We start from the raw sequence: 72,089 nt of genomic DNA, 5'->3' as shown, positions 1-72,089 counted from the left end.
ACAGACTAGGAAGAAGGACCCGGCAGTCTACTCCTGAAAAGCATTAGCCAATGAAAACCTTATGAATAGCAGCAGAACATTGTCTGATATAGTGCTGGAAGGTGAGCCCCAGGTTGGAAGGCACTCAGAAGGTAACTGGGGAAGAGCTGCCTCCTCAAAGTAGAGTCATCCTTAATGACATGGATGGAGTAAAACCTTTTGAGACCTTCATTCACTGATGTGGCATGACTCAAAATGAGAAGAAACAGCTGCATACATCCACTAATAACTGGAACCCGGAATATACAAAGTATGAATCCAGAAAAATTGGAAATCATCAAAAATGGAATGGAACACATAAACTTCAGTGTCCTAGGGATTAGTGAGCTGAAATGGACTGGTATTGGCCATTTTAAATTGGACAATCATATAGTCTACTAAGCTGGGAATGACAACTTGAAGAAGAATGGTGTTCCATTCCTTGTCAAAAAGAAGCATTTCAAGATCTATCCTTAAGTACAACACTGTCAGTGATAGGATAATATCCATAGGCCTACAAGGAAGACCAGTTAATACAACTATTCAAATTTATGCACCAACCACTGGTAACAAAGATGAAGAAATTGAAGATTTTTATCAGCTGCTGCAGCTAAAGCAAAAGGAAGAATTGATGAAGTAAAAGAACTGAACAGAAGATTTCAAGGGGCCTCTCGAGAAGACAAAGTATTATAATGACATGTGCAAAGAGCTGGAAATGGAAAACCAAAAAGGAAGAACACGCTCAGCGTTTCTCAAGCTGAAAGAACCAAAGAAAAAATTCAAGCCTCAAGTTGCAATAGGGAAGGATTCTACGGGGAAATATTAAACAACGCAGGAAGCATGAAAAGATGGAAGGAATACAGAGCCATTATACCAAAAAGAATTAGTCAGTGTTCAACATTTCAAGAGGTGGCATATGATCAGGAACCGATGGTACTGAAGGAAGAAGTCCAAGCTGCCCTGAAGGCATTGGCGAAAAACAAGGCTCCAGGAATTGATGGAATATCAATTGAGATGTTTCAACAAACAGATGGAGCGCTGGAGGTGCTCTCTCATCTATGCCAAGAAATTAGGAAGACAGCTTCTTGGCCAACTGACTGGAAGAGATCCATATTTATACCTATTCCCAAGAAAGGTGATCCAACCGAATGAGGAAATTATAGAACAATATCATTAATATCACATGCAAGCAAAATTGTGCTGAAGATCATTCAAAAACAGCTGCAGCAGTATATTGACAGGGAACTGCCAGAAATTCAGGCTGGTTTCAGAAGAGGACGTGGAACCAGAGATATCATTGCTGATGTCAGATGGATCCTGGCTGAAAGCAGAGAATACCAGAAGGATATTTACCTGTGTTACCTGTGTTTTATTGACTATGCAAAGGCATTTGACTGTATGGATCATAACAAATTATGGTTAACATTGCGAAGAATGGCAATTCCAGAACACTTAATTGTGCTTATGAGGAACCTTTACATATATCAAGAGGCAGTTGTTCGGACAGAACAAAGAGATACTGATTGGTTTAAAGTCAGGAAAGGTGTGTGTCAGGGTTGTATTCTTTCACCATACCCATTCAAACTGTATGCTGAGCAAATAATACTAGAAGCTGGACTATATGAAGAAGAACAGAGCATCAGGTTTGGAAGATGACACAACCTTGCTTGCTGAAAGTGAAGAGGACTTGAAGCACTTGCTAATGAAGATCAAAGACCACAGCCTTCAGTATGGATTGCACCTCAACATAAAGAAAACAAAAATCCTCACAACTGGACCAATGAGCAACATCATGATAAACGGAGAAAAGATGGAAGTTGTCGAGGATTTCATTTGACTTGGATCCACAGTCAACACCCATGGAAGCAGCAGTCAAAAAATCAAAAGGCGCAATGCATTGGGTAAATCTGTTGCAAAGGACCTCTTTAAAGTGTTGAAGAGCAAGGATGTCACCCTGAAGAAGACTAAGGTGTGCCTAACCCAAGCCATGGTATTTCCAATCACATATTCATGTGAAAGCTGGACAATGAACAAGGAAGACCAAAGAAGAATTGATGCCTTTGAATGTGGTGTTGGAGAAGAATATTGAATATACCATAGACTGCCAGAAGAACAAATCTGTCTTAGAAGAAGTAAAACCAGAATGCTCCTTAGAGGCAAGGATGGCGAGACTGTGTCTTACATCCTTTGGACGTGTTGTCAGGAGGGATCAGTCCCTGGAGAAGGACACCATGCTCGGCAGAGTACAGGGTCAGTGGAAAAGAGGAAGACCCTCGACGAGGTGGATTGACACAGTGGGTGCAACAATGAGCTCAAGCATAACAACGGTTGTAAGGATGGCTCAGGACCAGACAGCATTTCGTTCTGTTGTGCATAGGGTGGCTATGAGTCGAAACCAACTCGATGGCACCTAACAAGAACACTGACAACAATATGTAAGCACATAAGCCAGGATAGTTAGGTATGGTCCGTATGTAACGTCTGTTAGTCAAATGTTTATCTTAATATATAGTACATAGTGTACTATTCTATGCACAAAAATATTAAAGAAACATTTCCCAAAGCATTTAACATTATAATACAGTAATAATACTAATGTTTTGGCACACATGACAAAGTAGCACCCATTTGTTATTATGAACCATTGTATGTACCTCAGATTTTTAACATAAAAATGTTTACAAGTTTGGTGGGCTGCCAAGTCTTTTTTCCTGCTGACAGGTAGTTGGTTTGAACCACCCACCATCGTGCTGCCAGGGCTCCTTTCCATGGAGATTAGTCTTGGAAACCCTATGGTGGTAGTTCTACTCTGTCCTGTAGGGGCACTATGAGTAGGAATTGACTTCAGAGCAGTGGGATTTTTGGTTTTGTCCTACTACCAACTCTCTCTTTTATAATCATGTAATCTTTGTCCTCCTACCAACAGTATTCACCTTCCTTTATTGACTATGACACTCGGTTGGCAATATTTTCTCTATGTTACAACTAGAGAAGATGGAAAAAAAAATTGAAGCAGTTATATGGTCTAGCCAATATTAAAAGAGGCAGGTTAAGTTACAATTTATAAGCAGTCAACTTTTCTGTCCCTTGTTTATCTCACTTTACCACTGAACTGCCTTCCCTGAAATAGCGTTAAAAAAGCCCTGTTGAAAAATTTTGTGGATAACAACGTTTTATCACCTTCCTGAAGGCAGAAATATTCTCTGATAAGATAGCATAGCAAGGCATCTAACATGTTCAAGAAACCACAATTATTAGGCAATACTCAAAGTAAATAAACTGTATTCACCACATGGTCTTCCTACTAGACAAGCTGCATAGAGGAAATAGGAAGCCTCTGGAATTTAAAAAATAAAATAAGGAAATAAACTTTTTAAAGTTTTTTTAACCTCTCTCAAATGATATAAGGGATATAATTAAATAAAAAAATTGAATGAGCTGCTCACCTGAATTCAAACTCTAGCCCTCAAAAGCCAATTGCTGTTTCCCCCGTGACTTCATGAAAAAGGGATAAATGGCTTAACCATATATAACTGTGTATTGATCAGGAGATATTAAAAATAACATCACAGTGACTTGTCTTTTTTCAGAAAGTAATTTCATTTTCCAAAAGCTCTCCAGTCTATGAACTACATTTTCATCCTTTCGAGACAATCTGGCACACAAAAATATCATTTTGGAGAGCCATATTTAAATGAGGGAGTTAAAATGAAGTCAAAGGAGTCTTTTACCTATCGTGCATATAAAAGATTTTATGGTTAATTTTTATATCTAGAATCAGGGTCATAGAAAGTCCAAAATAAACTACAAGTGTTTAGAATTGCCTTATTATAAAGATGTGCTCAAGTGTTTGGAGACATCTTTATCAGCATTAGCAGAGAAATTGTTTAGCTGAACTATGTATTATTGAGGTAGGCAAGGAAACAGTGGTTTTTCTACCCCGTAGCCCTCAGCCTTTCCTGTTGCTGTAGTTAAGAATCTACTGTACCATCTCAGATTTCTAGGCATAAAATATGTATTGACATCCTTAAGATTTGCTAAAACCACCTATTTTAATGGTAGCTCAGCAGTTAAAGCAGTTGGCTGCTAAGCAAAAGGTTTGAAGCCACCAGCCACTTCACAGGAGAAAGATGTGGCAGTCTGCTTCTGTAAAGATTTCCAGCCTTGAAAACCCTGTAGGGTCACTCTAAGTCAGAATCTATCTGACAACAGTGTTTTTTTTTTTTTTTAAATCATTAAGATTTGCTAAAACCACATATTTTAGTGGATATTCAAGATTCATAAATTTATCTTACCATGCAATTCTTATGTCTGTTATTTTCTCCTAATTCCCATTCCCTTTTCCCTGATATTAAGAAATTTTAAATTTAAGCTATTGAAACTCCAAATCAAATAAGATACATGTCAGCTAGATACTCGAGTCTTGTGAATTCTAGCCCAGTGTCTGCCTCAATTCTTTCTTCTACTTATACAACACAGGTTTGTTGAAGGTCCTCTAATGTGCTAGGCCCTGCTTTAAGTAGGGCACAACAGTATATAAAACAGACAAAATTATAAAACATCATATGTTGTCCTAACAAGCTAGTGTAGCTATAACACAGATAGCATACCAAACCAAATCTGTTGCTGCCTAGTCCATGCTGACTGATAGTGACCCTATAGGACAGGAGATAACTGCCCCATCGAGTTTCCAAGGTTGTAATCTTTATGGAAGCTGACTATCACATCTTTCTCCAGTGGAGCAGCTGGTGGGTTCAAACCACTGATCTTTTGATTAGCTGTCGAAGGCTTTAACCACTGTGCCACCAGGGCTCCCATACTCCAAGAAACTGTTGAAAAAATAAGTTAATAAAAAAGACCAGACAAAAATATCTGCCTTCATGTAGCTTACATTTTAGTAGGGAGATAGGCATGGATAACAACCAAGTACACAATATCAGGTAAATTCTTTGAAGAAAAAAGAAACAAAAACAAAATGCAAGTTGGAGTTTGGAAAATGTTGGGAATGATGACAGATGGGTTCAGGGAAGGCTTTGAGCATAGGAGCAAGAGCATTTTGTTTTTAATGTAGAAGCAAGACATTTTGTTCATTGTTCTTAAAATCCTAGTTTTTCAGTTAAATCAACACGAATATTTTAAATAGAACTCCTGCAATTCCTTCCTCCCACAGAATGTTTATTATCAAAAGTGTGGCAGTCCGCTTCTGTAAAGATTTACAGCCTTGGAAACCCTGTCAGGCAGTTCAACTCTGCCCTATACGGTTGCTATGAGCCAGAATTGACTTGAAGGCAATGCTTTTTTTTTTTTAATTGATCGGTTAAAATATTTTGATATTACCAGTCTTTATTAAGGGTTCCAATGTCTCATAATTCATTTTCTAATCTTACCGAGATTGCATTCACTTTGTTTTCCTGATAACTAATAAAAAGTTCCCCAAGACTTTATACTAATTTGTATATGATTTTATCTCATTATACAGTATGAACAGCTGTTTTTTTTTTTTTAACTTGAATCTTACTATATAACATAATATTTATTTAAATAATCACCACAGGACCATTGCAAGAAGTCCACTTTGCCCTTGGGGCCATCTGAGTCATAAACCACTGACCTTTTGGTTAGCAATCATGCTCTTAACCACTGTGCCACCAGGGCTCCAAGGAAACCTAGGAGAACTGAATAGGACATGTAATCATTTTGCTCAGGGGTTAGCCATCAACACTGCTCAGTAAATAATTCAAAATTGTCCTTCATACAAGACATAGAGATTTCACTTAAGGTTTTAAAAAGAGACAGATCTATTAAGAGAAAAGGATTTTTTTTTTTTTTTTATGCCAGAGTTGTGGGAAAGCAAAAGGTAATGGTACATGGTATCAATGCGCCAGTCTTGTGTACAAATAGAATTGCTGTGACAAGTACATAGGAAGGCGGGAAAAGTAGAGTTTACCTTTGTTCGTTTGGGTGATTCTCTTGTCAGTTTAATTCTCAATCATGACTGCACATTAGAATCACTTGAAAATTTTTCCTTATATTCTTGCTAGAGTTCAGTACCTGAAGGTTCTGTTTAAATGGGCCTGGTGTGGTACCAGCTCATCAGTACTTTTTAAAGCTTTCTAGGTGATTCAAACGTTCAGTGATGTTTGAGAGCCACTTTATAGTAACAGGGTTCGGTATTATGCGGCTTCAATCTTTACTCAATTTGCTTTGCACTAATGTTTGGTTTTATATCCTAACTTAAAATTTAAAATATCATTGTAAAGCCAAATATATGTCTTTTATTAATTCAATTTTTGATTGGTACCATCACTATTTATTTATTTATTTTCAAAGCAAAAATATTACTATATATGAGATTACTTATCATTATTTATATGGAGAATAATTCAATATCAAAGTTAGTAGATACAGGTAGAAACTGATCATGTAATGTGGATTGAAATAATGGCTACAACTATACAGGAGTTACAAAGGCATAAATGAAAACTACCTTATAACAAAATGACTGTTACGATAACATTAAATAATCAAAAAAAACACAAAAAGTGAAAATTTTTTAGAAAAATATGCTTGTAATTTTAATTTTAAATGGGTTTCTTCTTAAGAAATAGTTTAAGCATACTTACTCCCTGCCAGAATCTAAATAAAATAATTGTAAAGTTGTAAAAATGAGGAAAAATTAGGAATTCATAGATATAAAAAGCCTTAGTAAAGTTCCCTGATACTAACTTCTCAGAAACATTGTATATTATCAACAATATTGTTGTAAAAGAGAATTATTGATATTTGTGATAGCACTAAGATACGGAAGGGGGAGCTATAATTGTATCAGGAAGATACAATTGCCTTTCTGGAAGATGGAAATGAATGCTGTTATATGGATTGTTGCAGCCCCAAACTGATCAAGGAGAAGTTGGCAGCAGCTTTGGGCACCACTTTTCTGCCAAAACATTGACCGTCCAAATTATACTGCAGGCTCCTATCTTACCCCTGAGGGTAGCAGCAGAAGGGAATCCAGATATAACCTTGACAAAATAAAAATGAAGGAGTCTTTCTTAACCTGATACAGAGAAGCCGCAAAAAATGTAAACGTCCTACCTAAGGGTGAAACATTGAAAGTTTTCCATATGAAACCAGGAAGAAGAGAAGAGCGTAACTATTACCACTTCTATATTTCACTGGAGGTCCTAGTAAGGTAAGGCAAGTAAATAGGAATAAGGCATAGGATGTATGAAGATTGGAAAGGAAGAAACAAAACTCTTAATAGTCACAGATGATATGGATACATCCACAGAAAATCCAAAAGATCATGCAGATAAATTATTAGAATTAGTGTATAATAAGATTGCTATTACAAAACCAATATTTTAAAGGATTGATTGCATCTCTACATACCAGCATCAAAGAATTAAAAAGTATATTTGAAACCTGTATTCTTTTAAATAGCTCAAAAATATAAAATATCTAGGAGTAAATAAAACAAGATATATACATCTATGAAGAAAGTTTTAAAATGACAATGAATGACAGCAAAGAAAACTGAAATAATTATAGCTATCCATAATGTTTATGAATAGGGCCACTCAATACTCTAAAGTTGTCTGTTCTCCCTAAAATTATCTATAAACCTAGTAAAATCATAAAAACGTGTGTGTGTGTGTGTGCGCGCGCGCATGTGTGTGGTGTCAGGAATAGAAGAAGCTCTCTCTTGAAGAAGAAAAAGTTGGGAGAACGTAATTTACCAAATTCCAAAACTTTATAAATATAAAGAAGACAGCATCAGTTCTGGGATAGACAAACAGAACAGAATAAGAAGTCCGGAAACAGAACCACAGAACCACACAAAAAAATCACATAAATTAATATGTGATTTGTTGCAGAGATGGCATTACAGGTTACTGGCACATGTATGAAGTTTTTAATAAATGGTCCTGGGATATTTTTCCATCTGTACTGAAAAAAAAAATTGTTCCTTATCTTCCATCATGCAAAAAATAAAACACCAAGCCATTTGAATATCTAAATAGGAAATCAAAACTATAAAGCTTTTAGAAGAATTTTTAGAATTACCTTGTGACATTAGAGTAATAAGGTCACTACCACCACCACCCCCAGTTGCTGTCAAGGCTGCTCTGACTCGTGGTCCCCTCATCTGTGTCAGAATAGAACTGTGTTCCGTAGGGTTTTCAGTGGCTGATTTTTCAGAAGTAGACTGCCAGGCCTTTCTTCCAAGGCCACTTTGAGTGAAATCAAACCCACAAACTTTCGGTTAGCAACCAAGCTTATTAATTGTTTGCACCACCCAGGGACTCCAAGTAATGAGGCACTAGCCTTAAAAGAAAAGATTGAGAAATTCAGCTAAATTGAATTAAGAATTTTTCATACATTAAAATACATCTTTAAAAGAATAAAAAGACAAACCACAAAATGGGAGAAGATATCTTTCAAACACCTAACCAACAAATGACTAATATGTAGAATGTGTTTGGAAAAAAAAAAGAAACAGCAGCTTCTACAAGTAAGAAAAAGAAAACACAATTTAAAAAAGGGCAAAAAAAAAAAAAAAAATAAGCACTTCACAAGACAAAGACCCCAAAAGCCAATAAATATGAAACTAACTGCATTAGTAATCAGAAAAGTGCAAACTAAAACCATAATACGATGCTACTGTATACCGGACAGATTGGCAAAACTATCTTTAAAATCCAACATCAGGTTTTACCAAACATATAGAACAACCAAAAGTTGTGGTAAACCATTTGGAAAACCCTTTTGCAGTATATAGTGAAGTTGTAGATGTACATACACCAAGATTCAGAAATCCCAGCTCTGGGTATATAACCTAAAAATAATTTCTCTCATGTGCATACATAGGAAAATTCTCAATATCATTGTTCATAATAATAATAATCATAAAAATCATTGTTCATACAGGGTCAGTGAAAAAGAGGAAGACCCTCGATGAGAAGGTTTGACACAGTGGCTACAACAATGGGTTCAAGGGTAACAACGATTGTGAGGATGGCTCAGGACCAGGCAGTGTTCAATTCTGTTGTACATAGGGTTGCTAGGAGTTGGAACTAACTCTACAGCACCTAACAACAACAACAGAAACAACCCAGATATATGTGAACCATGGAATAGATAAATAAAGTGATGTGTATTCTCATAACAAACTACTGTAAAGCAAAATAGGCATAAATGAAGGTGGCCAACATGATTGTCTTAGGCTGGGTTCTCTAGAGAAGCAAAGCCAGTAAATTATTTAAATATATATAGAGAGAGATTTATATCAAGGAAATGCCTCACATGGTTTTGGAGCCTGGAATATCCCCAGTCTATGGGAAATCGATGGCACTAGTTTTTTTTTTTTTTTTTTTATGGATCAGGATAGAGGCTTGTCCTGATTGACATAGCTGCAGGAGCTGGCAAACCCAAGATCTTCAGGTCAGAGAGCAGGGCTCTTTCTCACAGGCTGCAAAGACCGATGAATTCCAAGATGGGCAGGCAAGACCACAGGTAAGCTGCTAGCTCAAGTCCCAAGAACCAAAGGTCAGACAAACAGAAGCCAGGTGCAGAATCAAGTGTGAGCAAAAAGCCCACGAGCCTTGCCAGAATATCCACTTATATTTGATGCACTTCACACGCCCATGGAAACTCCCTTTCAACTGATAGGTTACTCACAGCAGATCCCATCATGGGGGTGATCATAATATCATAAGACTGCCAAACCACTGAGAATCATGGCCTAGTTGAATTGACACAAAATCTTAACCGTCACAATAATACTGACGGAAAGATGAAAGTCACAAAGATTGATGTTGTTATTAGTTGCTGTTATGGACTGAATGGTGTCCCCCAAAACTGTGTGTCAACTTGGCTAGGCCATATGTCCCAGTATTGTGTGAAATATATAGACATATCACATCAGAGACGGCAGCGGTGTTGGTTTTTTGATCACATCAGATGACAAAACAGTATTTTGTCATCTGATGTGATTTTCCTATGTGCTGTAAATCCTACCTCTATGATGTTAATGAGGCAGAATTAGAGACAGTTGTATTAATGAGGCAGGACTCAAGATTGTTGTTGTTGTTAGGTGCTGTCTAGTCGGTTCCGATTCATAGTGACTTTATGTACCCCAGAACAAAACACTGTCTGGTCCCACACCATCTTCACAATCATTTTTATGCTTAAATCCATTGTTGCAGCTGGTGTGTCAATCCATCTTGTTAAGGGTCTTCCTCTTTTCCACTGACCCTGTACTTTCCCAAGCAAGATGTCTTCTCCAGGGACTGATAGCTACTGACAACATCTCCAAAGTATGTAAGACGAAGTCTTGTCATCCTCGCTCAAGATTAGGTTGTGTTTTAAGTCATTCTCTTTTGAGATATAAAAGAGAGAAGTGAGCAGAGAGACAAGGGGACTTCATACCACAAAGAAACATGAGCCAGGAGAATAGCATGTTCTTTGGATCCTGGGTCCTTGCGCTGAGAAGCTCCTTGACTGGGAAAGATTGATGACAAGCATCTTCCCTCCGAAGCCAACAGAGAGAAAGGCTTCCTGTGGAGCTGGCACTGTGAATTCTAACTTCTAGCCTCCTAGACTGTGAAAGAATAAATTTTCTCTTTGTTAAAGCCAACCACTTGTGGTATTTCTGTTATAGCAGCACTAGATAACTAAGACAGTTGCCATCTAGTTGGCTCAAACTCATGGTGATCTTACGTATAACGGAATGAAATGGTGCTTGGTCCCATACGTCTTTATGATCATTAGTATATTTGGGTACATTGTCGTGATTATTGTGTCAATCCATCTCACTGAGGGTTTCATTTTTGCTGACCCTCTACTTTACCAAGCATGATGTCTTTTTCTAGTGATTTTGTTCTTTCCTGAAGACATGTCCAAACTAAGCTAGTAGAAGTCCCATCATCCTTGTGTCTAAGGAGCATTCTGGCTGTATTTATTCTAAGACTGATATGTTCTTTCTTCTATCACTGCACAGTATGTTCAATAGTTTTCACCAACACCACAATTTGAGACATCAATTCTGTCTTCCTTTTTCCTCATCTATTTTTCTCTCTTACTGATGAAGATCAAAGACTACAGCCCTTAGTAGGGATTACAGTTGAACATAAAGAAAACAAAAATCCTCACAAATGGACCAATAAAAAAAATCACAGTAAATGAAGAGGAAATTAATGTTTTCAATGCTTTAATTCTGGTTGGACCAACAATTAACATCATGGAAGCAGCAGTCAAGAAATCAAACAGTGTATTGCATTGGGAAAATCTGTAACAAAAGACTTCTTTAACATTTTAAAAATCAAATTAAAAATTAAAAAAAGGCACTTTGAGGACTAAGGTGCACCTGACCCAAGCCATATTCACAAAGATTACAAGCCATATATTCTCATCTATGTGTGTGAGACTGAACTAAATTATATAGGCAAGAACAAAATTAAAAAAAAAAAAAGGATAAATGACTCAAATACATTAGTAATATCAACTAATATATATGGTTTAATATTTCCTATTAAAACTAGAGGAATCAAATTAGATTAAATGAAAATCCAGCTCTATGCTGTTTATAAAAGGCACAACTAAAAAGCAGTATACTATAAGGAGATGGGAAAATATGTGCCATGCAAATACTAACCAGAAGAAATATAGTGCGGTAATGTTAATATTAGACAATTTAATTTTGAGATGTAAATAATTAATAAAGTAAGAAAAAAATTTTTTAAACATCCAAGTCTTCAATTTGAAGTGGCTCCACCAGATGCTGATGAGTGGTAGATAAAGGGTTCACCACCAGACAAACCCTAATGATAGAGTCAGTTAAGGTATCAGTTAAGTGAAGAGTTAGGATAAAGACTTCCAGAAAAGCAGGGTTTCACATACTTTTTCTTAAATGTTAAAATATGTTCCAGTAAAGAGGGAATGAGGGAGCATGGAATCTAGGAAATAATAAATAGGTCCATTACAAAAGAGTAAAGATGAGCTGATCTAGGAAGTTGTGTGGCTGCACAGCTAGTCTAAAAATCAAATATTCGAGATCAAAGCAAAAGAATAGAATACAAGAGGAAAGTATATTCACAAGTGGATAAAACTGAGAGGTACAAAAGTATTTTACTATCCTTAATAACTTGTAACACAGGAAAACAAAACAAACTTACAAAAAGCGAACATTTTTTACTTAAAAAAAAAAAACCTGTATTTACATGGTCATAATTAAAAAGAACTTTTACCTATTGATTTTTTACTTTCAGAATCAATATACAGTCATATCATAGAATACCAATATGAACATTATTTCATAATCTTAAAAATTATAGCTGAGAAGTCGAGTGGAGTGAGGAAAAGGGAAAGAATGAGCACAGGAGCTGGCCACTTAACCTGACATCATGAAGCATCAAGGGATACTCTTTAGAGATGATGGCACAATATAACGAATAAGTATATTATTCAAAGTCAGAGAAGTAACCAGCCAAAATTAAAATAATGATATACTGGTCGATATGCGTCGGAATCGACTCGACAGCACTGGGTTGGGGCAGAAGAAAGATGGAGGCTGTAGAAGTGTGCTTAATCTAAATCTACTATAGTAAAAAGTCAGTAGATAATGTCTAAATTTAATAAATCAACAAAAGTAACATCAGAATTTGTTTAGAGATACACGGATTAAAAAAAAAAAAAAACAATTATTAAGAAAAAAAGTCCAGGCACCTCCAATGTGTTTACAACATAAGGTGGATACTTATTATTCTTATTTAAACATTTTTCTTAAATTACTGAACGTATAAAAAATTTTGCATGTAAATTACAGAATGACAGTCTCTAAGAAAGAAAGATATGTTAAAAAGATTCTGGGAAGTACCAATGGAAGAAGTGACCTTCTTGTGTTGGTCCATAAAATGGCAAACAGGGCAGCTAAACCACTGGTTATACTTGGTGAATGGAAAGCTGAAACAGACCAAACGTTTCTCCACGAAAAAGCCAGTTGATTTGGTAGTAAAAAAGAGAGGAAATTTTTAAGACCTCTAAATTGTGTCTTTAAGATATAGATCATGAACCTGGAAATTCACCATATTTAGTTATAAGTTGTATTCTCCTATTGTATGAGACAATGCTGAACAATGGATAAGAAAGACCGAAGAAGGGTTGATGCCTTTGAATTGTGGTGTTGGTGAAGAACGTTGAATACACAACGAACTGCCAAAAGAACAAACAAATCTGTCTTAGAAGAAGTACAATCAGAATGCCCCTTAGAACAAGGATGGCGAGACTACATCTTACATACTTTGGACATGTTATCAGAAGGGATCAGTCCCTGGAGAAGGACAACATGCTTGGTAAAGTAGAGGGTCAGCAAAAAAGAGGAAGACACTCAAGGAAATGGACTGACACAGTGGCTGCAACGATGGACTCAATCATAGCAACAATTGTGAGGATGGTGCAGGACTAGGCAGTGTTTCATTCTGTTGCACATAGGGTCACTGCGAGATGGAACTGACTGGATGACATCTAACAACAACAACATTGTATGAGTATGTTGTGGATACCACTATGAAGAAGAGTCAGTGAAGCAAAGAAAAGGCATGGGACATCATTCCAAGAATGGGGTTAAGAGAGACTCCCTGATTCCTTGGTAGAAAAACAAACAGAAACCAATTTTAGCAGGAGGACATATGTGGGAATCTCTTGGATGACTGTTTTATATCATGAAAACAGGGGATTATGATTGAAGGGTCTAGTCATTATACATGTACTATCTAGAATTTTTAAAAAACATTTTATATGTTTGTTTATAGACACGTGATACTTTCAAGTCAATATCCCTAATGATAACAATGGTTGTAAATTGAATTTGGTGAGTTCTGATTTAATTCTGCTATGCTATTTTCTTCTAATTAATGCTTTTATACAGGCAATCTGATGTTATCAGCTTTGGACTAAATTGGATCTGGATGCAGTGAGTATGGTGACTTTTTGTCAAATAGTTCATATTTTGCCTTTGAGAAGGGGATGTGATCCTTTTTTGAGCATGTAACAGGAGGCAGTAAATTATGGGAGTGTGCTGCAAAGCTGTGACCTTTTCAGTATTCAGGAGTTTGAATAGCTGGTCTTTCTATCCCCCTTGATTAAAGCTCCACTAATCATTAAGAAAGTTAATGCAAGATAAAACATTTTTTCTTTAAATAGAGCAGCATTAATCCTTTCATATGGCAGAAGTTGGAATGGGAGCTGTTAGACATTTCTAACAAATTTCAGGGTCTGTGCAGTAGTTGTAAATCTTTAGAAAGCAGCCATTGACTTTGGATGATGGAATTGTGACCTGGTGAAATCTTGATCCAGCGGTTTTTAAAGTTATAGGTTATTACAAATGCATCTGCCATACACAGAGAAGTAGACATGACCTTGGGAAAGAGCATGGATATCTCCCTCTCCCACAGAATCTTACCTATAGACTGTATCTTCTGATTTTTTTTTTTTTGTTAAAAATATCCTGTGACATCAATTTTATAATATATTTCAGTAACCCATTTTAAATTGCAAACCACAATGGGAGGGAGTTCTTATTGACACTCAAGAAAATAATTTATAACTGGTGTAAATCTGTGTTGAGCTGATGACTATTTTTTGTTAGCTCTTGGCAGCTAATGAAGAACAAAAATCTAACATTTTAAATGTAGGAGAATTTCACACATAGTCTTGTTTTTTGAGTGTTATATGAAGTATTTTAATGACCACTTTATCTGAAATATTTTTTTAAGTTAATTTATATTTCAACACATTAGGGGACACAATATATTATAAATAGATAACCACTCCTTATTTCAAAGTGTAATAAATGTTTTATTTAATCATCATGCGTAATTTGGGATTGCATTATAGGAAATATTCACCACTTATATTGTTCACTGCAAAACTTTCAATATCTGACACAGAGTGGCCACTCAATAAATACATGGACAATGAATGAATGATGAATGAAGACACAAGCATAATTACATATATTAACATTTATTTCATTGCTTTCATGTTTCTAGTGAGTTGACATATAATTGCTTTTAGCTGTGTTATAGATTTGGAAAGTTGAACAAACAATATTTATAGTTAAGAAGATATTATGTGAATGGATACATAAACCAAAAAAAAAAAAAACCCAAACCCATTGCAGTCAAGTCGATTCTGACCCGTAGCGACCCTATAAACCCTATAGCGACCCTATAGGACAGTGTAGAACTGCCCCATAGAGTTTCCAAGGAGCACCTGGTGGATTTGAACTGCCTACCTCTTGGTTAGCAGCCGTAGCACTTAACCACTGTGCCACCAGGGTTTCTGATGGATACATCCATATAAAAAATTACTGGCAGGAGAATAAAAGGAAGATAGTTACTTGCGGTTTTACTGAATGGCCAGGAATTGAAATAAATTGAAATTAATTCAAATGTCTCAGTAGAATTCAGTGAAAACCAGTTTTGCTTTTACTATTATAATGCAAACATAAATTTTTAATCCTTATTACATGTTTGAAGTCATAACATTTTCTTTTTTGGAGAGATTTTACTATTTCAAAGGGAAAACATCTTTGTTATTAAGTTTCTTAAATAAAAAAAAGATCTTGCTTGTCCTGTTTATATTTACTCCATTAAAATTTAATACTAGCTTATCTAGCAATAAGTTTTTTCTAATCTCTATTGATTCTTAAAACAGAAATCTGAACTCTAATCCAAATAAAATAAGATGCAGTAGAGCTAAAAAACTAAGCATATGTGTATTTGATTTTATTCTCCACTTATATTGCAAAGATAACATAAGTTTTCATGTTTTATGAAAGTATTTTGCATCTAACAGATGCAAGCAAATGTTTATTTAATGAATGAATGTTTTATATATACAGATTATAGTATGCTTTATTATCCATTGTGTCATTTAAAAAAAAAATGAGGTTTCTACTATGTCTCAGACTTGTACTAGGAGCTAGAGATACTTTGTGGAACAGAACAAAAAAGTGACCTTTTAGTTCACATTCTGGTCTCTGAAAGCAGGTGTTCTTTGAGTATTGCTTAATACTTAATAAATAATAACTTACTTCACATTTGTAGATTAAAAAAATAAACTAGTGACTCCTCTATGCAAAAGTAGGTTAGTAACTTTATATGGATCCAACCACACTAAATAGGTAGCAAAACCAGTTTCTGCAGAGTTGATTCTGACTCCTGGTAACTCCATGTGTGTCAAAGTAGTACTGGGCCCTGTAGGGTTTTCAGTGGCTAATATTTTGGAAATAGATATCCAGGTCTTTCTTCTGAGGCACCTCCGGGTGGATTTTAACCTCCAACTTTTTGGTTAGCAGCAGAGCACTTTAATCAATTGTGCCACCCAAGGACTCCAAATAAGTAGCAAGCGTTTCCTAAACTTTTGTATGAACTTTTCTCTCTACATCAATAAAAGTGATTCTCCCATTTTAAACAATAGAACTGGGGATTAAAATACTAGTAACTTTGCCTCTAAATATTCACAATATTAAAAAAAAAAAAACTTGCTGTTAAGCCAATTCAGACTCATAGAACTTGCAAATTATTACCCAAGATTATGTTATCTGAACCCTGCTGGTATCTGAACACAGATGGCATAGCTTCTAGCATCACAGCAACATGCAAGCGCCCACAGTACAACAAACTGATACACACACACCTGCTTGCTGAAACTGAAGAGGACTTGAAGTGCTTACTAATGAAGATCAAAGACCACAGCCTTCAGTATGGATTACACCTCAACATTAAAAAAAAAAAAAATCCACACAACTGGACCAATGAACAACATCAGGATAAACAGAGAAAAGATTGAAGTTGTCAAAGACTTCATTTTACTTGGGTCCACAATCAACAGCCATGGAAGCAGCAGTCAAGAAATCAAAAGACGCATTGCATTGGGCAAATCTACTGCAACGGACCTCTTAAAGTGTTGAAGAGCAGAGATGTCACCCTGTCACTAAGGTGCGCCTGACCCAAGCCATGGTACTTTCAATCACATCATGTGCATGTGAAAGCTGGACAATGAATAAGGAAGACCGAAGAAGAATTGACGCCTTTGAATTGTGGTGTTGGCAAAGAATATTAAATATACCATGGACAGCCAAAAGAACGAACAAATCTGTCTTGGAAGAAATACAACCAGAATGCTCCTTAGAAGCAAGGATGGAGAGACTACATCTCATATCCTTTGGACGTGTTATCAGGAGGGATCAGTCCCTGGAGAAGGACATCATGCTTGGCAGAATACAGGGTTAGCAGAAAAGAGGAAGACCCTCAACGAGGCAGATTGACACAGTGGCTGCAACGATGAGCTCAAGCATAACAATGATTATAAGGATGGCGCAGGACCGGGCAGTGTTTTGTTCAGGACCGGGCAGTGTTTTGTTCTGTGGTGCATAGGGTCACTATGAGTTGGAACCAACTTGACGGCACCTAACAGTAACAACAACAATGCTGTCTGAAAAATATTTCTGGAAAAATTGCATTCTGAATAAAATAGCACCAATTTAGTAGTTTGCAAGTACCATGCATGATTCGAAAGAGAAAAAAAATGATTGTATTTTAAGGGAAATTCAAACCCCCGAACAAATTTTTCTTTTAAGTTTTAAATAGAAGTCACAGATCAAGCAAGGTACCAGAGACCCTGGTATCCCTTTCTCTGTGTGTACTCTCACACTCTCTAATCAGTTGAAAAGGGGTTAAGGCAACAATAGGCATTATTGTTAAAACATTTGTGAGAATTCACATTAGGAAATAATAATTTCTATCCCACTGATGCCTAGTCACAGTCATTATGGGAGTCAGCTCCCAGGAGATCAACTATAAACCAAAGACAGGACTCTGGTTATTTTGTAAACATGGGAATGGCTGAATCTACATCTTGGGATCACCTTATTTCTTACTGAATTTAAGACTATGTTGAGTATTTTCTTTAGTTGCACTTTTTCAAAAGCTGAGAAAATTAAGAAGGGACTATTTCGTAGCTAATGACATTAGAGGAAAGGAGAAAGGGAGGGAGGGAAGGAGAGAGAGAGTTCTGTTTTTCTCAAGATCCATTTAGAAACTTAATTAATCCATTGCTACCTTCCAGTATGTCTCTGATCAGGATTTTCTCTGACAGTGTAGATTTTCCTAGTTGAGGATTAAGGGTTCTTTTTGTTTCTTTGCTTATCTTTTTGTTTTAAGTTAAGGAGACTGTCATTTAAAAGTTGAAAGAAATTTCTGTCTACAAAGTGTTAAAACTTGAATTTATCTTTGAGCCATTTCCCTTTGGACAATAGGAGATAAATCACTCAAGAGAACCTTATGAGTTAGACAAGACCTGAATTCAGGGAAGAAACCTGAAGGGAGAATTTATGGAACTAACATTTAAGAGTTATATTTAGTAATGTAAATTCACTGTTTATTGTAGTGGATTTATACCCCGGCATAGGTGTCACTTACATAAATGTCTTTTCTAAAGAAGAATTTATACTGTCCTTAGTCCTTAGTCTTTAAGCCATTGCTTGTTCTTGCAGTTGGCCATGTTCTTGTTCAAATAGTTGCTCCTGGGGTATCTGTCAGGTAGATCCTTAAAACAACAAAGCATATCCCCACCTCTGATATGCTCTTCACCATCTATCACAGGAGAGTTCATGAAAACAACCTGGACTGGGTTTGACAGAGCACAACCTAGCTGAAGCATGATGATAGAGTAATCTCAGAGGGCACTGGTGCTGTTATTTCTGACTGATTTTTTAGGTCTTGAGAGGATGTATAAATGGTGGATTACTGTTTTCTGATAACTTCTGGCAAAACCATACCCATGCTGCTATGCACAACAGTACAAAACATACACTGTATAAAGCAGTCCATCTGCGGGGCAGAGAGAGGCTAAAATCCAGCTGCGCACAGCGCTGGTTCCCTACAGAGGAAGGGAATTCCTTATTTGTTTATTTCACACAGAAGTGAAATCTACTCGCTGAGCTGTGAACTCTGTCCTCTGAATCCTCTGAAGGGCATTTTTTTTTTTTTTTTTTAAATTTCCCTGAAAGGGATGACTTTTTCAAATTCACATGTGGGCTCTGGATAACCTAACAGAAGACCTGATAGCAACCATTTAAATGGGAGTTCAGAATCCCCTGAAAGGTCTTGAATTATCCATCTCCAATTATCCAAGAAAGTAACCACAAATAAAGACTCAAGACGCAGGGCTTCAACTAGAGTGAGGAAACTTCATTTCTTCCTAAGTATTGGGGTCATTTTCATTTCTGGATTCTGGAACATGGAGATATATAGATTCCTTCCAAAGCCACCTGGTGGTGGTACAGGAGCAAAGTAGGAAGGTGGTACATCCAAACCAAACCCATTGCCATAGAGTAGATTCTGACTCATAGAGATACTATACGAAGTAGTAGAACTTTCCCATAAGGTTTCCAATGCTGTGAGTCTTTACGGGAGCAGATTGACACATCTTTCTTCCACTACTGGTGGGCTCAGGCCACTGAGCTTTCAGTTAGTAGCCGAGCAACTAACCACTGTGCCACCAGGGCTCCTGATAGTACATTAAGAATCCCTAAAGGCAAAAAGCCTGCACTATGCACTAGTTACAAGCAGCGCTTTACTTCTCTACCAGAATCCTACATCTTTAGACCATTCTTGTCAACTGTTCATGACTAGAATTGGCTGCCCTGTGTAGAATTGAATAAACTGCCTATCCCTTCAGCGAGAAAGAGGAAGACACTCAATGAGATGGACTGACATAGTGGCTGCCACAATGGGTTCAAACATAGCAACAATTGTGAAGAAGGCACATGACAGGGCAGTGTTTAGTTCTGTTGTACATAGGGTTGCTATGAGTTGGAACCAACTTCATGGCACCTAACAACCGCATCCCTTGTTTGGGATGTAGCACAGAGAGAAGAACAGTGTTTCCTTTCTCAAGAAGTAGTGGGGACACCTGTACATGGGTGGGGTAATATTTGGAGAGGAACCAGGCACAGAGGTCATGCATGGGAAGAAATTAAACTAAATTGCTCCTTTCACATGTAATTTTGTTCTTCTTAAATGATATGAACATATCTGAGCCAGGTGATTTCTCTAGAAATTCTATTTAGGATCAATATGGGCAACTCAGGAGGCCCTGGGTGATACAAATGGTTAACACCCTGAGCTGCTGATAGAGTGGCTGGTGATTTGGGTTTGCCCAGAGGCACCTCAGAAGAAAGTCCTGGGAATCTGCTTCCAAAAAATCAGCCATTGAACACCTTATGGTCCACAGGTCTACTCTGACATGCATGGGGTCTCCATGAGTTGGAATTGACTCAACAGTAACTTTTTTTTTTTTTTAATGGGAAAAAATACTTAATAAAGGTATGGATAAATATTTATAAAATATATTAGTGTTTAGCTGAAATTTACTTTTTTCTTCTATGAAAAGACTTCTTTCCTCTTTTTGAATTATGGTGTATATTCAAACAGTACATTCATTTTTCTTTTTCCTTTTGAAATATAGTTTGGAAATGATCACCAAGAACATACATGACAATCACAAAAAGCATGAGATTCAGATACCAAAAAAAAAAAAAACAACAAAACTTTTACAATTGTAATAAAGCAGAAAGCATTTGTCAAATGCCTTTTAAATATGAAAGTAGAAAAATAACATGTGAGTAGTTGACATAGGTAGCTATGTTTTCTGTCCGTACAATTAAAAAAAAAAAAGCCTTGCTTCTTCCCCTACTTCTATTAATAAGCCTTATTCTCATGGGTACAGAGCTAAACATATCACACCGTATTGACTAATGACCACCAATCTGTCTCCCAAAGTGAATGGTTCAGAGACGTGTATAAACCTCAGAGGACTTTTGAAGGATCTATACATGGTTCTAGGAGAAAAGGGCGACTGTCTTACACTGGGGTGGAATAAATGGATAAGGGCTTAACTACTAGCCAAAAGGCTGGCAACTGGAACACCACAGGAATGAGCTGCTTCTGAAAGGTCACAGCTTTGAAAACCTTATGAAACACAGTTCTAGTTTGCACACAAGGAGTGATTATGAGTCAGAATCAACTCTACGGCAACAATAATACGAAACTAGAATTTTGTAGAATGGGACATGCATGGATCATACCATCAGCCACATTAAAGAAGCTCATCTGCTTTCAGAGAAAATAAGATCTACACACTCATCAAAGTAGAAAAGAAATGAATGGAGAGATAGAAAACACACACAAGCCTGTGTGAGGTCTAGGATCAATAAGGCACTAAAGTCAGTTCTTCCTTTCCTCTCTTGGGTAGGAAGAAAATCCCTTTATTCTTAAGATAGTTTGAGTTATATTTCTAATACTAAGAATTCTCATTCAACAATAGGGAGCTGTAAAAACAATTGGAGAATGGCACATCAAAGTTCTGGACTTAGTTCTCCTGTTGATCTTTCGTCTTTAAACGAGCCACTTATTCGTGGCCATCTCACCATTTATTCAATAAAGACATATGGTAAATTGATCTCCTAATTTTCTATTTAGTTCTAACTGTATTCCTGTTAATGATGTGTTTTATCTGGCCTTGGTTTTGACATTAACTGTAGAATGTCGAAAATGAAATAAAACAAAGCTAAACCCACTGCTGATTCTGACTCATAGTGACCCTATAGGACAGAGCATAACTGCCCCATAGGATTTCCAAGGCTGTAAATCTTCACAGAAGCAGGCTGCGACATCTTTCTCCTGTGCAGAGGTTGGTGACTTCAAATAACCAGCATTTTGGTTAGCAGCTGAGTGCTTAACTACTGTGCCACCAAAGCACCTATAGAATGCTAACTTGGACAAAAGATATGAAAGAAACCATTTGCTTTTCGTATAGCACAGCTTTCTAGGCAGAAATCAACAAAGTAGTGTTGCCTTGTATGAATGTCAAAAAATTGTATGGGACTGTAAACAATTTAACTCTGCTGTACAACTCATTCATTCATTTATTCATACAATATCTGTTATTTTTAATAATTACTATAAGCCAGGTCCATTCTAGTTATGGGAATACTGCAGTGAAAACATAGACAGGTGCCTCTGAGGTTTAAATTCTAACGGTGGTTTATACAATGAATACATCAACAAATAAGTAAATTAGACAATTTGGGTAAGTACAGTAAAAAAAGTTAACTAGGGTAGCAGGGAATGATCAGGATGGCATATGGAGGGGGAAAAACCTGTGCCGTCGAGTCAATTCTGACTCGTAGTGACTTTATAGGACAGAGTAGAACTGCCACATAGGGTTTCCAAGGAGTGCCTGGTGGGTTTGAACTGCTAACCTTTTGGTTAGCAGCTGTAGCTCTTAACCACTACTCAACCAGGGTTTCCATATGGAGGGAAGGTGTCTAATTTACTACAGAAGGGACAGTTGAGATGAGACCTACATTATATAAGGAAGCAATCATGTGATGAGCTTGGAAGAAGTAAAGGATTCCAGAAATATAAATGAAGAGGAATGCTATAATTGGATAATTACATAAGGATAACCCAGAAAAGTGTGTTACTTATGCTGAATCTCAGTGCTCTACCCATGGGTATTCTAATTAAATAAAGCTGAAGGGGTAAAAATCATTTATACTTCCAGATTTCCTAATTTCCTTTTTTTTTTGTATTTGGTGGACGATAAAGGAGAGATTCAAAATGGAGCTTTCTTATATAACTACAACAAACTGGACACTTAGGAAGAGGAAAGATGAAAGGAAAAGAAAATTATATCATGTTTATATTCACTCTATTAAGTAGAAATAACTGGAATCAATCATAGATGGACCTGACCTCTTAATCCATTCTAAAATAATTACTACAGTTCTACAAATTTTCACCTATTCCTGAGCACATAAAGTATTTAGAAAATTCTATCTCAGCAAATTTGGAAATCACAGTCAATCTTAACTGTCTTCCTTTACTTACACAGATTTACAGTACTTTTGAGAGACTGGAGAAAAGATATAACTATCATTCTAGATCAAACCAGGACCATTAAAACGCCTGTCACCCTCACAATAAAAACAAAGATGAGCACAAACTGCTTACGTAGCTGAGAAACTATCGGTAAGCACATTGACAGCATATTTAGATCCTTGATATTTCAAAATGCTAAAATTTTTCTAGAAAAATACAAATACCTATTTCCATTTGTCCACCCAAGCACACATTTTGTAAATTCTTTCTGCTGGAATTTAAATACTAACTGACAAAACATATACAAAACATAAATGTCATCAATATCTTCTTGAGAATGTATACTAATTTATTCAATTATTAAGATTAATACCCCCACGTGTCTGTCAGTTTGTTGCACTGTGGGGGCTTGTGTGTTGCTGTGATGCTGGAAGCCACGCCACCTGTATTCAAATACCAGCAGGGGCACCCATGGTGGACAGGTTTCAGCTGAGCTTCCAGACTAAAACAGACTAGGAAGAAGGACTTGGAAGTCTACTTCTGAAGGGAATTAGCCAGTGAAAACCTTAAGCAGCGGAACATTGTCTTACATAAACCAAAACCAAACCCATTGCCATCGAGTCGATTCCAACTCATAGGGACCCTATAGGACAGAGTAGAACTGCCCCATAGAGTTTCCAGGGAATGCCTGGTGGATTTGAACTACTGACCTTTTGGTTAGCAGCCGTAGCTCTTCACCACTACGCCACCAGGGTTTACTTGTCTGATATAGTTTCTCAGGTTGGAAGGCACTCAAAAGACAACTGGGGCAAAAGCTGCCTTCCCAAAGTAGAGTCAACCTTAATGAGTATGACCCTGGGCATCATTTAACCACCTGAAGCGTGTTACTTCATATGTAAACTGTGGATTTTGTTTTCTGCTGCCCAATGATGCCAACTGAAAATTACACTATCTTGATAGGAAATGTAGTAGTGGAAGGAAACAAAGAGTTGCCTTTGTGCTGATTGATTCATGGTTGCTTCTGGTTCTAAATCACTTTAAACATATTAATATATAAAGAATCCACTGAAAACACCAACTCTTGAAGTCTCAATACTAGAACTCTCAGTGCCAAGTCAGAGAGGAAGATGTATTTTTTCAACTATCAGGTTAGAACTTGAAAACACTTCCTAAAGTATTAATTGTATAAATGTTAGCCAGGCCCTACACTAGTCTTTAGTACCACAGGTAAATAATATAACAGATAAATAAGAATATGTTGCCTAGTTTAGAAAATTGTTACTTTTAACATTTGATCATGTCATTATTTTCATAGGAAAATGTATTATGTGTTTCGAAACACGCAGCAGGCTCAAGTGAACGTTGATCATTCAGCCTGTTTGTACGTTAGAAGCTGACAGTAATATATTTTGAGGAGATTTTGTGGCGTTGTGGTTAAGTGCTATGGCTGTTAACCAAAAGGTCGGCAGTTCAAGTCCACCAGGCTTTCCTTGGAAACTCTATGTGGCGGTTCTACTCTGTCCTATAGGGCCACTGTGAGCTGGAATCAGCTTGATGGCAACAGGTTTGGTTTTTATTATGCTGCATGGAAACCCTGGTGGCATAGTGGTTGAGAGCTACTGCTACTAACCAAAAGGTTGGCAGTTCAAATCCACAAGTCACTCCTTGGAAACTCTATGGGGCAGTTCTATTCCGTCCTATAGGGTTGCTATGAGTCAGAATTGACTCTATGGCAATGGGTTTTTTTATTATGATGTATATATTACACAGTACATTTTCACCTCTCTAGGTCTCTTTGGGGAAACCCTGGTGGCGTAGTGGTTAAGTGCTACGGCTGCTAACCAAAGGGTCAGCAGTTCGAATCCACCAGGTGCTCCTTGGAAACACTATGGGGCAGATCTACTCTGTCCTATAGGGTCACTATGAGTCAGAATCGACTCGACGGCACTGGGTTTGGGTTTGATTTAGGTCTCGTTGGCACCATATCTCTAACTACACACACAAGAAGGAGAGCTGGATCACAGATTTCCTTAAAACATTCACAATGTCCTCCCTCTTTTCCCTTCCATAGTTTGTCCTTCTGTGTTTTTCTTCACCGTTGTTCATTTATTCATCATTTATTGATCACCACCAGTTAAAATTTGAATGTACCCATGGGAATGTTTCATGTCATTTTTAATTTGACTGTGAAATATAAATAAAATATTCATATGAAAATATTCTAGAAATGTTGGAAGTTTTGCTTTATCTTATCGGTATCTGAGAAATACACCACTTTGCATACTTTCTACTCAGAGAATATTTAGCCCAGGATACAGAAAGCTTATCTTCTCATGCAGGGTCAAAAGTAAGTACAAATTTGAATCATGTTTCTGAAGCCTAATTTCACCATGAAGGCAGAGTTATTAGAAACATACCTTCCCTGCAAGCAGAATTTAAAATTTGTAAACACACCAGGCTGTTTGGACTTTATGGCACAGCAGCAACAAACACATAATTTAGTATTTGCACTTATTCTTATTGCCCTACACACATCAGTTATCTTCACCCCACATCTATGTATTTAGCTGATAGGCACTATTTAAATTCAGACCTATAGACCTGTTCCACTTTCTCCTCACATGGGGTGTTAGATATGTCAAGTACACTGGGAAAATTAAAATCAGATCTGACTTGGCAAGAATATTCTAAACGTTCTAAAATTCACTGAAAACTGTATGAGCTTAACAGGAAAAGGGAAATTTTGCAGTTCCTCTATCATGTACTAGTATCGCTTCAAACTAATCAAATCATATATAGCAAAAAAGATTTTTTGAAATATTAAAGAGAACTAACAGGGAGCACATGGTTGAAAATGAGATTTGAAATGTATTTATATCTAAGGAGAGGATCTAAGGTTCTTTGAGGTTTTACTCTATAAATATGAAGAAAGGAAATGTGCATATTTCACTGAGCTAAAAACAGACTTCGTCTCTCAAGTGGGATTCCATGTTTAAATCCATAAACTGCTGATCTGATCTCCTCAGTTCTTTCATGAATTTTTCTCTAGTCACATATATTCATGTGCAACACTCACTATAAATCTTATTTCGAGAGTGACATAAATCACATCGTTCAATATCCTGATCAGTAAAACTCTATTTTTTCGACTCCATAAACCCCTTCTCCTAATATTGTGACATAAATCATGACACATTTTGTCATAGGTTTTCTGAATTCCCCTTGATTCTACTTCTTTTCTTTCCCCCAAATTCTTCTAAACATATTGGTGGTATTTTCCCCACGTAGCTATTGTTATCTCTCATTTAAATAAACCATTTAATGTTTTCCTTAATTTAGCCAGATTTATGTTGAAATTCACTCATAAAATTAGTTCAAGAAGTGTATGTCCTTAGTAAGTAAATGTGACTATGGAATTACTGATAAAGTCATATTATGGGTCTATAGGTTATTACATATACACACACACACTCATGTTTTGCTTTCACTCTGTAAATTTAATGAAATTCCATATGGTGGCAAAACTTAAATCTTTTCCTACTGCTATATTTTGACTAGATGGAAAGTAATATATAACTATTTACACTATTAGAAAATAAATGTACTAACATGAAGCAACCTTCTAAAATAGTGCTTTAAAATTGCTTGAGTTTAGACCATTCTAAATCTACCACAAATAGCACATATTAACTGAATTCAAACATTTTTTTTTTTTTTTGGTTTAACAAATGTAATCGCTAGTACTAGTTTGTTTCCATTATTAAACCACACCTATTAAAAACTCATTTATTCTGTTTATAAGGGACATCATATACTGCAAGATAAAAATGTCCCCTCTGTCTTCTGTCTCCTCATATATATATGTATGTATATGAATAAATGTATATAAATATATAGACCCTTCATTAATATATTTTAGGATTAATCACAAAGTAAACTGCAGTGCAGATAAGGAAATATTCTGACAAAACCTAAGTTAAAAATCAAATTTGTAAAAACAACCGAAGTAATCCTCCCAAGAAAGCAATTTTGTTGATGGCTAACATTGTTGTTTTCCTGTTTTGTGATAGAGGACAACCTCAGATAGCAGTGTAGTGGAATTAGCATGGAAGCTCAAGAAAGAATTGATGGTGGGGATTCTAAGTGGGCATTAGGAGAAGAGAATGGGAATTTTTCTACACTGATACAGCTTGTGTCATAGAAGAGAAATATGGAAGAAAACATTTAAAACAATGAATATATATATATTATAAAAACACTTCTCAGGTATATATATATATAAGTTTATATATATATACATAAAGGTTGTTGTTGTTAGATGCCCTTGAGTTAGTTCTGACTTATAGCTATCCTATGTACCACAGAACTAAACACTGCCTAGTCCTGCACCATGCTCACAATCTTTGTTATGCTTGAGCCCATCATTGTAGCCATTGTGCCAATCCATCTCATTGAGGGTTTTCCTCTTTTCTGCTGACCTTGTATTTTACCAAGCATGGTGTCCTTCTCCAGGGACTGATCCCTCCTGACAAAATGTCCAATGTATGTAAGACACAGTCTTGTCATCCTTGCTTCTAAGGAGCATTCTGTTGTACTTCTTCTAAGACAGATTTGATCGTTCTTCATCAACACCACAATTCAAAAGCATCGATTGTTCTTTGGTCTTCCTTATTCATTGTCCAGTTTTCCCATTCATATGAAGATACCATGGCTTGGGTCAGGCGCACCTTAGTCTTCAAGGTGACATCTTTGCTTTTCAACATTCTGAAGAGGTCTTTTGCAGCAGATTTTCCCAGTGCAGTGGTCTTTTGATTTCTTCATAGGTGTCGTCATGGATTGAATCTGTCCCCCCAAAATGTGTGTCAACTTTTTTAGGCCATGATTCCCAGTATGGTGTGGTTGTCCTCCATCTTATGATTGTAATTTTATGTTAAAGAGCATTAGAGTGGGATTGTAATACCACTCTTACCCAGGTCACATCCCTGATCCATTGAAAAGAGAGTTTCCCTGGGGTGTGACCTGCCCCACCTTTTATTTTTCAAGAGATAAAAAAGGAAAAGGAAGAAAACAGAGAGGGGGACCCCAAACCACCAAGAAAGCAGTGCCAGGAGTCCCTGCGTGAAGAAGCTCCTAGTCTGGGGGAAGATTGATGAGAAGGCCAACAGAAGGAGAAAGCTTTCCTGAATTTGGAGCTGACACCCTGAATTTGGACTTCTAGCCTACTTTGCTGTGAGGAAATAAACTGTTTGTTAAAGGCATCCACTTGTGGTATTTTTGTTATAGCAGCACTAAATAACCGAGACAGGTGTTGATTGCGGACCAAAGTAAAATGAAATCCTTGACAACTTCAGTCTTTTCTCCATTTATCGTGATGTTGCTCATTGGTCTAGTTATGATGATTTTTGTTTTCTTTATGTTGAGGTATAATCCATACTGAAGGCTGTGGTCTTTGATCTTCATCAGGAAATATTTCAAGTTCTTTTCACTTTCAGCAAGCAAGGTTGTGTCATCTACATATTGAAGGTTGTTAATGAGTCCTCCCTCAATCCCAATGCCCCATTCTTCTTCATATAATCCACCTTCTCAGATTATTTGCTCAGCATACAGATTGAATAGGTATGGTGAAAGGATACAACCCTGACACATACCTTTTCTGACTTTAAACCACTCAGTATCCCCTTGTTCTGTCAGAACAACTGTCTCTTGATCTATGTACAGGTTTCTCATGAGCACATTTAATTGTTCTGGAATTCTCATTCTTTGCAATGTTATCCGTAATTTGTTATGATCCACACAGTCCAATGCCTTTGCATAGTCAGTAAAACACAGGTAAAGATCTTTCTGGTATTCTCTATTTTCAGCCAGGATCCATCTGATATCAGCGATCATATCCTTTGTTCCATGTCCTCTTCTGAATCCAGCCTGAATTTCTGGCAATTCCTGTAGATATACTACTGCAGCCACTTTTGAATAATCTGCAGCAAAATTTTGTTTGCGTGTAGTATTATTGATATTGTTCAATGATTTCTGCATTCTGTTGAATCACCTTTCTTGGAAATAGGCATAAATATGGATCTCTTCCCGTCACTTGGCCAGGTAGCTGTCTTCCAGATTTCTTGGCAATGCTGCATCCTTTGGTGAAACATCTCAATTCATATTCTGTCAATTCCTGGAGCCTTGTTTATCATCATTGCCTTCAGTGCAGCTTGGACTTCTTCCTTCAGTACCATCAGTCCCTGATCATATGCTACCTCTTGAAATGGTTGAACACTGACCACTTCTTTTTGGTATAATGACTCTGTGTATTCCTTCCATCTTCTTTTGCTACATCCTGTTTCATTTAGTATTTTCCCCATTGAATCTTTCACTATTGCACTCAAGGCTTGAATTTTTTCTTCAGTTCATTCAACTTGAGAAATGCTGAGTGTGTTCTTCCCTTTTGGTTTTCTCTCTTCCGCTCTTTGAACATGTCATTATAATACTTTACTTTGTATTCGCAAGCCGCTCTTTGAAACCTGTGGTTCATTTCTTTTACCTCATCATTTCTTCCATTTGGTTTAGCTTTTCCACATTCAAGAGCAGGTTTCAGAGTCTCTTCTGACATCCATTTTGGTCTTTTCTTTCTTTCTTGTCTTTTTAATGACACATGTATATTATATAAAACATATATATAAAACTAATCTACCAAAAAAAAAAAAAAACCCGTTGGCGTCAAGTCTATTCTAACTCTTAGCAACCCTGTAGGACAAAGTAGAACTGCCCCATTGGGTTGGTGGCTAGTGGATTCAAACTGCCTACCTTTTGGTCGGCAGCCTAGCTCTTAACCACTGTGACACCAAGGCTCCATATAACTAATGTATATATGCATAATTCTATCTAGATAATTTGGCTGTTTTGTTCTTGCTGTTAGGCACAGTCAAGTTGGTTCCCACTAGTAGCAACCATACGTACAACAGAACAAAACACTGTCTGGTCATGTGTCATCCTTGTAATCGTTGCAGTGTCTGAGCCCATTCTTGAAGCCACTATGTCAATCTATTTCATTGAGGGTCTTCTTTTTTTCACTATCTACTTTACCAAGCATGATGTCCTTCTCTAGGGAATGATCCTTCCTGATAACATGTCCAAAGTACATGAGATGAAGTATCTCTATCCTCACTTCTAAGGAGCATTCTGGCTGTATTTCTTCCAAGACAGATTTGTTCATTCTTCTGGCAGTCCGTGGTATATTGAATATCCTTTGCCAATACTATAATTCAAAGGTGTCAATTCTTCTTCAGCCTTCCTTATTCATTGTCCAGCTTCCACATTCTTATGATGCAATTGAAAACACCATGGCTTGGGTCAGGCACACATTAGTCCTCAAGGTGACATCTTTGATTTTTAACACTTTAAAGAGGTCTTTTGAAGCAGATTTGCCCAAATCAATACGTCCTTCCAATTCTTGACTGCCCTCTTCCATGAATGTTGATTGCGGATCCAACTAAAATGAAATTTTTTACAACTTCAATATTTTCTCCATTTATCATGATGTTGCTTACTGGTACAGTTATATTTTGGTTTTCTTTATGTAGAGGGTGTACTGAAGGCTGTACTCTTTGATGTTTATCAGTAAGTGCTTCAAGTTATCTTCCCCTTCAGTAAGGAAGTTTGCGTCATCTGCATATCAGAGGTTGTTAATGTACCTTCCTCCAATTCTGATACCCTGTTCTTCTTATAGTCCAGCTTCTGGGATTATTTGCTCAGCAAACAGATTGAATAAGTATGGTGAAAGGATACCACCTTGACACACACCGTTCCTGACTTAAAACCAAGCAGTAGCCTCTTGTTCTGTTCAAACAGCTGCCTCTTGGTCTATGTACAGGATCTTCATGAGTACTATTAGGCATTCTGAACTTCTGTTTTTCACAATGTTATTCATAATTGTTATGACCCACAAAGTAGAATGCCTTTGCATAGTCAATAAAACACAAATAAACATCTTTTTCGTATTCTTTGCTTTCAGTGAAGATCCATCTGACATCAGCAATGATATCCCTCATTCCAAGTCCTCTTCTGAATCCAGCTTGAATTTATGACAGTTTCATGTCAATGTATTGATGCAACCACTTTTGAATGATTTTCGGCAAGATTTTACTTGTGAGCGATATTAATTATATTAATTAATTGTTTGGTAATTTCCACATTCCTTTCTTTGTAATTGACACAAATACTGATCTCTTCCAGTTGGTTCGCCAGGTAGCTGTCTTCCAAATTTCTTGGAATAAATGAGTGAGCACTACCAGTGCTGCATCCTTTTGTTGAAACATCTCAGTTGATACTCTGTCAATTCCTGATACCTTGTTTTTCTCCAATGCCTTTAGTGCAACTTAAAATTCTTCCTTCAAGACCACTGGTCCTTGATTATGCTATCTCTTGAAATCTTTGAATGCTGGCTCTGTGTATTCCTAGGTATTAATGCATCTTGTTACGTGTACACACACACACACACACTCATTTAAACCTCACAACTTATCTACATAATTATTCATATTGTTGTCATTTTATATTTGATGAAAATGTAGGAAAAGTAGATTAAGTAACATGTGTAGGTTTCACACCGGGTTAGTGTAAATGTAGGATGTGATTCATGATTCTAGTTCAGAATCTGTATTATTATCAATTAAGGTTTAGGGAATTATTGGCCTCTCAAAAACACTATGCTCACACATGCACACACACATGAAGCTTATTTGTATGTGTATGAGTTTATTTGTAATTACATGTCTTTTTCCATAATTCTTTACCTTCATTTGAGATTTAGTTTGGACCTATAGTGTGAATATCATGTGTATGTAGTAGATGCCCTCCTTTAGTTTGGTCATCTTTCAAAATGACTAACCAGGAACACTTTCTGTTTCTCCTTAGCTGGGACCATCTATTGCCTTTATGTAATTTCACATAATTTGGTGTTTGAAATTTTTGTTGCATAAAGTTTAAGCTTGTATTAGTTATGAGAGTGTTGATTGCAAGTAACCAGAACTGAGCTCAATCTAGCTTATGGATTAAGGGGAATGTATTTCGTTACAGAAACCATGGGAAGGAGAAATTGCTGGGCTTTAGGAATAACTGCAATCAGGAATGTTGATAGGAAAAGCTCTTTCTCTGTCTTTCTCTCTCCCTTTCTTCCTCTCTCTCTCCTTCCCTCCCTCTCTCTTTAAATCATGTAGAGTTTGTACTCATTCAGAGTTTTTCTCATAATAGATGTGAATAGTTTGAGAACCCTTCATTCCATTGATTTTGCCACAAGAAGACTAACTCCTTTCCCCAGCTCCCATTTTTTACAATTGCATAGAAAAACCACGACATACACGTCAGCCCCGGTTCACAGTGGCTAGAGAGGAGATTATATGAGGATGTAGTGGTTTCTACTGGAACAGCTAGAGTAGAAAAAGGAGCAATCTCCAAAGGAAGAAGAAGAGGTGAAGTCAAAATTGACTTTCTGGACCAACGTAAAATGCCAAATTTGAAGAACAAATGGAAATATTTAGCATGCCCTTGGTCTTAAAAAAAATTGAAATGTTAAAAAAGCAAAAAATATTACAAAGAAGATTGCATATTTTGTACAGTTGCACGTGTATTTGTATGAGAATAAATAGAAGCAGAGATCAGGAAGAAAGGGATACAATATAAATGCAAAGAAATAAAGCAATAAAAGTTTTTCAAACAAATTGATGATAACAACTAGAGACTGATTAATTCAACTCTAAGCACAAATGCGTAGTTACAAAGAAGGAAAATAAATGAGAAAGAAATAAATAAACGAGAGAATATTTTTAAATAGTTTTATGTAACAAAAAGAGGAAGTTAACACCCATAACTGTTTACTATTCCCATGAAAAGAATGTTCTGGAAATAGTACATATAGATTCATTAATTCCTTACACTAACAGCAGCTTTGGATGCAACGTCAACTATCATTTCTGAATATCTAAGTAAACAGTCAAAAATATATTACTGGTTAGTGTGACGTAGTGAATTTTGCATCTACCTCAGTCTGAAAACTTTTAATTTGATCAGTGTTGGTTAGGAAACCTTTATACAAGGACTCATAAATAATGTATATATTCTCTCTATTTTGAGGAAATAGTCCAAAGAAAACTTCTCCATGTATTTGGCTGATTAGGGTATAAATGGTGACCGCAGCACACTAAGAAGGGGTGAGAGGCCAAAATTCTCTACATGTAGATATTCATGGGTAAAGCAAATGCGATTTCTGGCTTCCTCTTTTTCCACTCTGGTTACAAACGCACATGGTCAGGAATTAGGCTCTATGTCTAAGGTCTATATTTATGCATATTTATCCATAAACATGAGGTAAATGCTCCCAATGAAACTACCTGTTTCTATTAACAGGGAAAATAATAATAAATCTATTATTTTCTACTTTTCTGTATATTTTGTAACAGATGTCAAAAAGGCAATTCAATAATTAAGTTTTCACTGAGCTTAATGAAAGGCATTTTATATTTATTTTGAAAGCAAGTCTAATTCAGCTAACATTGCTTTCATCTTTCAAACTGAACACACATTATTTACCAGTTATAGCACAATATAAGAAAGTACCCTTCCTAAATGATGAGATGTTGCAGTGACTTTATAAACAGAGGTACTGTAGTCCATCATTATTGTTAGGTGCCTTCAAGTCAACCTCAACTCAGTGACCCTATGTATAGCAGAATGAAACATTGCCTGGTCCTGCTCTTTCCTCACCGTTTGAGCCCATTTTTGTAGCCACTACATCAATCCATCTCTTTGAGTGTATTACTCTTTTTCACTGACCCTCTACCAAGCATGATGTTCTCCAGAGATTGGTCCCTCCTGATAACATGTCCAAAATAAGTGAGACAAATTCTCATCATCTTCTCTTCTAAAGAGCATTGTGGCTGTACTTCTGGCAGCCCAGGGTACATTCAGTATTCTTCACCAACACCATAATTCAAATGTGTCGATTCTTCTTCAGTCCTCCTTTCTCTTTACCCAGATTTAGCATGCATATGAGGTGATTGAAAAGTGCCTGGCTTGGGTCAAGTGTACCTTAGACATCAAAGTGACATCTGTGTTTTTCAGATTTTAAAGAGGGCTTTTACAACAGATTTGTAATCCTCGTTGTTGTTAGGGCCATAGAGTTGGTTATGACTCATAGTGACCCTATGTACAATAGAATAAAACACTGCCTGATTCTGATCGTCATAATCGTTGTTATGCTTGAGCCCATCGTTGTAGCCACTGTGTCTGCTCATCTTACTGAGGCTTTTCCTCTTTTTAGCTGACCCTTTACTTTACCATGAATGGTGTCCTTCTCCAGGGATTGATCCCTCTTGGTAACACGTCCAAAGCATGCAAGACAACGTCTCTCCTTCCTTACTTCTAAGGTGCATTCTGGCTATACTATTTCCAAGACATAATGTTTGTTTTTTTTGGCAGCTCTTGGTATGTTCAATATTATTCGCCAACACCATAATTCAAAGATGTCAGTTCTCCTCTAGTCTACCTTATTCATTGCCCAGCTTTTGCATGCATATGAGGCAATTGAAAACACCATGGCTTGAGTCAGGTGCACTTTAGTCATTAAAGTGATATCTTTGCTTTTTAACACTATAAAGAGGTCTTTTGAAGATTTGTTCAATGCACTGTGTACTTTAATTTCTTGTCTGCTACTTCCATGGGTGTTGATTGTGGATCCAAGTAAAAGGGAATCCTTGACAACTTCAATCTTTTCTCCATTTATCATGATGTTGCTTATTGGTCCAGTGATGAGGATTTTTTTTCTTTATATTGAGGTGTAATCCATACTGAAGGCTGTGGTCTTTGATCTTCATCAGTAAGTGCTTCAAGTATTCTTCACTTTCAGCGACCAAGATTGCTTCATCTGCATATCAGAGGTTGTTAATGAGTCTTCATCCAATCCCGATGCTCCGTTATTCTTCATATAGTCCAGGTTCTCAGATTATTTGCTCAGCATACAAATTGAATAAGTATGGTGAAAAGATACAACCCTGACAAACACCTTCCCTAACTTTAAACCATTAGTATCTCCTTGTTCTGTTTGAATGACTGCCTCTTCATCTGTCTACAGGTTCCTCATGAGCACAACTAAGTGTTCTAGAATTCCCATTCTTTGCAATGTTATCCATAATTTTTTATGATCCACAAAGTGGAATGCCTTTGCATAGTCAAGAAAACACAGGTAAACATCTTTCTGGTATTCTCTGCTTTCAGCCAGGACCCATCTGACATCAGCAATGATATTCCTGGTTCTGTGTCCTCTTCTGAATCCAGATTGAATTTCTGGCAGTTCTCTGTCAATGTAGTGTTGCAGCCAATTTTGAATGATCTTCAGCAAAATTTTACTTGCATATATTAATATTATATTAGTATTATTGCTAGATAATTTCACACTTGGTTGGATAGCCTTTCTTTAGAATAGACATAAATATGGACTTCTTCCAGTCAGCCGGCCAGGTAGTTGTCTTCCAAATATCTTGGCATAGATGAGTTAGCACTTCCAGTGCTGCATCCTTTTTTTTCAAACATCTCAGTTGGTATTCCATCAATTCCTGGGGTCTTGTTTTTTGCCAATGTGTTCAGTGCAGCTTGGATGTCTTCCTTCAGTATCATAGTTTCTTGATTATATATTACCTCCTGAAATGATTGAACATCAACCAATTATTTTTAGTGCAATACTTTGTGTATTTCTTCCAACTTCTTTTGATGTTTCCTGTGTTGTCCCCCCCATCCCCCCACCCCGTAGAATCGTTCAATATAGCAACTCAAGACTTGAATTTTTTCTTCAGTTCTTTCTGCTTGAGAAATGCTGAGTGTGTTCTTTCTTTTGATTTTCTACCTCCGGGTCATTACAATACTTTCTCTTCTGGAGCCACCCTTCAAATTCTTCTTTTCAGCTTCTTTACTTCCTTATTTCTTCCATTTGCTTTAGCTACTCCATGTTCAAGAGCAAGTTTCAAAGTCCCTTCTAACATCCATTTTGGGCTTTCTTTGTTCTTGTCTTTTTAATGACCTCTTGCTTTCTGCATGTATGATGTCCTTGATGTCCTTGCACAACTTGTCAGCTCTTCGGTCATTAGTATTCAGTGTGTCAAATCTGTTCTTGAAGTGGTCTCTAAATTCAGGTGGAATATACTCAGTGTCATACTTTGACTCTTATGGACTTGTTCTATTTTTCTTCAGCTTTACTTGAACTTACATTTAGCAATTGCTTGGCCTTGTCCTGACTGATAATACTGAGCTTTTCCATCTTCTTTTTCCACAGATGTAGTCAATTTGATTCCTGTGTATTTCATCTGGCAAGGTCCACGTGTATAGTCATTGTTTATATTGTCAAAAAAAGGTACTTGCAATGCAGAAGTCATTGGTCTTGCAAAATTCTATCACGCTATTTCTGACATCATTTCTGTCACCAAAGCCATATTTTACAACTATCCATCATTCTACTTTGTTTCCAGCTTTCACATTCTAATCACCAGTAATTATCAATGAGTCCTGATCACATGTTCCATCAATTTCAGACTACAGAAATTGGTAAAAAGCTTCAATTTCTTCATCTCTGGCCTTAGTGGTTGGTGAGTAAATTTCAACAATAGTCATATTAACCGGTCTTCCTTGTAGGCATCTGGATATTATCCTATTACCGACAGTGTTGTACTTCAGGATAGGTCTTGAAATGTTCTTTTTGACAATGAATGCAATGCCATTCCTCTTCAGGTTGTCATTCCAGCCATAGTAGACCGTATGATTGATTCAAAATGGTCAATACCAGTCCACTTCAGCTCACTAATGCCTAGAATATCAATGTTTGTGCATCCCATTTCATTTTTGATGATTTCCAACTTTCCTAGATTCAGACTTCGTCTATTCCACATTCCGATTATTAATGGGTGTTAGCATCTGTTTCTTCTCATTTTGAGTTGTGCCACATGGTGTTAGAATAGATCTAAAATTACAAATCCTATTTGTATCAGCTTGAATCAACAACTCCTCTTCAAGTTTTCTCAATAACGTTATGTTTTTGGTAGATTTCTTTTAGAAACTTTATTTTTTCTGATTGACAACTGGAGGAGCAAATTTGCTTTTACCTATTTCCACATTTTGCATATACTTCAAAAAAAATAGAAGTAATAATCCTGCCCTAGGCTTACCAAAATTTTTCCTTTCTATAAAGCCAGATATATCAAAATGATATTCACCTAAATCATGTTGTTAGGTGCCAGTGTCATCAAGTTGGTTGCAACTCACAGTGATCCTATGTACAACAGGAAAAAAATACTGCTGGATGCTGCACCATCCTCACAATTGTTGCTATGTGTGAGCCCATTGTTGCAGCCACTATGTCAATCCACCTCATTGAGGGTCTTCCTCTTTTGACACCCTCTACTTTACCAAGCATGATGTTCTTCTCCATGGATTGGTCCTTCCTATACCATGTTCAATGTATGTGAGATGAAGTCTCACCTTACTTGCTTCTAAGAAGCATTCTGGCTATAATTTTGCCAGGACATAATAATAATCCTTTATAAATCTTTATGAACAACACCCCTAAAACACAACAGACACACACAACACAAAAAAATAACAAAGCACACTCATGATACACAACCCATTCAACCGTATGCATCCTATTTCTTGCACTTGGGGCCATCTTTATCATGCTGCATCCTCTGTTGGTATTTTCTTCTGCCATCTTTACTTCTGAGCTCCAAGTCATCCTTCAGACACAAGCTTCCAATGACTCCCTAGAAATTCCTTTCCTAAGTATATCAAATACCCCTATTATCAGCACTTGTAACATTTTTTATTTCTGTTTAAAAATGAAAGAGTATGAAAAACTGTCAGATCTAAGAGGAGTTTAAAGAGATATAGCAACTAAATATAATGTGGTCTCCTGGGATGTAATCCTTGGATAGATAAAAGATTTTAGGTAAAAACTAAGGAAATATAAATAAAGTACAAACTCTATTTAGTGATAACGTATCAGTGTTGGTTTATTCATTGTGACAAGTGTACTATACTAGTGTAAGATGTTCCAAGAGGCAAAATGAGGTATGGAGTGTATGAGAATGCTAAACTACCTTAGCAACTTTTCAGTAAATCTAAGACCTAGAAAAGTTCATTTACAAAATTATAAGATCTATCATTGATAGCCTTATAAAGGAAGAGAAGAAATTAGCAGAATATTATCAACACAACATGGTACATATCACCTCGATATAGAAAAAATGGTGTACATCATGTTCAGAAACTGAGCAGTCACCTGGAAAAAGATGCTGGATTCATAATTCACAACAAATAGCATATGGATCAAACATTCAAAGGTAAAAAGTGAATTCCTAAATTTTGGAAGAAAAATGCCTTCAAATATAAATAAAGTTGAGAATGAATTGGTACTCTGAAACTGGAAATTTGCTGCTTACTCAAATTTGCCCCAAAATATGATAATCATGAATCCCAGGAGAATTCACGAAGCCCAGCCCCCATTAGTATTCTAATCTACTGTCTAACCTCTTTAATGACTTATTGGCTCTCAAGATAAACCTATATTCCAACTGATACTAGTCCTAAGAATGTCACTTGTCCGGGGTTTACCTCCTATAATTTCTCCTTTGACTAGATTAGCAATAAAATTTTTCATTTGTTGTGCATGCCTTCAGAACTATGGATGTTTGAAATGATACTTTTTCTTTTGAGAAAAAAAGGAAGTGGTTAAAAATTGAATTAGTATTTGTTCATTGTTATCCTGCTAGTGACTTTAATGGAAATGCATAAATTAAAGGTAAAGTATCAGTGTTCTCATCTTGAAAAACAGTTAAAAGCCTTTTCTACCTATCTAAGTCTGAAGAAGAGCCAATGCCTTTGTATTCTGATATTGGTGAAGAATACTGAATATACCATGGACTGCCAGAAGAACAAACAGATGTGTCTTGGAAGAAGTACAGCCAGAGTGCTCTTTGGAAGCATCTCAAGTACGTTGGACGTATTAGCAGAAGAGACCAGTCCCTGGAAAAGGACATCATGCTTGGTAAGGTACAGGGTCAGCAAAAAAGAGGAATACACTTGATGAGGTGTATTGACACAATGGCTGCAACAATTGGCTCAAACATAGCAATGATTGCGAGGATGGTGCAGGACTGGGCAGTGTTTTGTTCTGTTGTACATAGGGTGCTATGAGTTGGACTGGACTCAGTAGCACCTAACAACAACAACAACAACCTATCTATGCTACATATTCTCCTGTATATTATACTGACATAATTTGGGGTAATATTTGAATTAAGAATCACAAATGAACATTAATCAAAATATGTAATATTTCTATTCATGACACTACTTTAAATTTTTAACTTTTTCAATGAAAATATGTCAAACTTAAGGCATCTTAGAAAATTCTACATATTCATCAAGAACTCATGCAACATATGTCCCAAAGGCAACAGAATGCAATTGGTAAACAGATTCACAAAACATGTGGGTTCAACTGACATTCAACATTCAGTAAATGTTGACTGAGTACCGAGTCAATCTTCTAGGAATAGGAAATACAGCAGTGAACAAACATTACTAAATCCCTGACAGATAGCTCACATTCCATGTTGTTGTTGTTGTTAGGTGCCGTTGAGTTGGCTCCAACTCATAGCAACCCTACGCACAACAGAACTAAACACTTCCCGGTCCTGAGCCACGCTCACAATCGTTGTTATGCTTGAGCCCATTGTTGCAGCCACTGTGCCAATCCACCTCCTTGAGGGTCTTCTTCTTTTTCGCTGACCCTGTACTTTGCCAAGCATAATGTCCTTCTCCAGAGACTGATCTCTCCTGACAACATGTCCAAAATATGTAAGACACAGCCTCGCCATCCTTGCTTCCAAGGAGCATTCTGGTTTTACTTCTTCCAAGACAGATTTATTCGTTCTTCTGGCAGTCCATGGTATATTCAATATTCTTTGCCAACACCACAATTCAAAGGCGTTAATTTTTCTTCGGTCTTCCTTATTCATTGTCCAGCTTTTACATGCATATGATGTGATTGAAAATACCATGGCTTGGGTCAGGCGCACCTTAGTCTTCAAGGTGACATCTTTGCTCTTCAACACTTTAAAGAGGTCCTTTGTGGCAGATTTACCCAATGCAATGTATCTTTGGATTTCTTGACTGCTGCTTCCATGGCTTTTGATTGTGGATCCAAATAAAATGAAATCCTTGACAACTTCAATCTTTTCTCCATTTATCATGATGTTGCTCATTGGTCCAGTTGTGAGGATTTTTGTTTTCTTTATGTTGAGATGCAATCCATACTGAAGGCTGTGGTCTTTGATCTTCATTAATAAGTGCTTCAAGTCCTCTTCACTTTCAGCAAGCAAGGTTGTGTCATCTGCATAACACAGGTTGTTAATGAGTCTTCCTCCAATCCTGATGCCCCGTTCTTCTTCATATAGTCCAGCTTCTCAGATTATTTGTTCAACATACAGATTGAATAGGTATGGTGAAAGAATACAACCCTGACACACACCTTTCCTGACTTTAAACCAATCAGCACCTCCTTGTTCTGTCCAAACAATTGCCTCTTGATCTATATAAAGGTTCCTCATGAGCACAATTAAGTGTTCTGGGAATCCTATTCTTTGCAATGTTATCCATAATTTGCTATGATCCACACAGTCAAATGCCTTTGCATAGCCAACAAAACACATTCCATAGGCATTTGGTATTTAAAAATAGTCCACTTATAGATCAATAGATTTTGCAATGAAAAATAAAAATAGTGAGAAGGAGAATAAAAGGAAGGAAAAGAAAGGAAAGAAGGAAGGGGAGAAAAGAAGGCATACAAATATGTGCAATACCTTACAATGTCACCACAATGATTCACTTTATATTGTTTTGCCACCTGAGTTGTAAAGAGAAAGTATCTTGTATCCTCTATTGACTTTGTGTGCCAGGAAATTTGAAGAATTGAAAACCTGACTGTTAATCTCAGAAATGTACATTAATCAAAGTATGTTAAATTTAAATTCATAATATTATTGAGACAGAGGAAATGTAAAGTAGATGCTGAATACATGAGTCTTGAGTTCAGGAGAAGGATTTCAGATGGAGAGAGAAGGTAGAAATGATTAAATAATCGATAGATTAATTATATGGCAAGTCTGATATGTATCATAATGATATTTAAAAGCTTAAAAACCACCACTGAATTCTCAATCCTCCCTCTTTTTTTTTCTATATGTGGCTGTCAGATGGGCACTAGATGGTAAATATTAGTTTTTTTGACTCTCGACTTTTTTTCTTTATGGCAGTTTAGTAAATAAGGCTGAACTTCCTTCTCATGCTTTTATTTTTATTGGTTCTACTATGGGCTTTGGAAATACAACTGATTTCCTCAACTCACCATAGTTATAATTCCACCCAGAATTTGCTATCACCACAAGTATCCTCTTTTTTTACCTCCCAACCCCCCGTGAAAACGCTTGCAACCAAAACCGATCACCACGTGTCTGTCAGTTTGTCATACTGCAGTGGCTTGTGTGTTGCTGTGATAATGGAAGCTTTGCCGCCAGTATTTCAAATACCAGCAAGGTAAGCCTTGGTGGACAGGTTTCAGCCAAGCTTACAAAGACAAGCTGAGGAAAGGTACCTGGCAGTCTACTTCTGAAAAAACTGGCTAATGAAAACCTTATGAATAGCAGCAGAACATTGTCTGATATAGTGGTGGAAGATGAGTCCCTCCGGCTGGAAGACATTCACAATACAACTGAAGAAGAGCTAGCTGCCTGCTCAAAGTAGAGTCAATCTTAATGATATGGATGGAGTCAAGCTTTCACAAACTTCATTTGATCACCTGGCATCACTCAAAATGAGAAGAAACAGTTGCAAACATCCATTAATAATCGGGATGTGGAATGGACAAAGTATGAATCTAGGAATATTGGAGGTTGTCAAAAATGAAATGGACTGCACAAACATCAATATTCTAGGCATTAGTGAGCAGAAATGGACTGGTATTAGCCATATTGAATCAGAAAATCATATGGTCTACTATGCTGATAACGATAAATTGAAGAGGAATGGTGTTTCTTTCATGATCAAAAAGAACATTTCAAGATCTGTCATGAAGTACAACGTTGTCCATGATAGGATAATATCCATACACCTACAAGGAAGACCAGTTAATATGACTATTATTCAAATTTATGCACCAACTACGAAGGGTAAAGATGAAGAAACTGAAGTTTTTTTACCAACTTCTGCAGTCTGAAATGATCAAACATGCAATCAGGATGCAGTGATAATTACTAGTTATTGCATTGTGGAAGTTAGAAACAGAGAAGGATTGGTAGTTGGAAAATATGGCCTTGGTGATAGAAAAGATACTGGAGATCACATGACAGAATTTTGCAAGACCAACGACTTCTTCCTTGTGAGTACCTTTTTTTCACCAACATAAACAGCGACCATACACATGGACCTAGCCAGATGGAATACACAGGAATCAAATTGACTACATCTGTTGAAAGAGACAACGGGAAAACTCAGTATCATCAGTCAGAACAAGGCCAGGGGTGAACTTTAGAACAGACAACCAATTGCTTATATGAAACTTCAAGTTGAAGCTGAAGAAAATTAGAAGTCCATGAGAGTCAAAGTATGACCTTGAATGTATCCTACCTGAATAGAGACCATCTGAAGAATAGATTTGACACATTGAACAGTAATAACCAAAGTCAGATCAGTTGTGGAATGACATCAAGGGCATCATACATGAAGAAAGCAAGAGGTCAAGAAAAAGACAGGAAAGAAAGCAAAGACTCAAATGGATGCCAGAAGAGACTATGAAAATTGCTCTTGAAAGCAGAATAGCTAAAGCAAAAGGAAGAAATAATGAAGTAAAATTGTTGAACAGAAGATTTCAAAGGGTGGCTGAAGAAGACAAAGTAAAGTATTATAAAGAAATGTGCAAAGATCTGGAGATAAAAAACCAAAAGGAAAAAACACACTTGGCATTTCTCAAGCAGAAACACCTGAAGAAAGAATTCAAGCCTTGAGGTGAAATATTGAAGGATTCTATGGGCAAAATATTAAACAACACAAGAAGCATCAAAAGAAGATGAAAGGAATAGACAAAGTCACTGTGCCAGAAAGAATTGGTCAGTGTTCAACCATTTATGAGGTAGCATATGACCAAGAAACAAAGGTACTGAAGGAAGAAGTCCAAGCTGCACAGACAACATCGGCGAAAAACAGGTCTCTAGGAATTGACGGAATACCGACAGAGACGTTTCAACAAACAGATGCAGTGCTGGAAGTGCTCACTCCTGTATGCCAAGAACTTTGGATGAGAGCTACCTGGCCAACCGCCAGGAAGAGATCCATATTTATGCCTATTACAACGGAAGGTGATCCAACCAAATGCAGAAATTATCAAACAATATCATTAGTATCACACACAAGTAAAATTTTGCTGAAGATCATTCAAAAGTGGTTGGGGTAGTACATCTATAGAGACCTGCCAGAAATTCACCCTGGATTCAGAAGAGGACGTGGATTGAGGGATATCATTGCTGATGTTTTGTCAGATGGATCTTGGCTGAAAGCAGAGAATGCCAGAAAGTTGTTTACCTGTGTTTTACTGACTATGCATAGGCATTCCACATTGTGGATCATAACAAAATATGCATAAAATTACAAAGAATGGCAATTCCAGATTGATTAATTATACTCATGAAAACCTTTTTACAGACCAAGAGGCAGCCATTTGAAAAGAACAAGGGGATAGTGTGTGGTTTAAAGTCAGGAAAGGTGTGCATCAAGGCTGTATCCTTTCACCATACTTATTCAATCGGTATGCTGAGAAAATAATCTGAGAAGCTGAGCTATTTGTAGATGAACAAGGCTTCAGGATTGGAGGAAGGCTAATTAACAAAAACAAAAAAATTTTTTTTTAATATGCAGATGACATAACCTTGCTTGCTGATAGTGAAGAGGATTTGAAACACTTACTGATGAAGATCAAAGACCACAGCCTTCAGTATGGATTGCACATCAACATAAAGAAAACAAAAATCCTCACAACTGGACCAATAAGCAACATCGTGATAAATGAAGAAAGGTTTAAAGTTGTCAAGGATTTCATTTTACCTGGATGTGCAATCAATGCCCATGGATGCAGCAGTCAAGAAATCGAAAGATGCATTGCATTGGGCAAATCTGCTGCAAAAGATATCTTTAAAGTGTTAAAAAGCAAAGATATATTAAGGTGTGCCTGACCCAAATCATGGTATTTTCAGTCACCTCATATGCATGGGAAAGCTGGACTAAAACAAGGAAGACTGAAGAATTTTTTTTTTTAATTTTTATTTTGAAAGTTTACAAATCAAGTCAGTCTCTCACACAGAAACTTATATACACCTTGCTAGAAAAAATACATACTCCCAATTGCTCTCCCCCAATGAGACTGTCTGCTCCCTCCCTCTACTCTCTATGTGTCTGTTTCATCAGCTTCTAACCCCTTCTACTCTCTCATCTCCCCTCCAGGCAGGAGATGCCAACATAGTCTCAAGTGTCCACCTGATCCAAGAAGCTCACGCCTCACCAGCATCTCTGTCCAACCCATTGTCCAGTCCAATCCCTGTCTGAAGAGTTGGTTTTGAGAATTGTTCCTGTCCTGGGCCAACAGAAGATCTGGGGGCCATGACCACCTGGGCCCTTCTAGTCAAACAATTAAGTCTGGTCTTTTTACAAGAATTCGGGGTCTGCATCCCACTGCTCTCCTGCTCCTTCAGGGGTTCTCTATTGTGTTCCCTGTCAGGGCAGTCATCGGTGGTAGCTGGGCACCATCTATGTAGTCTTTGGTATACATGGCTCTTTATGTCTCTTGAGCTCAAAATTACCTTGTGTCCTTGGTGTTCTTCATATTCCTTTGATCCAGGTGGATTGAGACCAATTGATGCATCTTAGATGGCCCCTTGCTAGCATTTAAGACCCCAGACGCCACTTTCCAAAGTGGAATGCAGAATGTTTTCTTAATAGATTTTATTATGCCAATTGACTTACATGTCCCCTGAAACCATGGTCCCTAGACACCTGCCCCTGCTATGCTGGCCTTCAAAGCATTCAGTTTATTCAGGAAACTTCTTTGCTTTTGGTTTAGTCCAGTTGTGCTGATCTCACCTGTATTGTGTGTTGTCTTTCCCTTCACCTAAAGTAGTTCTTATCTACTATCTAATTATTGAATACCTCTCTCCCTCCCTGCCTCCCTCTACCCTCTCGTAACCATCAAAGAATATTTTCTTCTCTTTTTAAGCTATTTCTTGAGTTCTTATAATAGTGGTCTTATACAATATTTGTCCTTTTGCAACTGACTAATTTCACTCAGCATAATATCTTACAGATTCCTCTATGTTATAAAATGTTTTACAGATTCATCACTGTTCTTTATCGATGGGTAGTATTCCATTGTGTGAATATACCATAATTTATTTATCCATTCATCCATTGATGGGCACCTTGGGTCCATCTTTTTGCTATTGTAAACAGTGCTGCAATAAACATGGCTGTGCATGTATCTGTTCATGTTAAGGCTCTTATTTCTCTAGGATATATTCCAAGGAGTGGGATTGCTGGATCGTATGCTAGTTCTATTTCTAGCTTTTTTAAGGAAGAACCAAATCAATTTCCAAAGTGGTTGTACCATTTTACATTCCCATCAGCAGTGTATAAGTGTTCCAATCTCTCCACAGCCTCTCCAACATTTATTATTTTGTGTTTTTTGGGTTAGTGCCAGCCTTGTTGGAGTGAGAGTAGTTTTGATTTGCATTTCTCTAGTGGGTAATGATTGTATTTCCTCATGTATCTGTCAGCTACTTGAATGACTTCTTTAGTGAAGTGTCTGTTCATATCTTTTGCCCATTTTTTAAATGGGTTATTTGTCTTTTTGTAATTGCGTTTTTGCAGTATCATGTAGATTTTAAGAGGTCAGGAGCTGACCGGAAATGTCATAGCTAAAAACTTTTTCCCAGTCTGTAGGCAATCTTTTTACTCTTTTGGTGAATCTTTGGATGAGCACAGGTGTAAAACTGAAGAATTGATGCCTTTGAATTATGGTGTTGGGGATGAATACTGACTATGCCATGGACTGCCATAAGAATGAATAAATCTCTCTTGGAATAAGTACATACAGAATGCTCATTAGATGCAAGAATGCTACAACTTTGTCTCCTTACTTTGGACCTCTTTTCAGGAGGGTCCAGTTCCTGAAGAAAAACATCACATTTGGTAAAATATAAGGTCAGCTAAATGAGGCAGACCCTCAATGAGATGGGTCTACACAGTGACTGCAGCAATGGGCTCAAACATAGCAACAAGTGTGAAGATGGCACAGGACCAGGCAGTGTTTTGTTCTGTTGTGCATAGGGTTGCTATGAGTCAGAATTAACTTAATGGCACTTCTAACAACAACAACCAAAACTGAGGAGCCCTGGTGTAAAAGTGGTTAAGAGCTTTGCTGCTAACAAAAAGGTCGGCAGTTTGAATCCAGCAGCCACTCTTTGGAAACCTTATGGAGCAATTCTACTCTGTCCTATAGGATCTCCATGAGTCAGAATTGACTTGACAGCAAGGAGTTGGTTACAGGTCTCCAAAACTGAAACAGTGACACATATTTTTGTATTTCTCCAGAGAATGTCCACTTTAAAGGTAAACTAAGCCAGACCACAAAGTCCAGATTTGAAGGTTGTGGAGAATGATGACTTATATTTCACTTATTACTTTCACACTGAGAAAATCAATTAAAGTGTCTACAGGTAAGACTGGTGGTAGTGGTGGTTCAATAGTAGAATCACCTTCCACGCACAGAGGTGGGGTTTGATTCCCGGTTAACGTACCTCAAGTGTAGCCACTGTCCGTTTGTTGGTGGAACCTTTCATGTTGCTATGCTGCTGGACAGATTTCAGCAGAGCTTTCAAGTTAAGAGGGGCTAGGAAGAAAGGCCTGCTGATCTACTGCCTATAATCAGCCAAAGAAAATCCTATGGATCACGATGGTTTGATATGCAACTGATCAGGGGATGGTACAGTGTTACCGGGTGGAAACCTCAGGTTCTTGCTCGTATTGGCCAATAAATGAGACACTGAGGTGGGAAAGCAGAAAAGCACCTTTATTTCCCTGTGCAAGGAAAAGGAGTCAGCCGGAGCTGCTGCTGCCAAGACTATTGCCCAAAGATGGGGAGAAAAGTTACTTTTAAGGAGTTTACAAGTAGGGAGTTCCTACAAGTTGTGTCAGCAACATTCTTAATCATACTACATAAGCCAATGGGGTTTACATATAACTTCCAAGCAAAGAAAGCAGGATTTTAATGCAAAGCTGTGGGGGAGGAAGCCAAGCAAAGCAAACAGGATTTTTAATGCAAAGCTGCTTGAAGCTCTGCCTTAACAGGACTGGGCAACATTTTATTCCATTGTGCATGGGGCTGCCAGGAGCCAGGGGCTGACTGAGCAGCAGCTAGCAACACCAATAACAGGTGAGAATTAAAAAGGTGTACACACTGTTGCCCAATGACTCTCATTGTTCCGTACGGACACACACAAGTAATCGGATGATCTCAGCATGCTTCATGGGAGGAGGAGTACTCCAGGTCAGAAAAACCCAGAACTTTTGTATCACTTTATACAAGGATCTTGGGGTATGTCAGCACCCAAACTTCACTCTGTTACCATAGCGGAAATTCTTACATCACCACAGTCATACATTTCCTCACTCTAATTGTTCCTGAAGCATTATGTCTGTTTGTAACTTCAGTGCAACAGGCCTGGCCATGGCCTGCTGTGTGGTAGAGAGTGGTAAGATGAAGTAGAGAGTAGTTTAGGTTTTACTGAAGTTTTTCCAGAGGAGGCCATGGAGGGGTATTATCATACACAACATAACAATTTCACTCAATATCTGCCTTGATATGTTTTTCATAACTCTCCCTCAAATCTGCTGGCAATTTTTCTCATTTGTTATGCACAGTGATTTAGGCTGCTCCTCACATCCATCATTCCGCTCATCAAAGAGCCCTTTGGAGTACATCATTACAAGAAACGGGCCTGGGGTTACATACAACAGATAATATTTCCTTGTCACTCAGCTGTTCAAGCAAAACACTGAGCATAACAGTGTGGATGAAAGAATATGGCTTCTTTGGCCTTCAAGAGTGTTCTAGTAATGCTGTAAGGACTCTGTGTCTTAAAAAGCTTCTAGCAATTCAATTAGTGTATTGAACCATTTACTGGAACGCTATTTAGAGGTCGTAGAGCTTCCACGCCTTGCAATGTGTGAAAAAGTTAAGCCATAATTAGAGTTTCTGCTTCTACATCTGTATTTGAAAGAATCATTACTCCTTCACTAATCGTGTGAACATTTTATGAACATAATTCATCTCCGTTGCCCTTCTCTTGGTCTGTTTCTGTTGATATATGACACACTCCAAATTGCTAGAAATAAGTTATTACAGTGAGCAATTTCTAATTATTTCTTCTGATTAAAGTTCAGATATGTCAAGGAACCTGATACCCCACATGTTGCTGTTTGATGGGAGAAATTGTACTTTATAGTTAATCTCTGCCCTTTAAAAATGTATGAATAGGAGTTTACATTAATCTGTAAAATGCTGTATTTTTTTTTCCTTCTGATTTATTGAGGAATCAATTACCATAGCTAGCGTATATTAGGAAAACTAAAGTACTACTATGATGAACGGAGCCCTGAGGGCATAGTGGTTAAGGGCTTGGCTGCTAACCAAAAGGTCAGCAGTTCGAATCCACCAGTGGCTCCTTGGAACCCTATGGGGCAGTTCTACTCTGTCCTATATGGTCGCTATGAGTCGGAATCAACTAGATGGCAATGGATTGGTTTGATTTTGGGTTTATGCTCTATTTAGTATAAGGAAGAACACAGTTAAGCATCTGTCAGAAAAGTTTATAATCAGATGCTAATCTGACATTCACACATGCTGCTAGCTAGAAAAATATTAATACTCAGAGGCAATTTTTTTTTCCCAGTTACCCAACGGTTTGAGAGAGAGCACAAATTTAATCATATTGAGGATTTTTTAAAAATTGCAATTAATAAACCATCGTCATCTAAAGGGAGCAGAAAGACAACATAAGGGAAAAGATGGCTAATATAGTTTCTCTTAAAACAACACAAAAAGATTATTTGGGATTTGAAATCAGTTGAAATTAACTTAAACTTTTATTCCATCTCCTAGTATCTATAAAACCTTGGGGTAAGTTGCTTAGCTCATCAGGCTGCTTCTTTAAAGTTTCGTTGGAGAAAATATCACTCACCGCTTCGCAGTATTGTTAGAAACAAGTTAAATAATGTGTTTCACTTTTCTGATAATCAGAAAAACACTATAGAAATGATAGAGATTATTTTTTAACTATAACGAAAAAATAATTTTCCATGTGTTATAACAGTGTAAAGAAAAACAAAATGTCCAATGTCCTTTTAGCACTAATCTACCTCATTTTGAAAATGATTAATTCATTTGAAAGCTAGCATGAAGAAGTAAACCTCAGTAAACAGCTTGTGTCATAAATATAATGGAATTATGATAAATATTTAAGCAGTGATGCTTAAGATTCCATCAATTAGTGAGCACGTCCAATTAAATCTATTCAAAAACCTTAACTGAACATAGGCAAGTGCATCGTACTTAGCTCCCACAGCTACAAACTTCAACAAGGCATCGTCATCACCATCATTTCAGTTTTTCTGCAGATACCAAATTCGAGATTAAAAGACTGGACACAAAAGAAAGAAAAATCAACGTATTAATTTTAGAACACTGAAAACAATAAAAGATTTTCCCTTTTTTTACTCCATTCTGTGAACACAATGAAGACAAATATAAGTTTACGTTCAGCACGAAGAGGGAAAAGAAAATGGAAACAATAAAGGACAAACATTTTGAAAGAAAACTTTTAGAACTAAAGCTATTTTGGGGGGATATAAAATTGTTGCTTATTTCAGTTATTCTGATTTTCTGCTCCTGGCACTACCAACATATAATCCAAGCCAAATCTATAATCTCAGCCTTAAAATCATTTCTTTCTCGGCATTATAACCATTCTTTAGTGTTAGAGATTTGGTGCAGGCATGACAGGCAAATGGGGAGTGAAGTCCCTGTGATACGTGTGTGTGGGTTTAGGAATGACCGTGGCTCACAGTAAGCAAGATTTGGGTAAGTAATCCTGCTTCTTAGCCGTTCGTCAGTTCCATGGTTCCTTAATTCTAATACATTCTGCCTATTAGGGACACTTTAACATGCAAATATTTCCTTAAGTTTAAGCCTACAAGTTACTGGTTGCTGCTGCTGGTTTATTAGTTTGTTTTTAACTAACTTTTTTTTTTTTTTTTAATAATTTTTATTGAGCTTTAAGTGAACATTTACAAATCAAGTCAATCTGTCACATATAACCTTATATACACCTTACTCCATACTCTCACTTACTCTCCCCCTAATGAGTCAGCCCTTCCAGTCTTTCATTTCGTGACGATTTTGCCAGTTTTTAACCCTCTCTACCCTCCTATCTCCCCTCCAGACTGCGGATGCCAACACAGTCTCAAGTGTCCACCTGATACAAGTAGCTCACTCTTCATCAACATCTCTCTCCAACCCATTCTCTAGTCCCTTCCATGTCTGATGAGTTGTCTTTGGGGATGGTTTCTGTCCTGGACCAACAGAAGATTTGGGGACCATGACCGCCAGGATTCCTCTAGTCTCAGTCAGACCGTTAAGTCCGGTCTTTTTATGAGAATTTGGGGTATGCATCCCACTGATCTCCTGCTCCCTCAGGGGTTCTCTGTTGTGCTCTCTGTCAGGGCAGTCATCGGTTGTGGCTGGGCACCATCTAGTTCTTCTGGTCTCAGGATGATGTAAGTCTCTGGTTCATGGGGCCCTTTCTGTCTCTTGGGCTCTTAGTTATCGTGTGACCTTGGTGTTCTTCATTCTCCTTTGCTCCAGGTGGGTTGAGACCAATTGATGCATCTTAGATGGCCGCTTGTTAGCATTTAAGACCCCAGACGCCACATTTCAAAGTGGGATGCAGAATGTTTTCATAAAATAATTTATTTTGCCAATTGACTTAGAAGTCCCCTTAAGCCATAGTCCCAAAACCCCCGCCCTTGCTCCGCTGACCTTCGAAGCATTCAGTTTATCCCAGAAACTTCTTTGCTTTTGGTCCAGTCCAGTTGAGCTGACCTTCCGTGTATTGAGTATTGTCCTTCCCTTCACCTAAAGTAGTTCTTATCTACTAACTAATCAGTAAATAACCCTCTCCCACCCTCCCTCCCCCCCCATAACCACAAAAGTATGTGTTCTTCTCAGTTTATACTATTTCTCAAGATCTTATAATAGTGGTCTTATACAATATTTGTCCTTTTGCCTCTAATTTCACTCAGCATGATGCCTTCCAGGATCCTCCATATTATGAAATGTTTCACAGATTCATCACTGTTCTTTATCGATGCGTAGTATTCCATTGTGTGAATATAACACAATTTATTTAACCATTCCTCCATTGATGGACACCTTGGTTGCTTCCAGCTTTTTGCTATTTTAAACAGATCTGCAATAAACATGGGTATGCATACATCTGTTCGTGTGAAGGCTCTTATTTCTCTAGGGTATATTCCGAGGAGTGGGATTTCTGGGTTGTATGGTAGTTCTATTTCTAACTTTTTAAGAAAACGCCAGATAGATTTCCCAAGTGGGCATACCATTTTACATTCCCACCAGCAGTGTGTAAGAGTTCCAATCTCTCTGCAGCCTCTCCAACATTTATTATTTTGTGTTTTTTGAATTAATGCCAGCCTTGTTGGAGTGAGATGGAATCTCATTGTAGTTTTAATTTGCATTTCTCTAATCGCTAATGATCGAGAGCATTTTCTCATGTATCTGTTAGCTGCCTGAATATCTTCTTTAGTGAAGTGAGTGTTCATATCCTTTGCCCACTTCTTGATTGGGATTTTTGTCTTTTTGTGGTTGAGTTTTGACAGAATCATATAGATTTTAGAGATCAGGTGCTGGTTGGAGATGTCATAGCTGAAAATTCTTTCCCAATCTGTAGGTGGTCTTTTTACTCTTTTGGTGAAGTCTTTAGATGAGCGTAGGTGTTTGATTTTTTAGGAGCTCCCAGTTATCTGGTTTCTCTTTGTCATTTTTGGTAATGTTTTGTATTCTGTTTATGCCTTGTATTAGGGCTCCTAAGGTTGTCCCTATTTTTTCTTCCATGATCTTTATCGTTTTAGTCTTTATGTTTAGGTCTTTGATCCACTTGGAGTTAGTTTTTGTGCATGGTGTGAGGTATGGGTCCTGTTTCATTTTTTTGCAAATGGATATCCAGTTATGCCAGCACCATTTGTTGAAAAGACTATCTTTTCCCTGGTTAACTGACACTGGGCCTTTGTCAAATATCAGCTGCTCATATGTGGATGGATTATCTGGGTCCTCAATTCTGCTCCATTGGTCTCTGTGCCTGTTGTTGTACCAGTACTAGGCTGTTTTGACTACTGTAGCTGTATAATATGTTCTAAAATCAGGTAGAGTGGGGCCTCCCACTTTCTTCTTCTTTTTCAGTAATGCTTTACTTATCCGAGGCTTCTTTCCCTTCCATATAAAGTTGGTGATTTGTTTCTCCATCACATTAAAAAATATCATTGGAATTTGGATTGGAAGTGCATTGTATGTGTAGATGGTTTTTGGTAGAATAGACATTTTTACTATGTTAAGTCTTCCTATCCATGAGCAAGGTATGTTTTCCCACTTAAGTAGGTCCTTTTTAGTTTCTTGCAGTAGTATTTTGTAGTTTTCTTTGTATAGGTCTTTTACACCTTTGGTAAGATTTATTCCTAAGTATTTTATCTTCTTGGGGGGCTACTGTGAATGATATTGATTTGGTAATTTCCTCTTCGATGTTCTTTTTGTTGATATAGAGGAATCCATGTGATTTTCGTATGTTTATCTTATAACCTGAGACTCTGCCAAACTCTTCTATTAGTTTCAGTAGTTTTCTGGAGGATTCCTTTGGGTTTTCTATGTATAAGATCATGTCATCTGCAAATAGAGATAATTTTACTTCCTCCTTGCCAATCCAGATGCCCTTTATTTCTTTGTCTAGCCTAATTGCTCTGGCTAGGACCTCTAGCACAATGTTGAATAAGAGCGGTGATAAAGGGCATCCTTGTCTGTTTCCCGTTCTCAAGGGAAATGCTTTCAGGCTCCCTCCATTTAGAGTGATGTTGGCTGTTGGCTTTGTATAGATGCCCTTTATTATGTTGAGGAATTTTCCTTCAATTCCTATTTTGGTGAGAGTTTTTATCATAAATGGGTGTTGGACTTTGTCAAATGCCTTTTCTGCATCAATTGATAAGATCGTGTGGTTTTTGTCTTTTGTTTTATTTATATGGTGGGTTACATTAATGGTTTTTCTAATATTAAACCAGCCTTGCATACCTGGTATAAATCCCACTTGGTCGTGGTGGATTATTTTTTTGATATGTTGTTGAATTCTATTGGCTAGAATTTTGTTGAGGATTTTTGCATCTATGTTCATGAGGGATATAGGTCTGTAATTTTCTTTTCTTGCAGTGTCTTTACCTGATTTTGGTATCAGGGATATGGTGGCTTCATAGAATGAGTTAGGTAGTATTCCGTCATTTTTTATGCTTTGAAATACCTTTAGTAGTAGTGGTGTTAACTTTTCTCTGAAACTTTGGGAGAACTCTGCAGTGAAGCTGTCCGGGCCAGGGTTTTTTTTTGTTGGGAGTTTTTTCATTATCGTTTCATTCTCTTTTTTTGTTATGGGTCTATTTAGTTGTTCTATTTCTGATTGTGTTAGTTTAGGAAGGTAGTGTTTTTCTAGGAATTCATCCATTTCTTCTAGGTTTGCAAATTTGTTTGAGTACAATTTTTCGTAATAATCTGATATGATTCTTTTAATTTTAGTTGGGTCTTTTGTGATGTGGCCCATCTCATGTTTTTAACTAACTTTTAATGATGACTTATTATGTGCTTTATTTGCCTTATTTCACTTAATATCACAATAACCTTAAGATGTGCTGCTTTAGAAACAAGGATTTAGAGAAGTTCAGATGTTTGGTGAAGGTCATATTGCCTTTATTTGTGAGCATAGTGATTTCAGACTGAGTTTCATTATACTACATAATTCTTTTCTGTTCACTTTAGGTGAACTTTTTAGAGTAGATTAATTGAAACAACTTTTCAATTATGCTTTTATTCTAATATCTATGTTAAAAAAATGGCCATAGAGTCGATTCCAACTTATAGTTACCCTAAAAGACAGAGTAGAACTGCCCCATAAGGTTTCCAAGGCTGTAACCTTTATGGAAGCTGACTGTCACAACTTTCTTCCATGCAACCCCTAGTGAGTTCAAACCACAACCTTTCAGTTAGCAGCTGAGTGATTTAACCACTGTGCCACCAGGACTCCTTAAAACCCATGTTGCCATACACAAAATGAAGGAAAGAGTTTTGCATAGGTACAAAGAAAAAAAAGGAAAATATCCTTTTCTCAGCATATAAGACATGCAGATGAATACGAAAAAATCTATTTATAGAAACATTAGAAAAAAATCTTAAAGTATTATCTATCAGTTACATATTCAAAGTAATTTTAATGTAATTTTTGGAAAAAAATAATTTTGCACAAATAAAATGTGTACTGGAATCCTGCAAAAAAAAAAAAAAGGTCTTAATTGGTTAATTAACAGTTTTGAATCTTGAATTTCAAGAAATTCTTCTAACAGTATTTTTTTCCCTTTCTTCTTTCATTGATAACCGTCTTTTTCAATAACTCTTAGAAATTTGTGTTTGTTTCATCTACAAGCTTAGTTTATTTTTAATCAGATGTGGGACTTGCCTCTCTTTCTTTCTTTTGGATGTTTTGTGCTGTCATACTACCACAAAGAGTTGAATCATTTATTATTTTACAAGCCAATGCTTGGCCTTCTGCACATAATGACACCCTTTGATAGTTGAGCAACTTTCAATGTTATTTCATGTGTCTGGTGTGCCAACTTATATGGTAATTTGGGTATATGGATTATTACAAGTTGTAATGGACATAGTGTACAATCCAGATTTCCCTTCAAGGATTGACTTGTTGCTCCAGCTGCTAAAAGTCTTCTCAGCATGCAGTCTTTATATAAGTCCATTCAAGAATCATCTCATCACTTCACCTTGCCCCAGACATCTGCTTCCACATGTAACAGACATACATCGACTGAGAAAAGTAGAGGTATAAATGTCTTGGCATTTTAGTACAATGCAGTAAAACTGTGATACGCCATTTTAGCTCTTGCACACTCTTTCGGTTCAGCCAAGGCTGTTATTTAGGCTTCTATCCTGTCTCTTTCCCTCATTTCCATAGTTTGTGATGCCAGGAAACTCTCTAAAAAAAAAAAAAAAAAAAAAATCCTACAAACTAAACTCTAAGTTTAAGCTTCCCAGAATAAATAACATATCAGAAGTGACACAAATCTATGTGCAATACTGTAGTGGGAACTTTGGACAAGAAAAGGGCAATAAAAGTTCATTGTGGATGAATACATATAGGAAAGAGAATACAGAATCAAAAATTGAAATAGATCACAGGCAAACTCTATCTACTCACAGTTCTACTAGGGGCCCTGAAGGCAACAATAACTCAAGTGTCACTACAAATGGTCTTGGAGACTCTATGTTGTCCTACTCTAATGATAAAAGTAATAAAATATGAATTAGTATACCAAAACTCCTTGCTGTCACGTTGATTACAACTCATAGTGACCCTACTGGACAGAGTAGAACTGCCCCATAATATTTCCAAGGCTGTAATCTTTACAGAAGCAGACTGCCATCTCTTCCTTCCACTGTGGGTTCAAACTACCAACCTTTCTATTAGCAGTCGAGTGCTTTAATCACTGCACTACCAGAGCTCTTTATGAATTAGGGCACTTTGCATCAATTAGACACTTGGATGGATTTTAAATGTGTACAACTTATATAATATTTCTGTGGTTTAATTCTTATGCCAATAAATTGAGAATAATACCTTTTCTTTTTAGATAAACTCAGTGAGAGTTTTTAAAAGTTACTACAATAAAATTAGCACTATTTGTGAAGCAGGTGAGCTCAGGTCATTAGATTTGTGAATGAGAAATCTAGGGGTCTAAGAACATAGATCCCATTCCGGTGCCATTTGACGCTCTTTGCTTACTGCGAGATTGAGCACCAGATTGCATTAGCAGAAGATCAGCCTGAGTGTGAGAGTGTGAAAACTCATCACCACTGATGGATCAATGAAGTTCATGCATTATTGACGGTAGAGCAATAGCAACATCCTTGCTTACTGAGAACACGAGATAATGCTGGTTGAATAGATGCACACTAATAGCTTAAATTATACTGATAGTCTGCTCTACCACTTTCTGTGTAACTTGGGAAAAGCCACTATCTTTGTCACTCAGTTTCCACAGCTGCAAAGGTGGGAGCTTAATAGAAATAAGCCTCTTGTTTAACACTTCTCATTCTTTCAGATCACCACCTACTCCTACATCACTACTATAGTGATGGGTTGCACCAGGCTTTCACCAACTTCATGTCCATATTACCCTTTCCTCAAGGCCACATCACATCACATATCTTTCTTCCTACCCAGGGGCTTCTCTGATCCACAGCATGAGACATCATGGAAACCCCTTGATTTTCCTGTATACTTAACCCAGAAGTGAGGGGATTAATAGCCGGGGGGCCATCCTTCTACAATGCAGTCGGAAACAATTGGTAAATATTTCTTCTTTTTGTTCCCAATATAGATAGTTCTGAGATGCATTTAGAAAGTCACCTCAGAAAACCTCGCAAATGCAAGCACCTGTATTCCATAACTTATTTTATACTGTCCTTCCCTCTTCCTACTCTTGCTCCCTGATATTGCATTATGAAATAAAGTTTCTGCGTGTAAATCTTTGTGTTAGGCTGCTATTTCAGGATAACCATTCTAAGAAAGTTAGTACCAAAAGTGACCCTAGAAAGCAGATCCTCAGGGTGTGATTTTTAGCTGGCTCAATCACAAGTCAGAAATAGTAAGAATTAGATAAGTACGATAACGTCTGGCATGAAGTAGTATCACAATTAATAAAACTCTCATCTCTATTGGATTGGGAAGAAGGAAGCTGGAAAGTGAAGTGTTGGGTCATACAACAGCTATGACATCTGAGAGGAAAGGAGGCAATGGCAATTGTTGGCATTCTGGAGTTGGTTAGATACCTTAACTGCATATGAAGCCTTGAATAAAGAAAATGTCTTATACCATCTTAGACTTTAGGTTAGCTGTGAAAGACAGATGGCCTCAGTGAAAGCAAGAAGACCTTATTTCTTGTGAGAACAAAGCTGGATATTCTGAAAATGAGGCCATAACTTATTGGTAAGGGTGTCCGAGCTGAAAATGGAATTGAACATGTATGTAATCTAGAAGTCTTCTATGTAAAAGCCAGGGCCCTGATAAGAAAAGAGTAGGTCCTAAGAGTTGGATGAGAGCATTTGGGTGCGCTCCAGTCCTACAGATGCAAGGAACTGAATTCTTTCAACAACCTGCATAAGGTTGAAAGAGGACCTCAAAGTCTTGATAATAGCGAGAATACAGATGATAAGGCACCATTGACTCCTTGATTTTAGTCTTTCTGTACCCTGACTAGAGAACCTAACTAATCCATGCACGGACTTCTGACCTACAGATTTTGAGATAATAAATGGGTGCTATCTTAAGCTGCTAAGTTTGCAGTAATTTGTTATGCAGCAATACAAAATTAATACATGCCTGTCTTAGTTATCTAGTGCTGCTATAACAGAAATACCACAAGTGAATGGCTTTGACGAAGAGAAATTTATTCTCTCACAGTCTAGTAAGCTACAAGTCCAAATTCAGGATATCAGCTCCAGGGAAAAGCTTTCTGTCTCCTTCAGCCGTGAATGAAGGTCCTTGTCATCAATCTTGTTCTGGCTGAGCAGCTTCTCAGACACAGGGACCCCGGGTCCAAAGGACACGCTCTGTTCCCGGTTCTGCTTTCTTGGCGGCAAGAGGTCCCCATGTCTCTGCTCGCTTCTTTCTTTTATATCTCAAAAGAGATTGGCTGAAGGCACTATCTAATCTTGTAGATCTCATCAATATGACTGCCACTAATCCATCTCATTACATCATAGTGATAGTAGGATTTATAACACATAGGGAAATCACTTCTGATGACAAAATAGCAAACAATCATATAATATTGGAAATCATGACCTAGCCAAGTTGACAGATATTTTGGGGGAACACAACTCAATCCATGACAATGGCTTGTCTACAATATCCAGGGTCATGTGGCACCACAGCCTAAGAAGAGAAATACAATTCCTACTCTATACTGAAATAGCTTAAAAAAACCTAAAAAAACTGACTATATTTGACTAACATGTACCAACACTGAACTGGAACAACCCTACTGTGAGCGCTAGTCTGTAGAAGAGTCATTACTTTCTTTCTTGTGTTTAATTATTATGTATTCTGTTGTTGAGAATATACACAGCAAAACATGCATCAATTCAACAGTTTCTGCATGCACAATTCAGTGACTTTGGTTACATTCTTTGACTTCTTAGTGTCAGTGAACGATGAGACTCCAGAGTGGCAGAGGCCAGCTGGCAGCGCTTAATCATTAGAGTCTAAATAGTACTAATTACCCTAATGAATGACAAGGTCAGAATACAATGAGGATGTCTTGTACCACAAGAGCCTGTGGTGATGAATAGTGGGATAGATTGTTTCTTGCCTTTCATTAAAAAAAAAAAAAAAAAAATGAAAGCTGGCAAGGAGAAATTGAGCATCAGCTGTCAGAAAGGAAAACCATGGCCTCTTGCTCCCTTACCATATCTTAGCCAGTTCAGAGACCAAGAAAGCATCAGAAGTATACGTAATAAAGATCCTCCTGATGCTCTTTTAAAGGGGTCGTGGGTGCACACTGGTTAAGTGTTTGGCTGCTAAATGAAAGGTCAGTGTTTCGAACCCACCAGCTGTTCCATGGGAGAAAGATGTGGCAATCTGCTTCCATAAAGGTTACAGCCTTGGAAACCCTATAGGGTAGTTCTACTCTGTCCTACAGGGCCACTATGAGTGGGAATTGATTTGATAGCATTGAGTTTTGACATTCCTTTAAAGGTATTTACAGCCATTTTCTAGAGTATTTGTGTGTTCGAGAAAGTGTAATATCAGAGTTTTCTTTAGGGATACTTAAGGAGTCTGAGCTGAATTAATACTAGAGGAAAAAAAAACTATCATGATTTTACAGACAAAGTAGAATGTAATGAAATAAATAAGCTGTACAATCAATATGTGACAAGAGGGGATTGGATTGGGTGCTGATGTTAGTATATTCAGAGAAGGTGGCCTTAGAGTGGAAGGAAATAAAATCTTATTTATTTAATGAACAATGTTTGAGCATCAACTATGTGTCAGACTGTGGTCTAGGCACTGAGGCACAGTGCTAAACAAGAAAAAGTGCATGCAATGTATTAGTTTCCTAGTGCTGCTGTAACAAAACACCACAAATTGGGTGAATTATACGAACAGAAATTTATGGTCTCACAGTTCTGGAGGCTAGACATCCACATCAGGGTATAGGTCCTATTGATTCCTTCTTACAGAATCTGTTCCATGTCCCTCTCCTAGTTCCTGTTACCTCCATGTGTTCCTTGGCTTGCAGTTGCAGTGTAGCCTGGCATCCTCCTTCTATTTCTCTGTATCTATCTTCTTTTATAAGGATACCAGACATACAGCACTGGGACTTACTCCACTATGGCCTCATGTGAACTTAGCTGATAATATTTTCAAAGCCTCTCTTTCCAAACAAGTTCACATTCACAGGTACAAGGGTTAAGACTTCAACACATCATTTTGGGGCACAATTCAACCTATAATAGTACTTATAGATCCTACATTATATTATGGAAGACAGTCAAGTAAGTAAATTCACTCGTAAAGAAAATAAAAAATTCCTCCTGAAGAGGATTTTTTTTTTTAGATTTTTATGATTTTTTTTTATTGTATTTTAGATGAAGGTTTACAGAACAAACTAGTTTCTCATTAAACAGTTTTAAGACATTGGTTAACAACCCCACGACATGTCAACATTCTCCCTTCTCAACCTTGGGTTCCCTCTTGCCAGCTTTCCTGTTCTCTCCTGCCTTCTAGTCATTGTCCCTGGGCTGGTGTGCCCCTTTAGTCTCATTTTGTTTTATGGGCCTGTCCAGCCTTTGGCTGAAGCGTGAACCTCAGGAGTGACTTCATTACCGAGTTGAAAGGGTATCCGGGGGCCATACCGTCAGGGTTTCTCCAGTCTCTGTCAGGCCAGCAAGTCTGGTCTTTCTTTTTGTGTTAGAATTTTGTTCTACATTTTCCACAGCTCTGTCTGGGACCCTCTATTGTGATCCCTGTCAGAGCAGTCATTGGTGGTATCCAGGCACCATCTAGTTGTACTGGACTCAGGGAGGCCATGGTAGATGTGGCCCATTAGTCCTTTGTATCTTTAGTTTGAAGAGGAATTCTTAAATGAGGTAACAACAAAGAAATCAGAGTAAGAAACAGAGCATGTATGTTTACTATGCTTTTTGGATGTATTGAATTTGAGTTGTGAAGGAAACACAAATATGACCCCAGAATTTTGTCCAGAGCAGTGGGTGAAAAGTAATGGCAATGACTTGGGGAAGAGAGAGCAAGTTTGAAGATATAAACCAGAAGTTATTTTTTAAACATTTAAAAATTGAGGTGACCACAATAAGTAGGCATTTAGACATAGGAGTCTAGAACCAAGAGAAAGTCTGGTATTGGCAATATTAATTTGGTGATCAAATGCATAGTGATGGTGTTTATGGCTGTGGGCCAAGATAGAACTACCCAAAGGATGAGTGCAGATGAAGGAAAAAAGAACATGGAGTGAGCACTGGAGAATGCCAATAGTTAAATGTCAGAAAGGAGGGGAAGAGGTAAGGAAAGAGACTGAGAAAGAACATCAGCAAGGTATAAGGAAATGCAAATCTGGTAGGGAGTATATCCATAAACTTCTGAAGTTAGCTCCCACTGTCCCATCAAGGATTAAATGCAGGGTATTGATGTTGGATTAAGATGTTGGTGCAGGCTGCTTTAAGGATATAAAAGTAGTTATATTGGAAATATGGTATAATATTGACAGGGGTATTGGAAAAGTAGGGACTTAACTAAACCCACCCACATATCTTAGAACATGTACATTTCTGTATATGATTTATGATACCCTGAGACTCTGACCAGTGACTATCAGGGCATCAGTGATTCCATTTGAAACAGAGGAATGTTTTTCCTCAGATCTATGAAGTAAACTTTATTTTTGAACCCATAAACTGTCTCTACTTAGCAGCAAATCAAGGGGAGCTAATCCTGATAGCATTTTTCTTTCTTATAAACAATTCTATATAAAAATTATATTTTGCCTTCTCTAAGCAGACAGTGCAATCCTTTTCAGAGGAAATCAAGACAAACAAAATGTGGCTGTCATACATAAGGCTGTGTGAAAGAATTCCCACAGTAGCTATTTGCTAAAGGCAGTGTTTTATAGTGTTAATTATAACAGTGCTGGAAAATCAGGGATGTTTATACAAATTCATTTACCTCCTTTGTTTTTCACCTTTAGGTGTAATCTTGGCAACAACTGCATTTGAAATCTGAAACAGGAATTTATTCCGCACCAGTGGTTATTTATTCCTAGTAAAAAAAATGGACTTCCTTCCAGCAACATGTCATCAACTATAATATTTTGGCAAGCCAGAGTTTTAATTTCATTAAATGGCACATATTTTTTTGTCTCCAAGTGTTTTTTGTTTTGTTTTGTTTTCATTATTGAAGAACTTAATAATAACTGTAAAAAATGAACTTCATATTGCTGGGAAGATGTACGGTAAAGAAGTAATTAATACCACTTGCATAAAAATCAATATAAATGAACTGAAAACAAATATATAGGAAAACAGTTGCAATGTTTTGTTGTATAGTTAAGTCTAGTCATAGCTGAGAAATCAATATTCATTATTTTGAATGGAGTAAAATTAATTTTTCTAATTAATGGATGTAGTGAACTCTAAAGAGAAAAATTAGGTTGATGGATTTATTTTTCTATGATTTTCGTATTGACTTGGAAATGTAAAACAGACCTATTATATCAGATTAAATTCCTTATCAATCCAATTTCAAGTCAAGGTGCAATTGCAGCAGAAATAAGAATGTTGTGGTTGTTGTTAGGTGTGGTCGTGTCAATTTTTAACTCATAGTGACTCCATGTGTCAGAATAGAACTGCCCCATATGGTTTTCAAGGCTATTACCTTTCTGGGAGCATATCTCCAGGTCTTTTCTTCCATGGAGCCTCTGGGTGGGTTTTAATAACCAGCTTTTCGGTTAGCCTAAAAGAAATATGAATGCCTTAGTGAAAATATAGCTTTTATATAAACAGAGGTATAACTAGGGAAGGGAGTAAGCATTGGGGTTTAGAGAAAGAGGATGTTGATTCCCCCAACTAACCACCTGAGTGAGATTTGCAGAGTTTGTTCTGTTCTATATTTTTTCTATTCCTTGCATTGCTAAAGGAAGTAATGGTTCAGCTAAAGACAAATTCTTCTGGGAGAGAAGGTCTGACTAGCTACTTCTCAACAGTATGTCCATCTTCAAACTGAGTTCCTTACACTTGGCTACATTCTGTAATTCATTCAGGGAAGACAAAATAAAGAGGTGAAATTACAAAGAGGTAAAATGCTTTACTAGAGAATAGAAAACTCTAAAGGACTCCATGTATTTATTCCAAAAAGAATTGCATATTGGGAAATAGGTGCTTACAAAATCATTGGAAACAGTGGAAGCGTGGGCTTTAGCTTGGCGCTTTAGAAATGACTCAAAAACCTTCAGAACAGACTTGCCAAGGGAGCTGCTACCACTGAAGCCAACACTGTAACTATTGAGCTCACTGCCATGGTTGTAATCCAAAGATCAGAAAGCCAGAGTTAAGAAAGCACCACTACCATGAGAAACTGGAACCTGCATCTAGAACACACCTCTCTACGACCAGGAAGCTGGAGAAGAGAAACTGGAATATTGGTGCATAAAAATTTAATACCTCCATGACCTTTCCCACCAGAAGAAAACAGTTCAAAGGGCAGGAAGATGACCTCATTCTCACTTTGGTTTTTCAAATCTTACATGAGTGGATTTTTTTGGTTTAAACCAATTAACATCCAGAACCCTAACTACAAAGGAGTGTTCCAAATGTAACTTTTAACTTTCAAAAATATGCCTTAGGTAAAAGCACACTAGAAGCTTGATGGAATGGAGGAGCAGCAAAGCAATCTGCAATACCTATCACAAATGCAATTAAAATAATATCATTAATTTCAAATAAAAGTAGTATGAAGGAATGCTTTGAATTTTAGGTTGTATGTACTCATTTGCTGAAAATATTTGTCAAACCTTTCCAGATACTCATCTTTTCCTAAGGCTTACCCGAACTTCATTCTACAGCAGAGTTACAGAATAAAATAGCATGACAGGTTGGGTTTCTTCCATATGCTACACTAGTAACTTATTTCTTTACATTACACCACAGGCATAAAGACAAGCCATTTATTCATATGTATTAAAACAACAGTGACAGCACAAGCCATAGAAACTAATCCTTATATTGGATTGATTAATAACTTTCTTTTAGGTACCTCCAGTGACAACAATTAATCTGATTTTCCTAGACAATAGAATACTGCCAAAGTCAGTAAATTTTCCTTTATTCCAAGTGATTTTCTATATAAACTCATTTTTAACTTTTTTTTTTGCATCTATCAATATTAAATAAATTTATTTTTATATAATTTTATGAACCAGTATTTAAAATGACTTTTCTTACTCCTTGAAATTACTTGAATACAATATTAAGGCCTTGGGTTTTACTAATATTTACTAATATTTTGGATTTTACTAATTCTAATAATAACCTGCGATACAGGTTCAATATGAGTAAAATACTGAATCTTGACTAGTAAAGCATTTAAAAATAATTTCACCTCTTTATTTTGTCTTCCCTGAATGAGTTATAGAATGTAACCAAGTGTAGGGAACTCAATTTGAAGACGGACGTACTGTTGAGAAGTAGCTAGTACATCTATGCAAATAAAATCTTCATTTTCATTAGCGTTATGAGATCATTACCTAAATTTAATTTTAAATATAGCACTGACAAAGACACCATAATGCTTAAATATGGGCAGACAGCTCGTAGAATAAACAAGAAGCGTCAATACTCTATTGCTGCAAGTGTTCTATGAATTTGTAGTTGGTGAGATGACAGGAACAACTGTATATTCACCTTTCTTTTTTTTCTATTAGAAAAACACTCATTGGAGTAACAGCACCTGATGCAACTTCTCCCACCTTCTCACTAAGATTATTAAGTAAATTTTTAGAGAGTCTGGGAGGAGGTTCCATTCTCTGCAGAGCCAATGGAACTGACCTTAGATAAACATGTGAAGTGGATAATCGATCTTTGTTTTGGTTTGGTTTGCTTTTCCACACTTTGACCTCTTTATTGTGATTGTGAAAATCCGCACTGACCCCACAATTTATGAATTCTGATGGGAGGCAGAGCTCCATCCCATTACTGAGGTCGGATATTTAAGCACTTCCCCCCCCCTTTTTTTTTTTTTTTGCCTTCCTGAAAACTGTTGCTGTTGTTAAGTGCCCTCTAGTCAACTCCGACTCATAGCGACCCTCCGTACAACAGAATGAAACACTGCCCGGTCCTGCACCATCCTCACAACTGCTTACTGGGCCAGCTATGAGGATTTTTGTTTTCTTTATGTGATCCATACTGAAGGCTGTGGTCTTTGATCTTCATCAGTAAGTGCTTCAAGGCCTCTTCACTCTCAGCACCCAAGGTTGTGTCATCTGCATAACACAGGTTGTTAGAGTCTTCCTCCATCCCGATGCCGATTTCTTCTCATATACTCCAGCTTCTTGGAAAATCCTGAAAAAGTAACCTAGGCAAGAATAATCCAGTATGACCCCATAGAAATTTGAATTTTTATATAAAGATCCCAAAAAACAAGGAGATTCCATCATGGCAGAGACTGTAGTAGCCACAGTATCCAGGGTCTAGGAAGCAGTAGCAGCACTGTCAGCGGTATTGGGCAGGGTCCAGAGCTAGTGGTGCCGTTAAAGACCAATCTGCATTCTGAGGTGCAGTGGCTGTGGCCATACTATACTCACCAGACTGGAACTGTGACCTAATTTGGACAACGCTTTAGTTTCTCAGACTCCTGATTCCTGTCTATAGTCTTAGCTGTCTATAGTCCCAAGCCTTCCCAGGAATTCTCCGAGTGATTCATATCCCTCAATTAATTGCTGCTTTTTCTGTTTTTGCTTAAATCAATTAGAGGTTATATACATATACATACATACACACATATGTTTTTTTTTTTTGCTTGCTTGCAACTAAGAGTCCTGACTAGTGCAGAAATTTATAAAATCAGAGCGATGCATATAATTCTGGTAAACTAAGACACTATGTAATCCCTAGTTTTACCTAATTTGACCTGATGCCTTGAAAGTCTAGTAATGAAGGATGAAAATCTGGCAGCCCATAGTGTACGGTGCTGTCTTAGTTTCCTAAGGCGACCATAACAAAGTAGCACAAAGTGGGTGGCTTTAAAGCACACAAAAAAGCGGCTAAAACCAATGACTGCTGTGACAGGGAACACAACAGAGAATCCCTGAAGGAGCAGGAGAACAGTGGGATGCAGACCTCAAATTCTTGTAAAAAAGACCAGACTTAATGGTCTGACTGAGACTAGAAGGACCTCAAAGGTCATGGTCCCCAGACCTTCTGTTAGCCCAAGACAGGAACCATTCCCAAAGCCAACTCTTCAGACAGGGATTGGACTGGAAGATAAGATAGAAAATGATACTGGTGAGGAGTGAGCCTCTTGGATCAAGTAGACACAGGAGACTATGTGGTCACCTCCTGTCTGGAGGGGAGACGTGAAGGCAGAGGGGGACAGAAGCTGGCTAAATGGATATGGAAATACAGGGTAGAGAAGGAGTATGTTGTCTCATTAGGGAGAGAGCAAATAGGAGTGTACAGCAAGGCGTATATAAGTTTTTGTATGAGAGGCTGACTTGATTTGTAAACTTTCACTGAAAGCACACGCACAAAAAATACTTTCTCACAGTTCTGGAGGCTAGAAGTCTGAATTCAGGGTGTTGGCTGGGCTATGCTCTCTTTTTGCCAGCTCTAGGGGAAGATCCTTCTTTGTTTCCTTCAGTTGCTGGTAACCCCAGACATTTCTTGGTGTTCCATGGCTTGTGGACAGATTCTCACATGCTATCTTCCCCCTGTGTGTGTGGCTGTTTCTGGTGCAGTCCTTCTCTTTTATAAAATGTCACTCAAAAGGGATGAGGATTAGGATTCACTCTACTCAGGTGTGACTTTCTTAACTGAAACCATCTGCAAAATAAATCTCAATTTCCCAAAACAAAGGAACGTTCACCAGAGCAAGGTTCAGAACTCTCAGGGGCATGTTATCTTTTGGGGGCACAGATTTCAATCCATAGCCTGCACCATTTGGTACCCAAAATTAGTGCACTTCTTGTATGTAAAATACATTCACCCCATCCTAGCCTCTCTAAAAGTCTTAACCCATTCCAGCATCCTCTTTAAATCCGGATCTCATCTTCTGAATCACTAAATCAAGTGTGAGTGAGATTCTGGGTGTGTTCCCTCCTACAACAAAATTCTCCATCTGTGGAGCTATGAAAATGAGGATACCAGTTATCTGCTTCCAAAGTACAACGGTGAAACAGACATAAGGTCAACAATCCCATTCTAAAAGGTAGATACTGGAGGGAGAAGGGGAAACAAAGTCTTAGTTTGCTCAGCATAACCTTTTCGGGGACATAATTCAATCTGTAACAGGTGCCAAAATAGTTAAATTATCACCCTGAAACGCAGGCAAGATTTTATGGGCTGCATTACAACTTTCAAAACACAAAGGGTATTAGGAAGTCAAGAACCAGGTGATGATTTAGCTGCCTCTAATAGCCCTGGTTGCATAGTGGTTAAGAGCTACAGCTGCTAACCAAAAGGTCGGCAGTTCGAATCTATCAGGCGCTTCTTGGAAACCATATGGGGCAGTTCTACTCTGTCCTAAAGGGTCACTATGAGTCGGAATTGACTCGATGGCAACAGGTTTGTTTGTTTGTTTTAACAGCACTGGATATCTTAAGAAAAGAGAATAAAAAAATTTCCAAAGTATCTAATTTTGGCTCAAGGTATAGGTGAAAAAGCCTTGAGAGTATTATTAAGTTAAAAAAATTGCTAAACTTTCAATATCACAGGACTGAAATATCTCAAAATTATACAGCACAGTCAGTTTGATCCTAGACATTGACAAAGTCTGACATGAGGTGAACTGGCAGCTTTTTCAGGGTTCTTAAGTGATGACTATGACACTGATAGGAAAAGAGGGAAATAGCATTGGGATAGACGTGTATGGGAAATTCTAAGCATATCTTGTATCCACAAACCCAACCAGCCAAAACATTCCTGTCTCCCACTTCCCCCTCTCTCTCCCTTCCATATGCAGAAGACCCTACACTACATAAGAGGAAGCCAATTCTCCATCATGTTCCATCGTTGCCCTCCAACTCCATTATTTCCAGATACATAACAAGAGCAATGTCACGGCCTATTACTGAGTGATAGGGAGGAAGTTTATGATTCAGCCCAGAGTGGCTAAGAAGTATGTACCAAATTAAAAGTATGTAAAAAATTAAAAAAAAAAATTTATACAAAAAATGGTGAGCAACTGGAAGGAAAATTAATTTAAGGGGACTAGAAAGAGAGGAGAATGTAGCGTTAGATCAAGCTATATATTTTAACATAAGTGTGCATATGATAGGTTTTGTAATCAATATGTTACCCTGACTATTTGAGAATGGTTACGGTGGCTTTCTAGATTAGGTAACTGAAATAAATCTTTACTAAAGAATGGGCCTTGCTAAATAGTGTCAGGGTGCCAAAAAAACAAGAAGGTATGATGTAAAGGAAGGTATACAAACGATCTGTGAACAAGAACGTTTGAGTAGATTTTTCATTTGTGGACCACCCACCTATCTCCTAATTATTTTCAAAAAAGTGTGTCCTTTTTTGAGACTGTAACAAATGTATCAGTACTGAGAGCACCAGTATCTTTAAGAGCATTTAAGGGAATGTGTGATTTTGTTGGTCAAGGGTGCTGGTTAGAGGTAGTTGGATGCTGCAGTTGAAATGGATAACTAATTTCAGGAGGCAGAACGTTACCAGAGTAGACGAGTCAAAGGACTGGCATAAATACCAGAGGCAAAACGCAGTTATAACCATTTTGGGCAGCAGAAAAATGCAGCTATCAGTATCATTTGACTTTGGTAACATTTTTAATGAGCTCCTTGACTACTAATTGTTAAGTGCCATCGAGCGGATTCCACTCATTAGTGACCCTACATACGACAGAACAAAACACAGCCCAGTCCTGCACCATATTCACGATCATTACTATGTTTGAGTCCATTGCTGCAGCTACTGTGTCAGCCCATCTCATTGAGGGTCTTCCTCTTTTATGCTGATCCTCTACTTTACCAAACACGATGTCCTTCTCCAGGGACTGGTCCCTCCTGATAACATGTCCAAAATATGTGAGGCAAAGTCCTGCCCTCCTGGCTTCCAAGGAGTACTTCTTACAAAACAGACTTATTCATTCTTCTGGCAGTCCATGGTGTATTCACTTTTATTTGCCCCCACCATAACACAAAGTCATCAATTCTTCAGCCTTCCTTATTCTTTGTCCAACTTTCCCATGCATATGAGTTAATTGAAAACACCATGGCATGGGTCAGGCTTAGCTAGTCCTCAAAGTGACATCTTTGCTTTTTAACACTTTAAAGAGGTCTTTTGCAGCAGATTTGCCCAGTGAAATACTTAGTTTGATTTCTTGACTGATGCTTCCATGGACATTGATACAAGTAACAGGAAATTCTTGACAACTTCAATCTTTTATCCATTCATCATGATGCTGCTTATTGGTCCCATTGTAAGGATTTGTGTTTTCTCTATGTTGACATGCAATCCATACTGAAGACTGTAGTCTATGATCTTCATCAGTAAGTGCTTTAAGTCCCCTTCATTTTCAGCAAGCAAGGCTGTGTCATCTGCATATAGCAAGTTGTTAATTAGCCTTCCTCCAATCTTAATGCTTCCTTTTTCTTCATATCGTCCAGTTTCTCAGATTATTTTGCTCAGCATATAGATTAAATAAGTATGGTAAAAGGATACAATGCTGATGCAAACACCTTTTTTGATTTTAAACCACACAGTATCCCCTTGTTCTGTTTGAACAATGCCTCTTGGTAACATATCCAAAGTATATGACAGAAAGTCTTGCCATCCTTGCTTCTAAGGAGCATTCTGGCTGTATTTCTTCTAAGGCAGATTTGTTTGTTCTTCTTGCAGTCCATGGTGTATTCAATATTCTTCATCAACATCATAATTCAAATGCATCAGTTCTTCTATATACAGGTTCTACATGAGCACAATTAAGTGCTCTGGAATTCTTCACAATGTTATCTATAATTTGTTATGATCTACACAGTTAAATGCTTCTTCATAGTTAATAAAACATAGGTAAACATCTTTCTGATATTCTCTGCTTTCAGCCAAATTCTATCTGACATCAGCAAGGAAGGTCTTCACCTTCTGAATCCAGCTTGAATTTCTGACAGCTCCCTGTCAATGTACTTCTACAACTCTTATTGAATTTTCTTCAGAAAATTTTACTTGCTTGTAATATTAATGATATTGTTTGAAAATGTCGGCATTCTGTTGGATCACTTTTCCTTGGAACAGGCACACATATGGATCTCTTCCAGTTGGCTGGCCAGGTAACTGCTTTCCAAATTTCCTGGCATAGGCAAGTGAGTGCTTCCAGGGTTGCATCCATTTGTTGAAACACCTCAATTGCTATTCCATCAATTTCCTAAGCCTTGCATTTTGCCAATGCCTTCAGTGCATCTTGGACTGTTTCCTTCAATACCATCAGCTCTTGATCATATGCTACCTCCTGAAATGATGGAATGTACACTAAATCTTTTTGATACAGTGACTCCTGTATTCCTTCCAACTTTTCATTTGTGTATTCCTTGACTATAGCGTATAACATAAACAAAGGTCACCAGGGTCATACTTTATTTCAACAGCTGAGAATATCTCTAAATGAGGTGAGCAGAAATCTTAAATGAGTCACTCCAGTGGAGAGGCATAACTCCTCATCAAATTTCCAGAACTAAGTTCCTACACAGACCTACTACTTGAATTAAGAGGATATTAGGAACTCACTAGGAAAAATCCTATAACTATATCAAAAATAAATGCTAATAGTATACATCCTGGTCTTCTCCAAAGGATTGTGCTAAATTTACTACTTGGGCACTGGTTCTGAGTTAATACTACCTAAAAGAAAAAGGAAAAAAAAAAAAAAAAAAAAGCCTGTTGCTGCCGAGTCGATTCCAACTCATATCAGCACTATATATAGGACAGAGTAGAACTACCCCATAGGGTTTCCAAGAAGCTGGTGAATTCAGACTGTTGACATTATTGTTAGTGAACTTCTGACCACTGTGCCACCAAGGCTCTGAGTTAATACTAGATCCTGGGAAAATAAAAAATGCTCTGCTGTGGATAAAATTGAATTTTGACCTGTTCACCTCAATTATTCCCAGTGGGATTCTTAACTCGCCCTGTAGTTAGCTTTCCCAGTTCCATAGTGTATGGTTTCTAGAATAAGTATTAGCAGTTGGCACAATCTTAAATAAGAGTTCTTACTGAAAGAGGAGCGAGGCCACTATAGTTCACCCTCTCTAACAAAATAGTAAATGAAAAGACATATCACTAGAAAATTCATTGAGATTAGTACTACCAATATAGACTCAACATATGCAGGAATAACCATTTATTTTGCAGCCCGTTTAACTCTCTGGTTTCACCAATTTCAAAGACAGATGCATCTTTAAGAATGATTGAATTATTTTATAAGCTTAACTAGGTAGGGTTTCTGGTTGTGGCTGCTGTTCCAGATGTGGAACAGGAGAAAATCAGTAGAGCAAAAAAGGGCAGAGAAAAGTTGGTATTTTCCCACTTGGTGAAGTTCCCTTTTCCGTGATGGAATAATGGCCTAAAGTTAAGATACACACTAATTTCTGGGCAATATCTAATAGTTTTTCTCTATTTTCAGGAACTGGGAAGAAGCAAGATTAGAGTTCTAAGGGCAAGAAACTTTAGAGAAGATGTACAAGGATGTTCTGCTTAGGAATCTGTTCAAAGTATGAGAATAATTCAGTCAGACCTTAATATTCTCTATGGATCCCATTACAGAGGAGGCTGTTATTATCCAGGTAGTCAAATGAGCCAATCAGAAAGTCAGGGTGTCTGTTCTCAGCCACTCCATGTTTATTTTCTGAACTTATGAAAAAACAACCTATGGAGAGAGTATCTATGTGCTAAATACAAGATGTCCATTGCTTTTAGATGCATTTCCTGCTCAGACCCTGAAAATTTTATTTTCTACGAACCCCTGATAATAGGTTTGAAGTTATGCTCAGCAAATGGGAGCCACTGGTGAGAGATTGGAGGGAAACCAAAACAGAAAATCAAGAGTATTTTTCACTCTCTTTGTCTATTTCTAGTGGAGTTAGTGTAATGGATTCACCTGTATTGTTTCAGTTACTGCCTGCAGCCCCACTGTTAGTGTCTAGAAGTCACTCCCTTCCTTTATCCCTCCTGTCCTCAAGGTGGTGGTGGTTAATCCCCTTTGCCTCACTGAAACCCTGTCTGGGTTTTAGAATCTTCAAAAACCTTGGTAATAAGTTTCCTATATGTTACATAGGAACATTTTATTGGGC

This window comes from Elephas maximus, chromosome 5 (assembly GCF_024166365.1).
Source record: "Elephas maximus indicus isolate mEleMax1 chromosome 5, mEleMax1 primary haplotype, whole genome shotgun sequence".
NCBI lineage: Eukaryota > Metazoa > Chordata > Mammalia > Proboscidea > Elephantidae > Elephas > Elephas maximus.
Note: the sequence above shows the minus strand (reverse complement) of the source record.